The sequence below is a fragment of the Electrona antarctica genome (assembly GCF_951216825.1).
Source record: "Electrona antarctica genome assembly, chromosome: 17".
Taxonomy (NCBI): Eukaryota; Metazoa; Chordata; class Actinopteri; order Myctophiformes; family Myctophidae; genus Electrona; species Electrona antarctica.
The window spans coordinates 12,290,916-12,363,004 of record NC_136798.1 but is presented as its reverse complement, the minus strand read 5'-3'; the positions used below and the strand labels follow the sequence as shown (position 1 = coordinate 12,363,004).

The 72,089-nt window shown below is 41.8% G+C and overlaps 3 protein-coding genes and 1 long non-coding RNA gene across 6 annotated transcripts; 1 reads left to right on the top strand and 3 right to left on the bottom strand.

Moving 5' to 3' along the window:
- Positions 1-16,271: 16,271 nt before the first annotated feature.
- esr1 (estrogen receptor 1) lies at positions 16,272-48,837 on the bottom strand. Of its 2 annotated transcripts, XM_079526587.1 has the most exons (10): positions 48,070-48,837; positions 46,872-47,306; positions 40,501-40,754; positions 39,303-39,419; positions 37,017-37,210; positions 34,242-34,395; positions 24,009-24,147; positions 21,051-21,184; positions 19,549-19,732; positions 16,272-17,874 (listed from the first exon to the last, which is right to left on the bottom strand). In XM_079526587.1, the coding sequence occupies exons 2-10, from the start codon at positions 47,174-47,176 to the stop codon at positions 17,601-17,603; spliced, it is 1,755 nt and encodes a 584-aa protein (XP_079382713.1). In that variant the 5' UTR covers positions 47,177-47,306; positions 48,070-48,837; the 3' UTR covers positions 16,272-17,600. The 2 variants fall into 2 exon arrangements, with proteins under 2 accessions (XP_079382713.1, XP_079382712.1); XM_079526586.1 differs by lacking the exon at positions 48,070-48,837 and having other exon boundaries at positions 46,872-47,523.
- Positions 48,838-48,971: 134 nt separating this feature from the next.
- armt1 (acidic residue methyltransferase 1) lies at positions 48,972-55,265 on the bottom strand. Of its 2 annotated transcripts, none has more exons than XM_079526588.1 (5): positions 55,097-55,265; positions 54,662-54,767; positions 53,730-53,971; positions 52,516-52,681; positions 48,972-51,876 (listed from the first exon to the last, which is right to left on the bottom strand). In XM_079526588.1, exons 1-5 carry the CDS (start codon positions 55,159-55,161, stop codon positions 51,094-51,096), a joined length of 1,362 nt encoding a protein of 453 aa, XP_079382714.1. In that variant the 5' UTR covers positions 55,162-55,265; the 3' UTR covers positions 48,972-51,093. The 2 variants fall into 2 exon arrangements, with proteins under 2 accessions (XP_079382714.1, XP_079382715.1); XM_079526589.1 differs by having other exon boundaries at positions 53,730-53,968.
- A 500-nt stretch (positions 55,266-55,765) lies between these two features.
- LOC306941247 lies at positions 55,766-71,461 on the bottom strand. The gene is made up of 3 exons (XR_013792114.1): positions 71,273-71,461; positions 70,250-70,355; positions 55,766-55,930 (listed from the first exon to the last, which is right to left on the bottom strand). It is a non-coding gene; the product is annotated as an uncharacterized lncRNA (long non-coding RNA).
- zbtb2b (zinc finger and BTB domain containing 2b) lies at positions 59,622-69,455 on the top strand. Its single transcript, XM_079525952.1, has 3 exons — positions 59,622-60,119; positions 63,578-63,758; positions 64,445-69,455. The coding sequence occupies exons 2-3, from the start codon at positions 63,586-63,588 to the stop codon at positions 65,820-65,822; spliced, it is 1,551 nt and encodes a 516-aa protein (XP_079382078.1). The 5' UTR covers positions 59,622-60,119; positions 63,578-63,585; the 3' UTR covers positions 65,823-69,455.
- Positions 71,462-72,089: the final 628 nt, after the last annotated feature.

The window sequence follows — 72,089 nt, the reverse complement described above, 5'->3', positions numbered from 1 at the left end:
TTGAGGATTTGAAAAAAAGACGAAAATCACCCCGAGACAATGGACTATAGCCCATTGTCTCGGGGTTATTTGTGTCTTTTTTTCAAATCCTCGTTTTTCATCAATTTTGACTGTGGGCTATAGCCCATATCGGACGGCATACTATAGCACGCCGTTTATCTACATTTTTGAGGATTTGAAAAAAAGAGGAAAATCACTCCGAGACAATGGACTATAGCCCATTGTCTCGGAGTGATTTTCGTCTTTTTTTCAAATCCTCGTTTTTCATCATTTTTGACCATGGGCTATAGCCCATATCGGACGGCATACTATAGCACGCCGTTTATCTACATTTTTGAGGATTTGAAAAAAAGACGAAATTATAAACCTATAAACCTTGAAGGTTTATAGGTCCTTCTCAGCCCAATCAACAGGACCAGAACACACCTGGGCTGGCTGCCAGGATCACATCCACCAATGGGGAGGCTGTCTGTGTCCTGTCATGGTTTCTCCTCTGTATTATCTGATTAACATCCACGATAACACTTAAAAGCACTAAAGACACCTTTGATGCACAGCACCATTCAAATGCTCTGTACATGAACCCAAGGCCCCTTTGAAAAGTGACACCAAGAAGAACAACTTACAACCTAAAAATCACTGAGAGCTCAGTGGCACCCTTGTTAAGATGAAGTCCATGTGAGCCAGAGGTCGTGAGTTCAAATCGAGCTTAGTTCCTCCTACTTTCACTCTGCAGCATGTTTTGGAGAATAACATCCAGAAGAGAACTGGAAAGAGATGGAAAGCTGAGGAGATTCTCAGAGAGCATGGTGGGACTCTGTGATAAGCTGCTGTCTATGTGAGCCACAGGTCGTTGGTTCAAGTTCAGCCCATGGCCTCACACGGCATACTATATCATGCCGTTTTTCATAATTTTTGAGGATTTGAAAGAATGACGGAAATCACTCCGAGACCATGGGCTATAGCCCATGGCCTCGGACGGCATACTATAGCACGCCGTTTATCTACATTTTTGAGGATTTGAAAAAAAGACGAAAATCACCCCGAGACAATGGACTATAGCCCATTGTCTCGGGGTGATTTTTGTCTTTTTTTCAAATCCTCGTTTTTCATCGTTTTTGACCATGGGCTATAGCCCATATCGGACGGCATACTATAGCACGCCGTTTATCTACATTTTTGAGGATTTGAAAAAAAGACGAAAATCACCCCGAGACAATGGACTATAGCCCATTGTCTCGGGGTGATTTTTGTCTTTTTTTCAAATCCTCGTTTTTCATCAATTTTGACTGTGGGCTATAGCCCATATCGGACTGCATACTATGCATGCCGTTTTTTGAAAAGGATTTGAAAAAAGACGAAAGTCACTCCGAGACCTCGGACGGCATATGTTCAAGGTTGTCTTTATTTCTAAAACTATGAAACATTTCAAAGATTCCTTTTCAGGCAAACATGTCCACCGTAAGATGAACCTAAGTAGGTTTGAATGGGGTTTCTAGGTGTAAGTATGTAGGACTAGTAGCGTGACGACGAGTATAATAAACTGGAAGTAAAGTAACAAGTGTGTGTTCTGGTCCTGTTGATTGAGCAGAGCAGGACCTATAAACCTTGAAGGTTTATAGGTCCTTCTCAGCTCAATCAACAGGACCAGAACACACCTGGGCTGGCTGCCAGGATCACATACACCAATGGGGAGGCTGTCTGTGTCCTGTCATGGTTTCTCCTCTGTATTATCTGATTAACATCCGCGATAACACTTAAAAGCACTAAAGACACCTTTGATGCACAGCACCATTCAAATGCTCTGTACATGAACCCAAGGCCCCTTTGAAAAGTGACACCAAGAAGAACAACTTACAACCTAAAAATCACTGAGAGCTCAGTGGCACCCTTGTTAAGATGAAGTCCATGTGAGCCAGAGGTTGTGAGTTCAAATCCAGCTGAGTTCCTCCTACTTTCACTCTGCAGCATGTTTTGGAGAATAACATCCAGAAGAGAACTGGAAAGAGATGGAAAGCTGAGGAGATTCTCAGAGAGCATGGTGGCACTCTGTGATAAGCTGCTGTCTATGTGAGCCACAGGTCGTTGGTTCAAGTTCAGCCCATGGCCTCAGACGGCATACTATATCATGCCGTTTTTCATAATTTTTGAGGATTTGAAAGAATGACGGAAATCACTCCGAGACCATGGGCTATAGCCCATGGCCTCGGACGGCATACTATAGCATGCCATTTTTCGTCATTTTTGAGGATTTGAAAAAAAGACGAAAATCACCCCGAGACAATGGACTATAGCCCATTGTCTCGGGGTGATTTTTGTCTTTTTTTCAAATCCTTGTTTTTCATCAATTTTGACTGTGGGCTATAGCCCATATCGGACGGCATACTATAGCACGCCGTTTATCTACATTTTTGAGGATTTGAAAAAAAGACGAAAATCACTCCGAGACAATGGACTATAGCCCATTGTCTCGGAGTGATTTTCGTCTTTTTTTCAAATCCTCGTTTTTCATCATTTTTGACCATGGGCTATAGCCCATATCGGACGGCATACTATAGCACGCCGTTTATCTACATTTTTGAGGATTTGAAAAAAAGACGAAAATCACCCCGAGACAATGGACTATAGCCCATTGTCTCGGGGTTATTTGTGTCTTTTTTTCAAATCCTCGTTTTTCATCAATTTTGACTGTGGGCTATAGCCCATATCGGACGGCATACTATAGCACGCCGTTTATCTACATTTTTGAGGATTTGAAAAAAAGAGGAAAATCACTCCGAGACAATGGACTATAGCCCATTGTCTCGGAGTGATTTTCGTCTTTTTTTCAAATCCTCGTTTTTCATCATTTTTGACCATGGGCTATAGCCCATATCGGACGGCATACTATAGCACGCCGTTTATCTACATTTTTGAGGATTTGAAAAAAAGACGAAATTATAAACCTATAAACCTTGAAGGTTTATAGGTCCTTCTCAGCCCAATCAACAGGACCAGAACACACCTGGGCTGGCTGCCAGGATCACATCCACCAATGGGGAGGCTGTCTGTGTCCTGTCATGGTTTCTCCTCTGTATTATCTGATTAACATCCACGATAACACTTAAAAGCACTAAAGACACCTTTGATGCACAGCACCATTCAAATGCTCTGTACATGAACCCAAGGCCCCTTTGAAAAGTGACACCAAGAAGAACAACTTACAACCTAAAAATCACTGAGAGCTCAGTGGCACCCTTGTTAAGATGAAGTCCATGTGAGCCAGAGGTCGTGAGTTCAAATCGAGCTTAGTTCCTCCTACTTTCACTCTGCAGCATGTTTTGGAGAATAACATCCAGAAGAGAACTGGAAAGAGATGGAAAGCTGAGGAGATTCTCAGAGAGCATGGTGGGACTCTGTGATAAGCTGCTGTCTATGTGAGCCACAGGTCGTTGGTTCAAGTTCAGCCCATGGCCTCACACGGCATACTATATCATGCCGTTTTTCATAATTTTTGAGGATTTGAAAGAATGACGGAAATCACTCCGAGACCATGGGCTATAGCCCATGGCCTCGGACGGCATACTATAGCACGCCGTTTATCTACATTTTTGAGGATTTGAAAAAAAGACGAAAATCACCCCGAGACAATGGACTATAGCCCATTGTCTCGGGGTGATTTTTGTCTTTTTTTCAAATCCTCGTTTTTCATCGTTTTTGACCATGGGCTATAGCCCATATCGGACGGCATACTATAGCACGCCGTTTATCTACATTTTTGAGGATTTGAAAAAAAGACGAAAATCACCCCGAGACAATGGACTATAGCCCATTGTCTCGGGGTGATTTTTGTCTTTTTTTCAAATCCTCGTTTTTCATCAATTTTGACTGTGGGCTATAGCCCATATCGGACTGCATACTATGCATGCCGTTTTTTGAAAAGGATTTGAAAAAAGACGAAAGTCACTCCGAGACCTCGGACGGCATATGTTCAAGGTTGTCTTTATTTCTAAAACTATGAAACATTTCAAAGATTCCTTTTCAGGCAAACATGTCCACCGTAAGATGAACCTAAGTAGGTTTGAATGGGGTTTCTAGGTGTAAGTATGTAGGACTAGTAGCGTGACGACGAGTATAATAAACTGGAAGTAAAGTAACAAGTGTGTGTTCTGGTCCTGTTGATTGAGCAGAGCAGGACCTATAAACCTTGAAGGTTTATAGGTCCTTCTCAGCTCAATCAACAGGACCAGAACACACCTGGGCTGGCTGCCAGGATCACATACACCAATGGGGAGGCTGTCTGTGTCCTGTCATGGTTTCTCCTCTGTATTATCTGATTAACATCCGCGATAACACTTAAAAGCACTAAAGACACCTTTGATGCACAGCACCATTCAAATGCTCTGTACATGAACCCAAGGCCCCTTTGAAAAGTGACACCAAGAAGAACAACTTACAACCTAAAAATCACTGAGAGCTCAGTGGCACCCTTGTTAAGATGAAGTCCATGTGAGCCAGAGGTTGTGAGTTCAAATCCAGCTGAGTTCCTCCTACTTTCACTCTGCAGCATGTTTTGGAGAATAACATCCAGAAGAGAACTGGAAAGAGATGGAAAGCTGAGGAGATTCTCAGAGAGCATGGTGGCACTCTGTGATAAGCTGCTGTCTATGTGAGCCACAGGTCGTTGGTTCAAGTTCAGCCCATGGCCTCAGACGGCATACTATATCATGCCGTTTTTCATAATTTTTGAGGATTTGAAAGAATGACGGAAATCACTCCGAGACCATGGGCTATAGCCCATGGCCTCGGACGGCATACTATAGCATGCCATTTTTCGTCATTTTTGAGGATTTGAAAAAAAGACGAAAATCACCCCGAGACAATGGACTATAGCCCATTGTCTCGGGGTGATTTTTGTCTTTTTTTCAAATCCTTGTTTTTCATCAATTTTGACTGTGGGCTATAGCCCATATCGGACGGCATACTATAGCACGCCGTTTATCTACATTTTTGAGGATTTGAAAAAAAGACGAAAATCACTCCGAGACAATGGACTATAGCCCATTGTCTCGGAGTGATTTTCGTCTTTTTTTCAAATCCTCGTTTTTCATCATTTTTGACCATGGGCTATAGCCCATATCGGACGGCATACTATAGCACGCCGTTTATCTACATTTTTGAGGATTTGAAAAAAAGACGAAAATCACCCCGAGACAATGGACTATAGCCCATTGTCTCGGGGTGATTTTTGTCTTTTTTTCAAATCCTCGTTTTTCATCAATTTTGACTGTGGGCTATAGCCCATATCGGACGGCATACTATAGCATGCCGTTTATCTAAATTTTTGAGGATTTGAAAAAAAGAGGAAAATCACTCCGAGACAATGGACTATAGCCCATTGTCTCGGAGTGATTTTCGTCTTTTTTTCAAATCCTCGTTTTTCATCATTTTTGACCATGGGCTATAGCCCATATCGGACGGCATACTATAGCACGCCGTTTATCTACATTTTTGAGGATTTGAAAAAAAGACGAAATTATAAACCTATAAACCTTGAAGGTTTATAGGTCCTTCTCAGCCCAATCAACAGGACCAGAACACACCTGGGCTGGCTGCCAGGATCACATACACCAATGGGGAGGCTGTCTGTGTCCTGTCATGGTTTCTCCTCTGTATTATCTGATTAACATCCACGATAACACTTAAAAGCACTAAAGACACCTTTGATGCACAGCACCATTCAAATGCTCTGTACATGAACCCAAGGCCCCTTTGAAAAGTGACACCAAGAAGAACAACTTACAACCTAAAAATCACTGAGAGCTCAGTGGCACCCTTGTTAAGATGAAGTCCATGTGAGCCAGAGGTCGTGAGTTCAAATCGAGCTTAGTTCCTCCTACTTTCACTCTGCAGCATGTTTTGGAGAATAACATCCAGAAGAGAACTGGAAAGAGATGGAAAGCTGAGGAGATTCTCAGAGAGCATGGTGGGACTCTGTGATAAGCTGCTGTCTATGTGAGCCACAGGTCGTTGGTTCAAGTTCAGCCCATGGCCTCACACGGCATACTATATCATGCCGTTTTTCATAATTTTTGAGGATTTGAAAGAATGACGGAAATCACTCCGAGACCATGGGCTATAGCCCATGGCCTCGGACGGCATACTATAGCACGCCGTTTATCTACATTTTTGAGGATTTGAAAAAAAGACGAAAATCACCCCGAGACAATGGACTATAGCCCATTGTCTCGGGGTGATTTTTGTCTTTTTTTCAAATCCTCGTTTTTCATCGTTTTTGACCATGGGCTATAGCCCATATCGGACGGCATACTATAGCACGCCGTTTATCTACATTTTTGAGGATTTGAAAAAAAGACGAAAATCACCCCGAGACAATGGACTATAGCCCATTGTCTCGGGGTGATTTTTGTCTTTTTTTCAAATCCTCGTTTTTCATCAATTTTGACTGTGGGCTATAGCCCATATCGGACTGCATACTATGCATGCCGTTTTTTGAAAAGGATTTGAAAAAAGACGAAAGTCACTCCGAGACCTCGGACGGCATATGTTCAAGGTTGTCTTTATTTCTAAAACTATGAAACATTTCAAAGATTCCTTTTCAGGCAAACATGTCCACCGTAAGATGAACCTAAGTAGGTTTGAATGGGGTTTCTAGGTGTAAGTATGTAGGACTAGTAGCGTGACGACGAGTATAATAAACTGGAAGTAAAGTAACAAGTGTGTGTTCTGGTCCTGTTGATTGAGCAGAGCAGGACCTATAAACCTTGAAGGTTTATAGGTCCTTCTCAGCTCAATCAACAGGACCAGAACACACCTGGGCTGGCTGCCAGGATCACATACACCAATGGGGAGGCTGTCTGTGTCCTGTCATGGTTTCTCCTCTGTATTATCTGATTAACATCCGCGATAACACTTAAAAGCACTAAAGACACCTTTGATGCACAGCACCATTCAAATGCTCTGTACATGAACCCAAGGCCCCTTTGAAAAGTGACACCAAGAAGAACAACTTACAACCTAAAAATCACTGAGAGCTCAGTGGCACCCTTGTTAAGATGAAGTCCATGTGAGCCAGAGGTTGTGAGTTCAAATCCAGCTGAGTTCCTCCTACTTTCACTCTGCAGCATGTTTTGGAGAATAACATCCAGAAGAGAACTGGAAAGAGATGGAAAGCTGAGGAGATTCTCAGAGAGCATGGTGGCACTCTGTGATAAGCTGCTGTCTATGTGAGCCACAGGTCGTTGGTTCAAGTTCAGCCCATGGCCTCAGACGGCATACTATATCATGCCGTTTTTCATAATTTTTGAGGATTTGAAAGAATGACGGAAATCACTCCGAGACCATGGGCTATAGCCCATGGCCTCGGACGGCATACTATAGCATGCCATTTTTCGTCATTTTTGAGGATTTGAAAAAAAGACGAAAATCACCCCGAGACAATGGACTATAGCCCATTGTCTCGGGGTGATTTTTGTCTTTTTTTCAAATCCTTGTTTTTCATCAATTTTGACTGTGGGCTATAGCCCATATCGGACGGCATACTATAGCACGCCGTTTATCTACATTTTTGAGGATTTGAAAAAAAGACGAAAATCACTCCGAGACAATGGACTATAGCCCATTGTCTCGGAGTGATTTTCGTCTTTTTTTCAAATCCTCGTTTTTCATCATTTTTGACCATGGGCTATAGCCCATATCGGACGGCATACTATAGCACGCCGTTTATCTACATTTTTGAGGATTTGAAAAAAAGACGAAAATCACCCCGAGACAATGGACTATAGCCCATTGTCTCGGGGTGATTTTTGTCTTTTTTTCAAATCCTCGTTTTTCATCAATTTTGACTGTGGGCTATAGCCCATATCGGACGGCATACTATAGCATGCCGTTTATCTAAATTTTTGAGGATTTGAAAAAAAGACGAAAATCACTCCGAGACAATGGACTATAGCCCATTGTCTCGGAGTGATTTTCGTCTTTTTTTCAAATCCTCGTTTTTCATCATTTTTGACCATGGGCTATAGCCCATATCGGACGGCATACTATAGCACGCCGTTTATCTACATTTTTGAGGATTTGAAAAAAAGACGAAATTATAAACCTATAAACCTTGAAGGTTTATAGGTCCTTCTCAGCCCAATCAACAGGACCAGAACACACCTGGGCTGGCTGCCAGGATCACATACACCAATGGGGAGGCTGTCTGTGTCCTGTCATGGTTTCTCCTCTGTATTATCTGATTAACATCCGCGATAACACTTAAAAGCACTAAAGACACCTTTGATGCACAGCACCATTCAAATGCTCTGTACATGAACCCAAGGCCCCTTTGAAAAGTGACACCAAGAAGAACAACTTACAACCTAAAAATCACTGAGAGCTCAGTGGCACCCTTGTTAAGATGAAGTCCATGTGAGCCAGAGGTTGTGAGTTCAAATCCAGCTGAGTTCCTCCTACTTTCACTCTGCAGCATGTTTTGGAGAATAACATCCAGAAGAGAACTGGAAAGAGATGGAAAGCTGAGGAGATTCTCAGAGAGCATGGTGGCACTCTGTGATAAGCTGCTGTCTATGTGAGCCACAGGTCGTTGGTTCAAGTTCAGCCCATGGCCTCAGACGGCATACTATATCATGCCGTTTTTCATAATTTTTGAGGATTTGAAAGAATGACGGAAATCACTCCGAGACCATGGGCTATAGCCCATGGCCTCGGACGGCATACTATAGCATGCCATTTTTCGTCATTTTTGAGGATTTGAAAAAAAGACGAAAATCACCCCGAGACAATGGACTATAGCCCATTGTCTCGGGGTGATTTTTGTCTTTTTTTCAAATCCTTGTTTTTCATCAATTTTGACTGTGGGCTATAGCCCATATCGGACGGCATACTATAGCACGCCGTTTATCTACATTTTTGAGGATTTGAAAAAAAGACGAAAATCACTCCGAGACAATGGACTATAGCCCATTGTCTCGGAGTGATTTTCGTCTTTTTTTCAAATCCTCGTTTTTCATCATTTTTGACCATGGGCTATAGCCCATATCGGACGGCATACTATAGCACGCCGTTTATCTACATTTTTGAGGATTTGAAAAAAAGACGAAAATCACCCCGAGACAATGGACTATAGCCCATTGTCTCGGGGTGATTTTTGTCTTTTTTTCAAATCCTCGTTTTTCATCAATTTTGACTGTGGGCTATAGCCCATATCGGACGGCATACTATAGCATGCCGTTTATCTAAATTTTTGAGGATTTGAAAAAAAGACGAAAATCACTCCGAGACAATGGACTATAGCCCATTGTCTCGGAGTGATTTTCGTCTTTTTTTCAAATCCTCGTTTTTCATCATTTTTGACCATGGGCTATAGCCCATATCGGACGGCATACTATAGCACGCCGTTTATCTACATTTTTGAGGATTTGAAAAAAAGACGAAATTATAAACCTATAAACCTTGAAGGTTTATAGGTCCTTCTCAGCCCAATCAACAGGACCAGAACACACCTGGGCTGGCTGCCAGGATCACATCCACCAATGGGGAGGCTGTCTGTGTCCTGTCATGGTTTCTCCTCTGTATTATCTGATTAACATCCACGATAACACTTAAAAGCACTAAAGACACCTTTGATGCACAGCACCATTCAAATGCTCTGTACATGAACCCAAGGCCCCTTTGAAAAGTGACACCAAGAAGAACAACTTACAACCTAAAAATCACTGAGAGCTCAGTGGCACCCTTGTTAAGATGAAGTCCATGTGAGCCAGAGGTCGTGAGTTCAAATCGAGCTTAGTTCCTCCTACTTTCACTCTGCAGCATGCCATGGGCTATAGCCCATGGCCTCGGACGGCATACTATAGCATGCCATTTTTCGTCATTTTTGAGGATTTGAAAAAAAGACGAAAATCACCCCGAGACAACGGACTATAGCCCATTGTCTCGGGGTGATTTTTGTCTTTTTTTCAAATCCTTGTTTTTCATCAATTTTGACTGTGGGCTATAGCCCATATCGGACGGCATACTATAGCACGCCGTTTATCTACATTTTTGAGGATTTGAAAAAAAGACGAAAATCACTCCGAGACAATGGACTATAGCCCATTGTCTCGGAGTGATTTTCGTCTTTTTTTCAAATCCTCGTTTTTCATCATTTTTGACCATGGGCTATAGCCCATATCGGACGGCATACTATAGCACGCCGTTTATCTACATTTTTGAGGATTTGAAAAAAAGACGAAAATCACCCCGAGACAATGGACTATAGCCCATTGTCTCGGGGTGATTTTTGTCTTTTTTTCAAATCCTCGTTTTTCATCAATTTTGACTGTGGGCTATAGCCCATATCGGACGGCATACTATAGCACGCCGTTTATCTAAATTTTTGAGGATTTGAAAAAAAGACGAAAATCACTCCGAGACAATGGACTATAGCCCATTGTCTCGGAGTGATTTTCGTCTTTTTTTCAAATCCTCGTTTTTCATCATTTTTGACCATGGGCTATAGCCTATATCGGACGGCATACTATAGCACGCCGTTTATCTACATTTTTGAGGATTTGAAAAAAAGACGAAAATCACCCCGAGACAATGAACTATAGCCCATTGTCTCGGGGTGATTTGTGTCTTTTTTTCAAATCCTCGTTTTTCATCAATTTTGACTGTGGGCTATAGCCCATATCGGACGGCATACTATAGCACGCCGTTTATCTACATTTTTGAGGATTTGAAAAAATGACGAAAATCACTCCGAGACAATGGACTATAGCCCATTGTCTCGGAGTGATTTTCGTCTTTTTTTCAAATCCTCGTTTTTCATCATTTTTGACCATGGGCTATAGCCCATATCGGACGGCATACTATAGCACGCCGTTTATCTACATTTTTGAGGATTTGAAAAAAAGACGAAATTATAAACCTATAAACCTTGAAGGTTTATAGGTCCTTCTCAGCCCAATCAACAGGACCAGAACACACCTGGGCTGGCTGCCAGGATCACATCCACCAATGGGGAGGCTGTCTGTGTCCTGTCATGGTTTCTCCTCTGTATTATCTGATTAACATCCACGATAACACTTAAAAGCACTAAAGACACCTTTGATGCACAGCACCATTCAAATGCTCTGTACATGAACCCAAGGCCCCTTTGAAAAGTGACACCAAGAAGAACAACTTACAACCTAAAAATCACTGAGAGCTCAGTGGCACCCTTGTTAACCCATTAACTGCCGCCATTAATTAATCCCTCGATTGCGTATTGCCATGGTTTAATCACGCGTGACACTTACTTTGAAGAGCCAAATATCCGTATCGCATTTTACTATGAAACCATTCCGTGTGTGTTGACCAAGCTGGTGCTCGTTCTCTCGGTCGGTGGTGGAAAAAGTGGACCGCGAGTATCACAGCGCCTGCTACAGGCCGTTGAAAACGCTTGTCTGGGACAAAGCGTCCTCTGCAATGTCGCTTCTGTGAGATAAAGCCGTCTGAAACCAGAGCCGGCAATGTAAGTGGATGCGCGCGCATTTTCAAAATGGCCGCGCCCATTGTGTCAGAAGCATAACAAAGCTAACGGACGGTAGATTTCGATACGATCGTATTAAAACATGCATTAATGAATACATCGCTGTTAAAACGGCTTTTCCGTTTGTGGCAGGCTACAAGATTCTACGTGTTAATATTCCTATGTTCCTGGCGGGTAAACGATTAAGATGAAGTCCATGTGAGCCAGAGGTCGTGAGTTCAAATCGAGCTTAGTTCCTCCTACTTTCACTCTGCAGCATGTTTTGGAGAATAACATCCAGAAGAGAACTGGAAAGAGATGGAAAGCTGAGGAGATTCTCAGCCCCGAGACAATGGACTATAGCCCATTGTCTCGGGGTGATTTTTGTCTTTTTTTCAAATCCTCGTTTTTCATCAATTTTGACTGTGGGCTATAGCCCATATCGGACGGCATACTATAGCACGCCGTTTATCTACATTTTTGAGGATTTGAAAAAAAGAGGAAAATCACTCCGAGACAATGGATTATAGCCCATTGTCTCGGAGTGATTTTCGTCTTTTTTTCAAATCCTCGTTTTTCATCGTTTTTGACCATGGGCTATAGCCCATATCGGACGGCATACTATAGCACGCCGTTTATCTACATTTTTGAGGATTTGAAAAAAAGACGAAAATCACCCCGAGACAATGGACTATAGCCCATTGTCTCGGGGTGATTTTTGTCTTTTTTTCAAATCCTCGTTTTTCATCAATTTTGACTGTGGGCTATAGCCCATATCGGACGGCATACTATAGCACGCCGTTTATCTACATTTTTGAGGATTTGAAAAAAAGACGAAAATCACTCCGAGACAAAGGGCTATAGCCCATGGCCTCGGACGGCATATTATAGCATGCCATTTTTCATAACTTTTGAGGATTTGAAAAAAAGACGAAAATCACTCCGAGACAATGGACTATAGCCCATTGTCTCGGAGTGATTTTCGTCTTTTTTTCAAATCCTCGTTTTTCATCATTTTTGACCATGGGCTATAGCCCATATCGGACGGCATACTATAGCACGCCGTTTATCTACATTTTTGAGGATTTGAAAAAAAGACGAAAATCACTCCGAGACAATGGACTATAGCCCATTGTCTCGGAGTGATTTTCGTCTTTTTTTCAAATCCTCGTTTTTCATCATTTTTGACCATGGGCTATAGCCCATATCGGACTGCATACTATGCATGCCGTTTTTTGAAAAGGATTTGAAAAAAGACGAAAGTCACTCCGAGACCTCGGACGGCATATGTTCAAGGTTGTCTTTATTTCTAAAACTATGAAACATTTCAAAGATTCCTTTTCAGGCAAACATGTCCACCATAAGATGAACCTAAGTAGGTTTGAATGGGGTTTCTAGGTGTAAGTATGTAGGACTAGTAGCGTGACGACGAGTATAATAAACTGGAAGTAAAGTAACAAGTGTGTGTTCTGGTCCTGTTGATTGAGCAGAGCAGGACCTATAAACCTTGAAGGTTTATAGGTCCTTCTCAGCTCAATCAACAGGACCAGAACACACCTGGGCTGGCTGCCAGGATCACATACACCAATGGGGAGGCTGTCTGTGTCCTGTCATGGTTTCTCCTCTGTATTATCTGATTAACATCCGCGATAACACTTAAAAGCACTAAAGACACCTTTGATGCACAGCACCATTCAAATGCTCTGTACATGAACCCAAGGCCCCTTTGAAAAGTGACACCAAGAAGAACAACTTACAACCTAAAAATCACTGAGAGCTCAGTGGCACCCTTGTTAAGATGAAGTCCATGTGAGCCAGAGGTTGTGAGTTCAAATCCAGCTGAGTTCCTCCTACTTTCACTCTGCAGCATGTTTTGGAGAATAACATCCAGAAGAGAACTGGAAAGAGATGGAAAGCTGAGGAGATTCTCAGAGAGCATGGTGGCACTCTGTGATAAGCTGCTTTCTATGTGAGCCACAGGTCGTTGGTTCAAGTTCAGCCCATGGCCTCACACGGCATACTATATCATGCCGTTTTTCATAATTTTTGAGGATTTGAAAGAATGACGGAAATCACTCCGAGACCATGGGCTATAGCCCATGGCCTCGGACGGCATACTATAGCATGCCATTTTTCATCATTTTTGAGGATTTGAAAAAAAGACGAAAATCACCCCGAGACAATGGACTATAGCCCATTGTCTCGGGGTGATTTTTGTCTTTTTTTCAAATCCTTGTTTTTCATCAATTTTGACTGTGGGCTATAGCCCATATCGGACGGCATACTATAGCACGCCGTTTATCTACATTTTTGAGGATTTGAAAAAATGACGAAAATCACTCCGAGACAATGGACTATAGCCCATTGTCTCGGAGTGATTTTCGTCTTTTTTTCAAATCCTCGTTTTTCATCAATTTTGACTGTGGGCTATAGCCCATATCGGACGGCATACTATAGCACGCCGTTTATCTACATTTTTGAGGATTTGAAAAAAAGACGAAAATCACCCCGAGACAATGGACTATAGCCCATTGTCTCGGGGTGATTTTCGTCTTTTTTTCAAATCCTCGTTTTTCATCAATTTTGACTGTGGGCTATAGCCCATATCGGACGGCATACTATAGCACACCGTTTATCTACATTTTTGAGGATTTGAAAAAAAGACGAAAATCACTCCGAGACAATGGACTATAGCCCATTGTCTCGGAGTGATTTTCGTCTTTTTTTCAAATCCTCGTTTTTCATTTTTGACCATGGGCTATAGCCCATATCGGACGGCATACTATAGCACGCCGTTTATCTACATTTTTGAGGATTTGAAAAAAAGACGAAAATCACCCCGAGACAATGGACTATAGCCCATTGTCTCGGGGTGATTTTCGTCTTTTTTTCAAATCCTCGTTTTTCATCAATTTTGACTGTGGGCTATAGCCCATATCGGACGGCATACTATAGCACGCCGTTTATCTACATTTTTGAGGATTTGAAAAAAAGACGAAAATATAAACCTATAAACCTTGAAGGTTTATAGGTCCTTCTCAGCTCAATCAACAGGACCAGAACACACCTGGGCTGGCTGCCAGGATCACATCCACCAATGGGGAGGCTGTCTGTGTCCTGTCATGGTTTCTCCTCTGTATTATCTGATTAACATCCGCGATAACACTTAAAAGCACTAAAGACACCTTTGATGCACAGCACCATTCAAATGCTCTGTACATGAACCCAAGGCCCCTTTGAAAAGTGACACCAAGAAGAACAACATACAACCTAAAAATCACTGAGAGCTCAGTGGCACCCTTGTTAAGATGAAGTCCATGTGAGCCAGAGGTTGTGAGTTCAAATCCAGCTGAGTTCCTCCTACTTTCACTCTGCAGCATGTTTTGGAGAATAACATCCAGAAGAGAACTGGAAAGAGATGGAAAGCTGAGGAGATTCTCAGAGAGCATGGTGGCACTCTGTGATAAGCTGCTGTCTATGTGAGCCACAGGTCGTTGGTTCAAGTTCAGCCCATGGCCTCAGACGGCATACTATATCATGCCGTTTTTCATCATTTTTGAGGATTTGAAAAAAAGACAAAAATCACTCAGAAACTACAAAACATTTCAAAGTAAAAAGTTCCAGCATGTGTCTCCACAGTAAGCTGTCTCCTGCTCAGCTCAATCAACAGGACCAGAACACACACTTGTTACTTTTCTTCCAGTTTATTATACTCGTCGTCAGATCATCTTGGTACTACAGACTACTACAGAGCACCCCCTTGTGACTGTGGATAAACGTGTTCTTCTTCTATGATGTTGGATTTCAGGGATCAAATAATGAATGCATGCATTTCTTTTGTCTACCACTCGCTGACCAGTGTTGTTCAGAGCGCAGATGCTTCTATCGTCTTAGCCTGTATAGTTAGGTTGTCGTTAGGCATTCCGCATTTTAGATAACAAGATTTAACTTAAACCTTGAACTCTCAAAATCATTAAAAGTTCTTCCTATTGAGTTCAGAATCATTAACAGTGGTCTGGGTCTCCCGTACAGTCTTTAAGTGTGAGAGATCCTTAGTTTGATAAACTCGTTTATTTCTTTAAATGAGTTTAGTATTAAAAACTATCAATACTGCAATCGACATTAAAAGAAACAATGTTACAAATTAAGTGTAGCCTCAGCCGGGAGGCGAACCCAGGACCTCGTGTCAACATGGCGCATATACCAGTTGACTACTAAAGAACCAGACCTGACAAGAAATCAAACACAGTCACAGAGTGACCAGACAGATTTATTTCACTGTCAGGTTTACAAATAAAATATATTTAATATAAATGTTTATTTATAGTTTCATTTACCTATTGAACCAGCAATCATCATCACCACAAACTGAATGTTCATAAAAGTATGTTTCGGACTTGACCGTTTGGAATGTCTACTCTCTTTTCATTGTGTTATTGTCATCTGTTCATCAAATGTCATCAGTGTATCAAATAAATCCACTAAAGACATTTAGTTGTAATCATTCTGTGTTGAGAGCCTGATCATCAGACCAGTACACCATCTCTCAGAGTTGTTGAAGTGTTCTTTTGTATTTTAGCCTTCAGTTAGGTAAAGTTACTTGAAAGCATAAGTGTATGAGAGGACTGGGATTTCAACATGGAATATCTGTGATGAGTCCGATCATTAGACGACTACACCATATCATTCATTCAGTACTGTCTTTACTGATGTTAGCCTTGGGAATTTGAAATACTCCAGCATTGAGCTATAGGAGGATTGGGATTTGAACAGGGAATATCTGTGCTGAGAGTCTGACCATTAGACCACTACCATCTCCCAGCAGATGTCTCTCTCTCTCTCTCTCTCTCTCACACACACACACACACACACACACACACACACACACACACACACACACACACACACACACACACACACACACACACACACACACACACACACACACACACACACACACACACACACACACACACACACACACACACACACACACACACACACACACACACACACACACACACACACACACACACACACACACACACACACACACACACTTTCAGAGATACTGTAGCTAATAGTATAACAAAGTAAGCAGCAGTATCTGTCAAACTTGGAGCCAGTTGTAGTTCTTAACTTAACCAAATCTAATATCACACTCACTGCTCACTCACTCACTCACTCACTCTTGTTCACACCAACCACACACTGTACTTGAACAATACATTATAGAAAAGACATCTGCTACAGACGGAAAAACAAAAAACATGTAGATTGGGTTAAATTACCTGCAAACCTGCAATTATTTTATTACTTAATATGCTCCAAGCTTTGGCTCTGTAACTAATTTAGGTAGTCAGAATTCACTTGTACAGAAGATATTGCGTAACAGCTATTGTACGTTTTCCGATATCTGTATAATTAACATGATATTCTGTGCACATTTACAGTAAGGCACCTGACATTTGATGGCATTGGCAGTTTAAACAAAAATAAATGTACAGTCATAGTTTACTCTGGTTAGCCTAATTTGCCATGTAGTGAAAACAATGCCCATAGCCCCTTGACCCAAGAAGTGCAATTTAGTGAAGGCACCACTTATAATTCCAGAAACAAACAGACACACTACATAAAGACTCACAAAAGTTAAATTAGCTGCTCTCAATTTAGAAACACTGAAGCTGACATGAAACAATATATATAACACCTGCTGTTTTGGGAACAATAAGCTGTACTGTGTGTGAACATAATTTAAAGACACATACACATAAGTCACAAAAGTTAGGAAATTCAGAATTAAAGATAGGCTGCGATGGAGCTTAGACTGTAGTGAACTAAGGCTGTGTAAGAGAATGCCATTGTTTAATAGACCAAATTGTCTCAGTAGCCAAAACTGTGAAACTCACTTAAATTACATCAAATATGAAATTAATTTGTGTACAACTATAGTATTTCAGCCAATCAACACCATTGGGCCTTGTGCAATATCTCTGTGTTAATTTATCAATTTGTAACACTCCGAGCGGTTTTTGTAGACTCTCAGAGTTAACACACAGTCAGGATTACACTGTGTACACATCTTGGTTTGTTCCAGTCCATCTCACTGAATGTGGGTGCAGTCAGGACGGGGAACACCATAGTGGAGTACGCCTGGGCCAGAGGCTCTGCTCTGGGTTTCAGGGCTGCCTCGGGTGGATACTGTACTGGAGCTGCTGCTGGTACCGGGAGGGGACTCTCTCTCAGGCTGTTCCCAGGGATGGACCACTCTGATTGGGTGGTGGAGACGATGAGCATCCAGCATCTCAAGGAGCAGGTCATACAGAGGCACTTTGTTCTTGCACTTCATGCTGTATAGGTGCTCCATGCCTTTGTTACTGCCGTAAAGAAGACAAGGATTTATTGACTCATACACTCATATATAAATCATATGGTCATTATCCTTGGCAACAAAAAAGGGGGGTTGCTTTTCAGTCTGTCGATGCAGACTAAACATCCTGTGAAGGGGCCAAGTGCTATGTGTTTCTTATATTTAATCATTGAGTGTTCATGCTGATTTATACTTGTTTAATTGTAATGCATTATTGAGAATGTTTAGGTTACTTTTATGCAAGGGATTATTTATGGGAGTATTTGTTATTGAAGTATTTGAGAAGAAATGTGCTAATTGAGTCTGTGTCCAGTGATAGGATCCACTCCTATTTAAAGGAGGCTGCAGGGACAGGCTAGTGAGTTAGATGTGGGCAAGAGAGCTACAGCCTACAGGGCCTGTTCATTAGTGTTTGCTCAAGTGTTTATTTCATTTTGTAATTTTTTTTAGTATTTAGTTTTGCTATTTGAATTGTCTTTTGCACTGTCTGGTGTTTGGGAAATAAAAAACCTGTTAACTGCATTCCTGAACTTCCAGGAACATCTCATATATCCACAAAGTGTTATTCGGGGGCCTACACCGATAGAAACAACATATTTCCATAAATACCCCTTGAGCTGACTGCTGCTCCGTTTTGAGCCTGCAGCAGGTACTGAAAAACTACCAGTAAGACGCCCCCGTGCACGCATCCGCCTGGGTGACAGCAGACTGCTGGGCGAGAGCTATCGCTTTGGCATGGGGGGTCAGATCAACATATGGAATTAATTATGCACTGGCCATATATGGAGTGTACAGGGTTTGATGGTCATCTCCAAATATGGACATATCTAAATCAGGCGAGAAAGTCCTACAGCTCCAAACAATATTCATATTTCTCCCCAATACATCTTTCTTTTTCCAAGATCGATTTCTATTTGATTGACCATAGGGCCAATATGTTAGTAAGTCAATATGATAGTATAGTGATCTCTGACCACTGTCCAGTTCAATTAGATATTGTCTGTATGTCTTTTCCAAATGTTCCAATACACCAACGATCATTGCAGCTCGATACACTTCTACTAACAAACATAGCTCATTCCAAAAGTTAATTTCCGACCAAATCAACCTACTCAACAGTACACTGGGAATGTCCTATACTATTATCTGGGAGTCAATTAAGGCGTATCTTAGGGGCCAGGTCATTTCGTATGTAGCCCACAAGAAAGAGCAAACTAAGCGCCTCACAGAGCTATCTCAACAGATCCCATACCCAAACTCAATAAGGAACTGTTGTTGTTGCTCTGGATTAAGAGCGTCTGCTAAATGCCTAAATTGTAATTGTAAATTACAAGACGAGTTTGACAAATTATCTATAAAACAGACAGAACGACTACTATTTAAAAACTAAACAATACTATGAACATGAAGAGAAGGCCCGGGAGACTATTATGCCATCAATTTAAACAATCTGCGATACCTGATATCCGGTTTACGCCGGGTACAACCTCCACACCCAGATTATAAATCAGAAATTTAAGGCATATCACACTGAATTAGATACTTCCCAAAGCTCCGCCAAGGTGCAGAAATTGAAATATTTATGTCCTGAAAAATGAACATTTTGGAGTTAGGTACCCCGTTTCTGCCCGACAGCAGAGATATGATATTGACTAGGTGCGCCGCTCGGGTGTCGCCTCACCTCATGTGCCTTATGTGGGAGAGCAAGAGAAGCAGCTGAGCCTGTCGTCTTGACTGCTGCTGAACCGAGTATCCTGACTGGCCAATGTGATATATCAGAGCATCGGTGATGGTGTCCAACATGCTTTGCACAACTGAGCTGTTATGGAGGGGCTCCATTGTGCCTGTGCAGAAGGAGAAGGCACCTGAGAGATGGAGAGGGGGAGAGAGAGAGAGAGAGAGAAAAAAAACTCATAACAGTATCCAACATCCTTATGTCCCTCTGTTCTGAAGAAGAGCAGCTGGGGAAACTTCTGTCCCGCGCAGCACAATTTTGTCATTATGGCTACAGCAGCGCGTAAATGATCCCCGAGCACACACACTCCCTTCAGACACACATACACATCAGATCCAGAGACAAGTATCACCTGCAATACTCTCTGGGTTTTTATGCTTCCAGACATGATGGGTTCATCTCAAATGATTATAACTATTAACTACGGATGTACATTTTAGGCGATCATCTGAAAGATGATTCCTCGTTCTCTGAATGGCACTGTAGACCTATTATCTGACATGATAGAAATAGTATGTAGCACAAGTTAACTAGCATGTTCGTTGAGTCAGGTCTGATCCATTCGGTTACATTTGTACACTTTGAGAGTAAAATCAACACTGAGGATTTGACTGTGTGCACTCATGCACTGCACAGCAGACATGAATGAAAGTACATGTAAGTGCAGTTCCTATTGATGTAGTTAGTGTCGCCCACACAGTAATGAAGTGCACAACAGGCCACATCAGTTGTGTCACTGTCATCCTGGAGGCATTTCTGTCTTTTTCCATTACTCATGCAGAATGCCTTTAATCTCCAAGATTAACTATGACCGTCTCCGTTGTCTCATGTTGCCAAGGGAACAGTTATTAGGTTTACTGGCGATACAGGCCATTTGAGAACACTCTGTTCGACTAAAGTACTTCTGTGGCATTCAGAATTACACTCCTGTGGGCGTAGTTTGACACAGTGTGCATTATTTTATACGGGAACACAAGCAAAAGGATAACTATGCATACAGCATATATCAAACTAAAGGAGCAATTGTTTAGAATTAGGTATGTGGATCCACTCTCCACTGTCATTGTGGAGTCAATCAGCTGTCTGTGAAACATGGCATGGGAACCCCTGGTTTAAAAGCTGTCAATATGACAGTGACAGAGTTTCATATCTCCAATTGTTTTGCCATAGCCTCAAATAGAAACATTTTGGCATGCCCAAAATAGAGATGCTAGGTCGAAAGTGTTTAAATAGCCACAAATGTTTGTACAATAGTTTTTTGACACACACATGTACTGTATGCTAGCGTGCTCGCACACACATGCGCGCACACACTCGCGCACACACACACACACACACACACACACACACACACACACACACACACACACACACACACACACACACACACACACACACACACACACACACACACACACACACACACACACACACTTTGTTTAACTCACCAGCATTGAGCAGGATGATGGCTTTGAGACAGACAAACTCCTCAGCCTTTAATTTGAGCATACGAAAGCGTGAAACTGTGGCCAATAGCATGTCAAATATTTCAGCCATGCCCTCCACACAGTCCCCTTCGCTCCTGTAACCAATGAACATAACAACATCTGTGTAAAAAACACTAAGCCACATGATCCCTACCTCTATTGCAATTTGTGGTATTTGGTATAATGTCATAATAGGCAAAGATTCTGTGAAAATAGCTCACAACGATGTTGATCAGCTACTGTCTGGTGTACAGGGGAACAGCAGGGGACCAAGTATATACTGTACCACTGTCGGACCCCGGTCAACAAAGTATATAGGTTTAAATCACATGAAGTCCAGAGGGTCTGGGTAGCACAGTCATGTGAGAAAAAACGGAACGGGGGGGACGCCCGATTTTCCGGCGTGGGGAGCCTTGAAGAAAGCTGAAAATCTTTTACCAGAAAGAAATAATGGCCCTGGATGTCAGTGTGATTTAAACATGATGGGAGGAGATGGATAATATCCGCTGCGTGAGGCTCCAGATGAAGCCAGACAGCACAGAGCACAGAAAAGTCGTCAACGCTCACCCTCAGCTTTTAGCCATCATCATGTCCAATTCGGGAGGACACTCATATGGAGCACATTTTTACAGGTAATATTCTCTTACGTCTCTGGATCAAATGGGTCCATCACGCACATCAGAGAGTAAAAGCACTATATCTGTTAGTCGCGCACTCTCCCGGCTCTTTTCTCACAATGTTGTATTTCTTTCTGTTTTTCACCCTCTGCCTCTGTCTGTCTCTCACATCCTCTCTTTCTCTAGTTTTGGTGTGTTTACTTTGAACTGGGGGAAGAACAGGCTGTGCCTGCAAAACAACTATGTCTCCCCACACTCTGTCTCTCTTTCTCGGCTTGCCTCCCTTCTCGCTGTCTCTCCAACGTTTCCATAATTGTGCATTGAGATTTTGATTAAAATCTCTGCATTGGTTGCCAGCTCAGAAGTATAAAGCTGAGGTGATATTCAAGGTTAGAGTGGCTCTTGTCTCATCTCCATGTGGAACACATAATTACTCTATAAAATACCCCCATTACAAAAGGCACAATGACTTGCACATAGGGATGGAGCTGGTTAATTTCTGAGAGGCATTAACCCCTCCAATGCATGGCTTTTTGAAGATTACGTGAGATGTCAACCAAGTCTATGGGATTTTTAATGTTTGAGGATATTACAATGTTTGTTTAGAGTACTTTAGAGAGAACTTTAGAGTCTATGGACTTTAATGTATGTTTAGAGCACTTTAGAACCAGCCAAGTCTATGGACTTTAATGTATGTTTAGAGCACTTTAGAACCAGCCAAGTCTATGGACTGTCATGTATGTTTAGAGAACTTTAGAACCAGCCAAGTCTATGGACTTTAATGTATGTTTAGAGCACTTTAGAACCAGCCAAGTCTATGGACTTTAATGTATGTTTAGAGAACTTTAGAACCAGCCAAGTCTATGGACTTTAATGTATGTTTAGAGCACTTTAGAACCAGCCAAGTCTATGGACTTCAATGTATGTTTAGAGCACTTTAGAACCAGCCAAGTCTATGGACTTTAATGTATGTTTAGAGCACTTTAGAACCAGCCAAGTCTATGGACTTTAATGTATGTTTAGAGCACTTTAGAACCAGCCAAATCTATGGACTTTAATGTATGTTTAGAGAACTTTAGAACCAGCCAAGTCTATGGACTTTAATGTATGTTTAGAGCACTTTAGAACCAGCCAAGTCTATGGACTTTAATGTATGTTTAGAGAACTTTAGAACCAGCCAAGTCTATGGACTGTCATGTTTGTTTAGGGCACTAATGATGATCATGTGGCCGATATTAATACAGTAGGGCACATCACGTCACTGTGATTTGTATTGATAATGAGCACCTTATCGAGCCAGGCTTTTATCAAGCCCACTATTAATTTCTTTATAATTTTTATCCCACGATTTTGCAACGCATTTTTTCACCCACTGTCAATTATTGAATGTAATCCTGGGCGCTACTGGGGGGGGGGGGGGGGGGGGGGCAGCGGAGTGACCGGCGGAGTGGGGGCAGCGGAGTGACTTCTATGCATGAGTAGTTCAAGCTGCTTCTTTTCACCCGACATGGGGGAGTTTCCCCGGCCGGACGTAGCGCATGGAAGGAACACGTTATTCTGACCAGGTTCCTTTCCCCTCCATCAGGCGCCCCGGCTGGCCAGGGGGAGGTAGTTTAGAGACCAGGATTACTGCATGTCCCCAGCGGGAATCGAACCCAGGACCTTCTAGCTGTGAGGCGACAGCACTACTGACTGTGCCACTGTGCCCCATCAAGCCCACTATTGAGTCTTTTTACAAATGATATATTACATGAGGCGACAAATTGTGAACAGAACCAGTATCTTTTTGTATTGGCCAGTTGTAGGTGACTGAGTTTGTGGCTGACCACCATCTAAAATTAAATGAAGATGTATCAATACAATTAGACTGACATGTTTGTGCCAGCATGGGTGATTAGATTTATTTCTTGATCACCTATTATCTTGATTGTTTAAACATGCTATGGTCGATAACAGGCTCGATAAGCCTGAAGCTTATTGATACCGGGTAAATTTGTTATCGAGTTTGTTCAGGTATCGGGTTTCGAGCTCCATCCCTACTCGCACGGTGCAAAATGGAAAATCTACAGTAGCTACGTTTATATGGATTGATTGATTGAAATATTTATTAACAGTTTGCAGAATTACAGTACAATTCAAGCACAACTCAGAATGAATTCTGAATTCTGAATGAATGCTTTGGTCATTGTAAACGCATGAGGAACGAGGAACACTTTTATTCAGGTTCCATGAAAACAGTTGGGTATGAATCTCTGTTTGGAATGAATTAATTCTGAATGAATAGATATTGTCCATATGCTACCTGTCCAGGATGAGGTCCTGTGCGAAGATGAGCTTGCCAGGTGACTGGATGGACCTCCAGACGAGGCCGATCATCAGAACCTCCAGCCAGGAGCTCTCAAGCAGCTGCACCTGGTCATGGAGTGAGAGGTCCAGGAAACCTGAAAGGCAGGCGCGCGCACGCACGCACGCACGCACGCACGCACGCGCGCGCGCGCGCGCGCGCGTGCACGCACGCACGCACGCACGCACGCACGCACGCACGCACGCACGCACACACACACACACACACACACACACACACACACACACACACACACACACACACACACACACACACACACACACACACACACACACACACACACACACACACACACACACACACACACACACACACACACACACACACACACACACACACACACACACACACACACACAATAAGTGCATAGGCAAAATCCGTGCCGTCTCTACAGGGGGGCCCCTCCAGTCCAGATTGGCCAGTAGTACCCTACCCTACCAATATTTTAATGTTTTACAAATGTTAAATCTATAAGTTCTCCATGATTATTGTAAATATATACATGTTCAAATTAATTGAATAATGAATAGAAATACAAGGTAATAATAATAATATATGCATGCAGAAGACATTATAATGCTCAACATATTTGTATTTGTTTGTTGTTGGTGCTGCTTATTGTAGCCTACTTGTAGCCTTTTTCAAGCATCACTTTGTTAATAGGCGACAATTTGTTATACATAGGGGGGGTTTGACAAATTAAGTGCCCCCTTTGGAAAAAAGTATGCCCCCCTGCTGATTTGTGCCTGGAGACGGCACTGGGCAAAATTATTTATAAAAAGTGCAGATACAACTGACTTGCTCAAAGATCAAACTGATGCATGTTGTAGTCTTTGTACCTTTGGTAACGTAGCTGCAAACCATCTGCAAACCTTGTTGCTAGCCATAGAGTGCCTTATCGCTAGCACTCAGCTGTCTCAATTCACCTCTAATTACCATCATTTCTCTCTCATTGTTGCCATCTCCACATTGGACGTCTCGCAATTAAAACGGTGTGCCTTTGGGGTTTTATTGACACATGGTCCTAAATTAGAAATTACTCACTTAGCGTATATTTGTGAGTGAAGCTTGCTTGTACAGGCACATTATCCTACATTTAGGCTCTATGGGGTGCCTGCAAATTGGACAAACAAACCTTTCAAAGGTGATGACTGCAATTACCACCCCAGAATGCAACAGTGTGTTTACGCGCGTGTGCACACTCATTTTGACTTCACTCAGTTTTTATTTTTATTTCGTTTTTACTTTTTGTTTTCAATTTCAGGTTAGTTTAAATTCGATTTTAAAGTGTTTAGTTTTCATTACTTTTTAGTAACTTTTTTCCACCCTAAAACATGATCATCATCAGGTATTATTATATAAGGAGGAAGATGTTTTTCAATAAAGCGTACAGTATTTTCTCTTTTCTGTTCTGGCCCCACAGTGGTGGAATGAACTTCCCACTGATGTTAGGACAGCAGAGTCACTGCCCATATTTCGCCGCAGGTTGAAAACCCACCTCTTCAGGAAACACTACCCTTCCTCTCTGCCTGACCTACTTGTTGTTAACTAGTTGTACGAACGCTTGTTTTCTATTGTTGTATTGTTTATTGGATCTTGTTTAGTCGATACACTTAATTGTTTTAGCTCATGCTCATTTGATTTAGCTATTTTGTCTCATCTGTTTAAGGAAATTAGTCCGTGAGCCAGGGGGGTTGGTCTGTACCATCTGGCTGAATAAGGCTCATAGTGATTTTTGTGAAGGTATACATGTCTAGAGTTAGAAAATATGTGATAGCATTGCACCCGTGGTAGCTTTATGAGTGCTATCATGCATTTTATTTTATAACACTAGGCGAAAATTGCATGGATCAATATGAAAAAAAAATAGTAATACACCCCCCAAAAGTGATAGAAAAGGTTTTTCCAATTGGTTCTGGTACCTCTAGGCATGCTTAAGAATATACTGAAAATATAGGAAAATATACATTTTCAAGATGGCGTCCAATATGGCTGCCAGGAGCTTAAAATGGCTATAACATCATTATTTGGGGGTTTAGGACTAAAGGAATGTGGCTGAATCAGTGAAAGTGATCAGTTAATTATAGGGATGTGCCGATGAGACAGTTTGGCCGATATCGATATCCGATATAATTAATTGCTGTTATGGCCGATAACCAATATTACCAATGTCGATCTCATTCTGTATTGAAAGATTATAATTTTGTCTATTCTGAAAAATACATGTAACAGGGTGTCTGCACTGCAGGCTTAGGCAAGTCACATCTAACTTAAATACCTTTATAATATTGTGAGCTTGTAGATCTGTTCAAACTGTTACTTTGGGCTTGTTTATCTGTAAAGACAGACCGATTCATTAATTTAATTATTTTAATTTTTTTATTTATTCCAAACATGTTAAAATATAAATGAGAAAAGACAAAGGAAATAAACGTCCAAAAATAATAATAATAATGATCTTTCATAATCCTTAACTTATGTTTATGTTCGAAAGTCGGGCAGATACTGGCACTGAGGAGGATATTGGAAGGGGTATGGGAGCGCAACCTGTCAGCGGTGATCACATTCATTGACTTCCAAAAGGCTTTCGACACCATCCACCGGGGGAAACTCATGAGTATTCTACGTGCCTACGGAGTTCCAGAAAAGTTGGTCCAGATGATAGAGTCAAGCTACAGCCAGACTCGAGCCAAGGTCCAAGTTCGGCCTCAAGCTCAATACCAAGAAAACAAAGGTAATGACAGTCAACACAGAGGACAAAACCATTGCCACTGCAGACGGGACGGTGCTCGAGCGAGTCGAGGACTTCAAGTACCTCGGGGCCTGGACTGCCTCAACTGAAAAGGATCTGAAGGTTCGGAGAGCACTTGCCTGGAAAGCCTTGCACGGGATGAGGAGAGTGTGGAAATCAGACATGGGAGAAGACCTTAAGAGGCGGCTGTTCATAGATACTGTCGAGACATGGACCCTCACAGTACAACAGGAAAAATCCCTGGATGGAGTCTACACAAGAATGCTACGAATGGCACTAGGTGTCACATCAGAAATGTGGACCTCTTCTATGGGGACCTACCACGGGTCACGGACAAAGTCAGAGAGAGAAGGATGAGGCTGGCAGGGCACTGCGTCAGGTACCCAGAACTTGAGGCAAGTAAATTGACTATGGGAGCCAAACCCAGGGCAAAGCCAAGGGGGGGAAAGAAGCGTACCACCTATGTAGACGTGCTGCGGCGCGACAGCTTGGCTAACAACACTGCAGAGCTCAATAACCTGATGTTGGATAGGACATTGTGGAGGGCAGCGATCCAGGAATCCCGAGTTGGTGTTGGCTAGACCTCACTCTCGCAGTTACTATGTTCGAAAAAGGAGTAGGGAAAAGTTTATTGAAAAACGTAATCGGTCTGATTAATCAAACCGATGCCGATTAATCTAAAAACAACTCAAATCGTCCGATACCGATGTGTTTGCCGATTAATCTCCCATCACTAGTTAATTATGTATTGCCAAATCCAAAATGGTGTCCATACCACACCCAAAGTGATGTTCTATTGTACTGCATTATGTAAAAACATTACAATTACAAAATGAACAGAATAACTGTCAAATAAAATCAATTTCTTATAAGTAGGTCAATCTTATGTGCTAAAGGTCAGGTCAATGTCTGTCTCATAAGCAGGTGTGTCCAAGCATGCAGGAGATACAGTATGGTCACTGGTTGACATGCACAGTATTCACCTTACCATTGATATGCAGCTGTTTGTTGTTGTAACCTACAGCAGGGGTATTCAACTAGATTGAACTGTAGAATGATGGTGTGTGGGGGGCCGCACAGCGTGCACGCTTTACTGAAAATGTGGGGGTTCTCAAAATGCATTTGTGCTCAAACACAAAGATGTATACATTTGTGCACAGTAATGAGCAGGATAATATGACTATACAGCTATATGTTACCATAGAATAGATATAGACCTATTTGACAGTGCATAAACATAATTGCCTTGACATTAACGACCTTCAATGGGACAGTCCTGTGCAACCTCATATCCATGTGCAAAGGCAAGATCAGAGCACAAAATACTTTGCTGGCAGGGAACTTCCCAGACTACCCTGATGTGCTGGGTGAGTTGGGTGTCACAATGTAACAATCTGTTGCTGCTGTTGTACCACGACAGTTGTACTCATATACAAGTGGAATGTGGCAGACCACCAAGCTCAATTTGAAAGTTCAGGTGATGTCACACAATTTGGATGGGAGATCCACATTTTGCTAAGGGTGACCTGACACCTGATGAGATGTTGAAGCTACAAATGAGAAGTGATGTTGATAATAAAGAGACGATGTGGTAGATCAGGATTTGGGTAAGATATTGCTGCCAATCAGGAGGGCTAGGGGGATGTGGTGGGTTGATTTTATGTTCCTGATTATGAGTTGAAGCTTACAGATATTGAATGTAGTTGCAAAATATAAATATTATCATATTTTCTTATGCTATTATTACAAATGTATAAGTATAAGTTGTTATAGAAATAGAAATAGTTGTTTCTGTTTCATTGACCAGACCTTTAACATGTGAGATTGACCTGATATAAAGGCCTTTTTTGATTATGCCAATTACCAAAGTTTGGGCAACCAAGCTAAAATTGTCCCCAAATACAAATCAACAACAAAAACGTAATATGAAACAGCATTATTAGGTTTGGTATTGAACAGATAGAAGTGTCAAATGGACTAAAAGGTGATGTAATGGTGAACGGAAAGTTATCTTATGCATTACTTACACTGTACACTTACACTATATTTAGTTTATTGAATTTCATAAAACATTTCATTAGAATTTATGTTCTAAGATGGTTTTAAATATTTACAGTTATTTACAGAGGGAACCTTTGTGCTGCATCTTTCATGAAAACAGAAGTACGTCTCATGTAATATATAGTCCCTATATGTTGTCTCTCCTGTAATAGATAACATTTCTAGATGTGCTAATTTTAACAAATTTTCAGAGAAATATATAGTCTGAGCTGTATCCCAACCATTCTTCAAAGATATATGATCAATAATAGGAGAGAACCATCAGTTTGAAGTAGAATGCTCCATTCGGATTTTGAAAATTGAGTTTTGGCATGTGGTTATAAATGGAGTGATAACACACAGAAAGCTACCACAGATGCAATGCTATCACATTTTTCCTAGCACTAGGGATGTATACCTTCCCAAAAATCACTATGAGACTTATTCACCCCATCGGTACAGATGACCCCAGATTTGGGGTCCTGGCTCACGGCCTAAATAGGTAGCTGATATATTGCACTTTTACCTTAGCGCTAGGTATACTCTTGGTTGCTTGTTTTTGCAGAAAATGCACTAAAGACTTCTGGTGATTAGTAGTTTTTGTTCCCTACCTATGTTGAATACACTTATTGTAAGTCGCTTTGGATAAAAGCGTCTGCTAAATGACTGTAATGTAATGTAATGTAATGTATTTGTTAAAATGTTTTTATGTGGACACACCCACCAGTTCATTAAGAGTCAAACATTTATTGTTTATGAAAATTATCGTTAGTTGCAGCCCTATAGTTTCAGCCTCCAGGAAGAAACCCTAAATCCAAAGGGAAGACATCATTGCACATAACCACACTAAGGGGTCTAATGAAGTACTGTCACCTCATAAACACATGAAAAACTGAAGAAAAAAAAGCTAAAATCACGGCACACCATCTTTAAGGTTTAAAAGTTTGTTTTACTGTAATATGGATTAGTTATCATGGGCAAGATTCAGTTCGTTTTGTAAATAGTTATTTAGTTATCTTTTTTGTAAACCTTTTTTTGTGGACTTCTGTAAGGATTATGAGGAATGTTCAAATCACCCTATAGTAACTGACTGTTGTGGGTGGTGATGTGGACTGGCAAGCGCTGCAGCAGTCTCAAAGCCCTGGGCTAAAGGCTCAGAAAGAGTTCTGTTCCCTGCGACCGTCAGAGGCCAGAACAAGGACAAGGACAAAAGACAACAACTAAAAAACAAAACTAGAAGATCTTCATCAGGCCGGGTTGGCCAGCCAAGTCTGCGTCAGTCCAGGACACAAGGAAGCCGCAGGGGAAATGTTGTACGACAGATGGTAGGCTACAACTGTGTGTTTGTGGCGCCCCCTATGGGTAGAAGTGATTGATCGCTTTTGGAAATGCAAGCTTTGACCATATGCAGACCACGTCCATCTTGCCAGCAAGGTTGTAACTAGGTGCAATTTCCCATTGACAGCCGTTGAGTGATTAAACAGAAAAGTCCTATCTGATTGTATTAACATTCAGTGCCACCTGGTGAACACCAGTTTTGGCCCTCGTTGCCACCGAAGCCCATTATAAATAAAAGAAAGAAAATTAAATTCTATTGTGCATGTAATGTGCAGATTAGAGCAATTTTCAAAATATGGATAAAAAAAAGAAAAGAAAAAAAAAAGATTAAAAAAAAAGAAAAAAAGGGGGGTGGGTTCTCAAAAAGGCACCCAAAGGCGCCATTGGCACTGAGACAGTTTTAAACAACGTCAAACTCACCAACATTGCAGCTGTACGAAAAGCTTGAATCCTCTTTCTATCTGCAAAGTGTTTCATAAGAACCCACCGTAGATATGTTATGTTGGAGTGTTGGAGTTTGGAAGTGCTCGTTGGATATCACTCAACGGCCCTGCGTACCACACTGAATTTGCACATAATGCAGGTGGCAGCAAAACATATATTTTTTCTTAACGTTGATGCAGGGTGGAATTAGCTGTTCAAATGATTTTCTAAATGTATATAATATAACATGTATTGTTTATGAGAATGCCACAGTATAATATAGGTACTGTTTTTCACATTATTAGCATTTAAAATGGCGAGCATTAATTGTTCCTTCAGCGGGTTTGAGTAAATGGCGACACCCCCAGTCACGCATACACACCCCAAGGCTCCTAGGGTGCGCTCGTTTTACCTCGCCGGCTACTGCTAGTAGGGCGGACCAGGCTCCTAGGGTGCGCTCGTTTTACCTCGCCGGCTACTACTAGTAGGGCGGACCAGGCTCCTAGGGTGGGACTCGTTTTACCCCACCGGCTAGGCGGCTACTACTGCGCCAGCCCATGTTTCTAATACAAACACAAATCCCTATTAAGCCAGCTGCCTCGGTAGTCTAATGCAGGGGGTTTCAACTGTTTTTGACCCAGGGACCACCATTCTGACTAGTAACAACCCAGGGACCACCATTCGGACTAGCAACAACCCAGGGACCACCATTCTGACTAGTAACAACCCAGGGACCACCATTCGGACTAGCAACAACCCAGGGACCACCATTCGGACTAGCAACAACCCAGGGACCACCATTCGGACTAGCAACAACCCGGGGACCACCACTATTGTGCCCTCGCATCCCCCAAATCAATGATATGGGAAAATAATTGAGCATGTGATGATACCATAATCACAATAATCTTTAATCATATTCCATCATATTCGAGGGCTTTTGGAGAGAAATGACTCCAGACTCTCAGAGGGCAGCTAGGTGTGTGTGTGAGTGTGTGTCTGTATTCAGCTGTGATGCTCGTTGATGCTTGTTATGCATGCATGCAAAAAACAAATGACAAAAAATAAGTTGTATTTATTTATTTTCCCCAGGGACCACCTGCAATACCTCCGAGGACCACCGGTCTAATGGACTACTACGACAACTTGCAATCCATGCTTCACGGGTTCAAATCCTCCTGCCACCATGATTTGTTCAACAACCGCAGACTTTTTTATTCGTTGGACAATATAATAGTTTTTGGATTAAGGTTGGTGAGGGATGCATTAAAAAACTGGATTAAGGTTGGTGAGGGATGCATTAAAAAGACTGGATTAAGGATGGTGAGGGATGCATTAAAAAGACTGGATTAAGGTTGGTGAGGGATGCATTAATAAAACTGGATTAAGGTTGGTGAGGGATGCATTAATAAAACTGGATTAAGGTTGGTGAGGGATGCAATAAAAAGACTGGATTAAGGTTGGTGAGGGATGCATTCAAAAGAGTGGATTAAGGTTGGTGAGGGATGCATTAAAAAGAGTGGATTAAGGTTGGTGAGGGATGCATTAAAAAGAGTGGATTAAGGTTGGTGAGGGATGCATTAAAAAGAGTGGATTAAGGTTGGTGAGGGATGCATTAAAAAGAGTGGATTAAGGTTGGTGAGGGATGCATTAAAAAGACTGGATTAAGGTTGGTGAGGGATGCATTAAAAAGACTGGATTAAGGTTGGTGAGGGATGCATTAAAAAGACTGGATTAAGGTTGGTGAGGGATGCATTAAAAAGACTGGATTAAGGTTGGTGAGGGATGCATTAATAAAACTGGATTAAGGTTGGTGAGGGATGCAATAAAAAGACTGGATTAAGGTTGGTGAGGGGTGCATTAAAAAGAGTGGATTAAGGTTGGTGAGGGATGCATTAAAAAGAGTGGATTAAGGTTGGTGAGGGATGCATTAAAAAGAGTGGATTAAGGTTGGTGAGGGATGCATTAAAAAGACTGGATTAAGGTTGGTGAGGGATGCATTAAAAAGACTGGATTAAGGTTGGTGAGGGATGCATTCAAAAGACTGGATTAAGGTTGGTGAGGGATGCATTCAAAAGACTGGATTAAGGATGGTGAGGGATGCCTTAAAAAGACTGGATTAAGGTTGGTGAGGGATGCATTAAAAAGACTGGATTAAGGTTGGTGAGGGATGCATTCAAAAGACTGGATTAAGGATGGTGAGGGATGCCTTAAAAAGACTGGATTAAGGTTGGTGAGGGATGCATTAAAAAGACTGGATCAAGGTTGGTGAGGGATGCATTCAAAAGACTGGATTAAGGATGGTGAGGGATGCCTTAAAAAGACTGGATTAAGGTTGGTGAGGGATGCATTAAAAAGACTGGATTAAGGTTGGTGAGGGATGCATTAAAAAGACTGGATTAAGTTTGGTGAGGGATGCATTAAAAAGACTGGATTAAGGTTGGTGAGGGATGCATTAAAAAGACTGGATTAAGGTTGGTGAGGGATGCGTTGCTCCCGTGCTTGCGGTTGTGTTTAGGTTAGAGTTAGAGATAGGGTCTGCCCACTCTTTCTTCTTTTTCTCCTTCTGAAATGTTCACTCTGAAGCGATATTGCCCTTTGCCCCTGTTAAGTGTTGACTTGATGCCATATGTAGTCCTGAAGAAAGCAAGGATGTTACAGAGACACTGGAGATGGAGTCACTTGGAGGGGGGAGGGAGGGAAGAGCGGTGGGGAAAAAAATCCTGGGAACTGCACTTGTGTCCTATGTATGCATATAAATGCTGTTATTGTACTGCTTTTTCCAAATAAAATAATTATAAAAAAAAAAAAAAGAGTTAGAGATAGGGTTAGTATTCAACACAGAGCTGTACCGGTAGGGCAGAATTAACGACCCCCAGAGGGGAATAAATGTCATGGCATCAGTAGCTAAATTGAATATTAGTATATATTTGTGTGTGCGTGTGTGACGATATTTATACTTAGGTCCAAGTTTATCCATTAGAGTAGGGCTATAGTGTATAATAATTAATAAACTGTACAGTGATGTTGTTTAAGTGTAGCGAAATTAATAGTACATGCGAAAGATTAATAGTACAGGGTTGAAATACTCCTGTTTCCTGGGTAGACGGTGACGCGAACCTTGGGGTGTGTGACGCGTGACTGGGGGGCGTCGCCATTTACTCAAACCCACTGAAGGAACCATGCTAGCTTTAAAATGATATGCTGCCCATTTTTAAATCACAGTCTCTGATGTAAAATAAATATATTCTTATTAGAAAATTGAATAATATTTATCGCATTTATCACATGCATGGCCGGTTACAACTAACCCGTGGCTGGGTTAAAACTCACCTGGTGGCTCCCGACATGCGTGGCAGGTTAAAACTAATCTGTGGCTCCCGAGATGCGTGGCAGGTTAAAACTAACCCTGGTAGAATGTCACAAGCAAGGCTCTGATGGTTTTGACACAACAGAGTTAGAGTTACATTACTACCCAAAACCCAAACCCTAAACCTAACCTCACAGGAAGCCACAGGTTAGTTTTAACCTGCCACGCATGTCGGACTGTAAGTATGTCTAACCAACGTATGCACCCCCATTACTGTTATACTGTTGTGTGCTACATCAGCTCCCACCTGGCACCTTCTTGGCCCAGGCGATCATGTGAACCAGCTCCTTGTCAGCCATGCTGGTGAGCAGCGTCATCATGGTGACTTCTGTGTAGGGTCGGCTCACCTTCTGACGGGAGCACAACACCGGGGGCTCTGCACCCTGGAGCAGGAGCAGAACCTAGTGGGACGGGGGCAAAAAGGAGTTGAAAGAAACCACCTGAAACCTAGCGTCCCCATTCTGGCTATGTCATACTGGGCGAACATTCGGCAAAAATAGCAGCTATACAAGCTAACAATGCGTTGCAATGTGACGTGTTGTGAGCTTGTTGATCGGCAAAGAGATTTGGGGTTGAGGGGAAAAAAGAGGCGGACCACCAGGTTCAGAGCCTTGGTGCACACACCCTGGTCAATGAAGTATATAGGGTTTAAGGACCACCAGGTACAGAGGCTTGGTGCACACACCCTGGTCAATGAAGTATATAGGGTTTAAGGACCACCAGGTACAGAGGCTTGGTGCACACACCCGGGTCAATGAAGTATATAGGGTTTAAGGACCACCAGGTACAGAGGCTTGGTGCACACACCCTGGTCAATGAAGTATATAGGGTTTAAGGACCACCAGGTACAGAGGCTTGGTGCACACACCCTGGTCAATGAAGTATATAGGGTTTAAGGACCACCAGGTACAGAGGCTTGGTGCACACACCCTGGTCAATGAAGTATATATGGTTTAAGGACCACCAGGTACAGAGGCTTGGAGCACACACCCTGGTCAATGAAGTATATAGGGTTTAAGGACCACCAGGTACAGACTAGAGGCTTGGAGCACACACCCTGGGTTTAAGTGGTTAAAGGCAGAGAATCAAAGCCAAACAGTTCAAGTGTCTTAACTAGGGTTGGGCGATATATCGGCAATCACATCGATATCGATATACATTTTTAATTAATCGACATCGGTCCGATATGAACAACCGATTGATTGCGTCTGTCTAGTTCAGTGGTTCCCAAAACTTTTCATGTCAAGGACCCCCAAATTGACACTAATTACCCCACGGACCCCCATTTTTTAAATATTATGCCAGGAACTCCCATAAGAGAAGACTCGGCTCTAGCAGTGATTCTCAACCTGCTCAATTTCAAGGACCCCCCGGTTTGACATGCATTAGTCTACGGACCCCCATTTAATGGCATTTCTATCTCTGGGACAGAGATAGAAATTGTATTGTAAAATCTATGTTAATTTAACTCTGAGAGTGTCCATTTGTACACTCTCTCTGAGTTACAGACCCGTAATGGTCCATTTGGTTCCAAACTATGATTTAGCTGGGGTCCCCTAGAACTCCCTCAGGGACCCCTGGGGGTCCCCGGACCCCACTTTGGGAACCACTGGTCTAGCTGCTGCAGAAGTCCGTGTCTGACCGTCATAATGCTGTTAGTGTTTACAAAGAGTCAGGACAGCCTTCCTAGTCAACAGCAGGGAAGCTTACCAGGAAAAGTCGCCAACGTCATTTTCTCTACCCTGCAATTAAAGCCTGCAGATTTGTCACACTGGGTGGCAAACTGCTGCGGAAACTAAGTCTGTCAGGCCAATGTATTCCACTAGAGTCTAGTGGAATACATTGGCGTCAAGCGGACAAGCATATTATGAACAAATACTATTTCTGAATATCTGAGACATTTATAAAATACTCTGCTCAGGAAAAAATAAAAGAAGGCATATAACACATTATTGTCTGCTGTGTTGCTTTTTGATGTGAACACTGTTGGTTTCCTGTCTGGCAACCAAATCTCGCAATACAACCAAGTGATACCTGCCGCTGTTTAGATGCCTCAATAAAATGATTTACTGAGCACATCGAAAAGCAAGTGATTAGAATGTCTTCTTTTATATTCCTGAACTGATTAAATAGTGTTTGTTCACGAGCTAGTCCAACCAGCTCCATCCCTTGCCATGTATTTGATGTAACTTCCGGTGCAAGGTTTGCCACCGATGAGTGTCACAGCGCATCCCCGGCATCCAGTTACGTGACTTCACGTCTCTTCCTTTCATTACTTTCCTTGGTCAACAGTGCTTTCCTGATGTTTCCCTACCTGCTTTATATGACATGGTAGCCAGCCACACATATACATACATTGTTGAACAGCAAATTGTGCTAAATACTGTATTTATTCATGATGGTAGCATCAGTATACTGCCTGCTTGTGTTTGTGGTAAGCTAATCATCAAAACAAACAGGGATGGCATGTGCCTTTGGCCAGGGTTGCCAGATTTTGTGCTGAGAGAGAAACAAGCAATCAGGTCTATGAAAAGAAGTCTAAAATAAGCAACTAGTGGCCACACTTTATTGTCAAATGTTGTTTTAGAGCAGTGGTTCTCAAACATTTTCATGTCAAGGATCCCCAATATTTTAAAGCAACTTTAGAGACCCAACACAGATCACAGACATACACTGCCCAGTTCATTGAGGGGAAAATGTGAAAGCTGAATTAATAATAAATAGCTTAACATAAAAACAAACTAAAATAATGACATCCAAGTGCATCGTTTGTGAGCCGACAGACATCAACGACAGATCTGTTACATGTCTGCTCATGAGGGGCCGCAACAGCGCAAGCCGAAAAAAAAGCTCAACACAATCCAGGTGAAGTCAGTCGCGGGCATGTGCACGAAATGAGCATGCGCGTGACAATTTCACGGAACCGCGCCCACGTAAAACCGCAGGTCTCATTGAAAATGAATTACTAGTCACGTTAATCACTGCCCGTCTGAAAAGAGCTTTGGTGTGTTTGCGGTGGCACCTGGTCAGGGGGCATGAGGATTTCTGAAGCTCTTCCCACTCCCTCCGCTCTTCCTCTTGGGCTGTTGTATCTCCTCTCATCCAGCAGGGGCCCTGAGGCTCTGTTCTCTACCTCTCTAGAGGGCTTTTCTCTCTCAACAGTGCCACTCCGCCGCTTGTCACGTCGCATACGACTCCCACGGTCTTTTCGCATACCTGCAATGTGGTGATAAGACATTCACCAAAAGTATATATATATTGTCCCTTTCAGGTGGAAACCTTGTATGTCCAAAACTGTTACTTTTCAGAAAATGAAAGGCCAGACACACTTAACTATGTTCAGTTTCATAGTCAAACTTAAAAACATGGTGAAAATAGCCGATCTACAAGCTCACAACACGCGTTATGAGCTTGTAGATTGGCTAATTTTGCTAACTTTGTGTGACAATCTTGGAGTCTTGTATGGTAAAGTAGGGCATTGATTTACGAAAACTAAATACAAACTAGAAAAAGTGCCCCTCGGGGCACAGGTCTCCACCAGGCCAGGTCAGGTTGTGGCCTCCTTGTGGCGCTATAATAAGCCAATGTGGAAAGGGTGCCATTTCTTCTTACGCCTTTGATGGCAATTGGATGATTTGAGGCATTTTGTTCCAAAAATGTGTTTTGCAAAAATCCACCTGTTGGTGGCGCTATAACAGGCCAATGTGAAAAGAGTGGGATTTATTCCTCAGCCTAGTAGGAAAGTCGAGTTCATGATTTGAGGCTTTTTGTTCAAAACGGGCCAATCCTGCAAACTTTGAAAGCCAATGTTAGCCAATTAGGATGGAATATGAAATATCGGACAGATCCGTCTTGAGCACATGACTATAGAGATACTGTGTAACGATTTGCGGGATTTTTGGACAGAATCTGGAGGAGTAATATCGAAAAATGTGTTTTACAAAAGTCGGCCTCCTGGTGGCGCTATAAAAGACCGTTGGGGTAAAATTTGGGGTAGAGGTTCATCGTTGGCATCTACGGAGTGTGTGTGCAAAATTTGGCGTCAACCGGGTTAACGGTGCCAGAGATTAGCTGTACACAGACGGACGAACGGACGCACGCACGCACGCACGCACGCACGCACGCACGCACGGAGTGCAAAACATACTCTCTCTCCAAGCCTTCGGCCTGGTGGAGACAATAAAATGTTGAAATACGGAGATTAGTTTCCGTCCGACAGCAATGATAGGCCTATGCATATTAGAGACAAGAAGTAACATACGTGTGAGCACACAGGCATAGTACAAATGCACATGAACCACTACATGAATACTAACCTCGTGTCACCAGGCTTTCCACCTTGGAGTGGAGGAAAGCTTGGTCTGTGTTACTTTGCCGTGTGAGCGGATGATATCTTACGTCATGTTGTAGTCATTGTTTTATAGTCATCAGGCCGGAACCCTCAAACCAGAAATTTCTTTCCCTCAAATCTGAAGAACAATACCTTCCCAATAAAAGCGTAGTTTCGCTGATTTCTAAAATAAAAAATAAATATAAATGTGAGTGTGCTTTCCAGAGACTATTTAGTGTCTGTATACCTTTGTCATCCCACAGGGACATTCAATTGTCATCGCAGGCTACGAGAGCCCGAGTTACGCTTTTATTTGGAATGTATTATTCTTCCTGAGGACTACAAAACAATGAGTACAACATGACGTAAGATATCATCTGCTCTCGACCGGATCATAAACCCATAAAGGAATGCTGCCCGGGCTACATGAATACATGTACTACTACTTATCAGGCCTCCACTGTAACACCCCCACGACCCACGCATAACTTTGCATCCTGTCCTTGCCATGGTATCAAAAGTGTATTTAGATTGCTGTGTGATTCAAGAGGTATGAAAAACAAAAGTCTGGGTGTGGGCTAATAGGTCGTTGAACTCCAGGAAACCCACTTCAATCAAGGCCACATTAAAGTTAGTCTCAAGCTCTTCTGAAGTCAGCAACCGGTAAGCAGGACTGCAATAATGGCAGCATGCTCCATAGATGGCAATTGAACACAAGCAAATGAGGACATTTGTCATCATCCAATCCAACTATTCTATAGAGAATAGAGATAATGATTGTGAGCGATGTGAGCAAGGACTTTTTGGGGTGTTATCCTTTTAGACTAAGTGTTTGACTGTCCATCAGTCCATCATTGTCCATCATTTACGTTGACTCGACATATAAAAAAACAAAACAAATGATCAAAAAAACATTTGCTTCACAATAATACAATAATCGCTAACAACATAATCGATAGCTGCAGCCCTACTACCCACCTCCTTTCATCATGCCCACTTCACAGCACTTCCTAAGACGACATGCCTGGCAGCTCTTCCTTCGGTTTCTGTCAATAGTGCACTGATTGGTCGCTGGGCACATATAGTCATTGTGACCTGAAAAGGGGGTGAGAAATAGCATAAGTGTGCCACTTCAGCACTCTGAGTAGATTCATGTAATGTAATAATATGTAATTAGTATGCAGGAACAGTCCAAACCCTTTACAAACATTAAACATTGTATCTGTGCACATGTCATTACCAGAGACCGTTGCGACTGTGACTAGTCTTTTGATGGATAAATCCCAAATGTATATATTATTTCAGAGCATTGCAAGATGATGCACATGAAGCTTTTACGTGCAAAATAATGTTACATTGTGGTTCCACACCATGTTCTTTGAAAGGTTCTATAACACACTATAATAATGACATTACAAGGACAGGTTAAAAATAAAAAAGTATGCTGTAACTTGATTTTGAACAGTGCACACAGGCTGCAGAAATTCAGGAAGTGATTTTTCCTTATTCTACATCCCTTTGCATTGCATTCCTATGCTTCTTCCCAGAGTACCCAGACCCTATTTAAATCACCTGCTTCTGAAGACAATAAACAAAATACTGGCACCGGGTGAAAGATGAGTTACAAAATCATGGGATAAAAAAATAAAAAATAAAATAAAATTAGAAATACTGGCTTTAGTTGGCTTGGAACCAGTGAGAGGGAGAGTTCACAATCAGTGTCATTATGACCCCTTCCCATCCCTGGGCATTGCCCCCCCCCCCCCCCCCCCCCCCCCCACCACACACACACACACCCCCACCCCCACACACACACACACACACACACACACACACACACACACACACACACACACACACACACACACACACACACACACAGACAGACAGACAGACAGACAGACAGTGTGTGTGTGTGTGTGTGTGTGTGTGTGTGGGGGGGGGGGGGGGGTGTCGCCATTACCATTCAGCAGAGACAAATGAATGGGGTCAGAATAACTTTCCGACTTTATGTGCTCTTGGCCTCTAGTAAAAGCACTGCAGAAATGTCATTGAATATTTTCAATAAAATATAAGTCATTTACAAAAACTTCTGACAGATGAATGATGAAATGGTTTCAGAATCGAAAACCATTCATCAGAGACGATAAAGAAGTAGTTATAAATCTCTGCCTACCTTGGATGCTCCTCTTGAAGAAGGCCTTACAGCCCTCACAGGACCACACGCCATAGTGGTATCCAGAGGCATAGTCACTGCAGACAGCACAGTAGCGTGTCTCTTTGACCATCTCAAACGCCACTGCCCCCAACCCTGAGCCCGCTCCTGGCCCTGGAACTGACCCCACAGCACTGTACGACTCTGGGCTGTCCGTGGAGCCACAGGCTTCCTCCCTTGATGCAGGTTGATGACTGGACCCTGGGACAATGGGCCTGACACAGTGGATCACATTGTAAATAATTTCATCATTTCACACAATCAAAAAGAACTGCCAAAAACCGTGGGAAAAAAATGCATTCTTAAAAGAAAGGGGTCATTCTCTGACTACTTCCCCTTCAGAATACAGCTTTGATGTGGCAACAGTTTTTTGGGCAATTATGGTAACTGGTTGTGACAGCTTCATCATGAGTAAACAGAGTATTGCTGAACACGGATTGTTGTTTTTTCCACAGCTGCTTCAAGCCAAGCCAAGGAGGATCTAGAATCTTGTGTTCTAGATCCTCCTGTATACTTGTCATATTTGTCTCCACCCTCCGAAGGCATGGGGAGAGAGTATGTTTTGCACTACGTCCGTCCGTCCGTGTGTCCGTGTTTCCGTCCGTCCGTCTGTGAACAGCTAATCTCCGGCACCGTTAACCCGGTCGATGCCAAATTTTGGCATTTTGACTCCCTGGATGCCAACGATGAACCTCTGCCCCAAAATTTCCAGAACGGCCTGTTATAGCGCCACCAGGAGGCCGCTTTGTGCAAAACAAGTTTTTGGACAGTACACCTACAGATTTTGTCCAAACATCACGCAAATTGGTACACAGTCTCTCTAGAGCCATTCAACGAAACGGGTCTTTCAGATTTCTCAGACTCCATCCTGATTGGCTAAGATTGGCTTCCAAAGTACGCAGGAGAGCTCAGTTTCAAACGAAATGCTGCAAATCATGAACACATTGTGTGATTTCCGTGAAATTGTGCACGCACATTCCCACTAGGCCGAGGAAGAAATGCCACATGAACATTTTCAACTCAGCGTCATGGTGGCGCTATAACTGTCCGAAAAGTGTTTTTACCTCTAACTGCATGGATCTGTGGATAACTTTGTATGCCAACTCCCTAGAGGCCAAGGAAAAACCTTTGCCTGGAATTTTTCACATCTGCTCTTTATAGCGCCACCAGGAGGCCAACATACTGTATGTAAAACACATTTTCTAATATTACTCCTTCAGATTTTATCCAAATTTCACGCAAATTGGTACACATGCTCTCCATAGTCATGTGATCAAGACGGGTTTGTTCGATTTCTCATAATCCACACACACACACACACACACACACACACACACACACACACACACACACACACACACACACACACACACACACACACACACACACACACACACACACACACACACACACACACACACACACACACAGCTCCTAAACATTTTGCCACACACACACTCCTATCCTCCTGGTGGAGACCTGTGCCCAGAAGGGCACTTTTTCTAGTTGATGTTGTATTCCTTTGCACAAACTTGCGCAGAGCATATCAGACACGTAGACTTGTGTTGAACTCATAGAAGAAGAATTATTCATTGATATCAAAATATCAAATATGACTGTGGTGACACAGTGGATCACACTGTAAATCGCAGTTGAACTCATGTGAAGACATGTGTTATGCATCACACAGATTATGTGTTGTTGTGACTTTGTACTATTGTGGTGTTGTTGCCTAGTGCTGGGCCACCTGTAATTCTTCAGTGTGAAGAAAGAGCCCTTACATTTGATTGGAATCATGTGCAGTTCTATCCTGAGGGAGAACAGAAGATGCGTCATGTTAGAAGGTTAGGGAGCTGGTCAACGATGAGGGTGGTGAGCTTGTAGATCGGCCATTTACAATAAACGTGCATGCGCGCGTGCGTGTGTGCGCGCGTGTGCGTGTGTGTTTTCTCTGTCATAATTTTCAACACCTCAAAGAAAGCATGGTGACGTCAACCCTATTTAATTGGGACATCCACAGAGATTTAACCCCAGCTGCAAAGATGGAACCGACCACAGTCCGGTCGAGCTTCTAGTAAGAATAAGAATAATTATTATAATAATAATACAATGTTTCATGGTCATGTGTGACTCCGTATTTCTGATAATAGTGTGTCTGTAATTTCCCTTCAGTTACATTCTTTCTAAATCCAGATACAGTACTCTATCGTGAGACAGTTGTCTTCACAGTCTGTTCAACACCCACATCAAGAACAACACATAGCACATAACACCAAGACGATACAAAAACATGAGGTCCCCACTGCATACAGAACCATCCAATCATACATGTACGATGTATACAGAACCATCCTATCGGCGGGGCAGTTTGTTTAATGCCGCGATGGCTGAGGGGACAAAACGTTTTCCATTGGTGTATGGATAATAGTAGGTTTTAACTCTGAATTGTATCTAAGACTAGTAAACTTTAATATAATTTGCTGGGGTCCCCAGCAAATTACAAGTTAATACTAATAGAGAATGTACTAATAGTTTCACCGTTATCTGTACTTACTTACAATACATAGACAGACCATCTTATATCATGAAATATTTCAAATTAACCCGTAGAATTGTATAATTTTGATTATTTATTCATTTTTACCCAGAGATGTGCGCAAGTATTTATCCATAGAATGCTCAGACATAGAATGATTGTACAAATCTTAAGAATCATTTTTTTGAGGGGCACTAGCCCCTCCTATGTCCAGCTTTTAGTGTGTGTGCACAAACACACACACACAAACATTGTGTAACACAAACATTGATGACGAAGGTGAGGACGCAAATTGTGATTTTGGCCGGAATGAGATGATGTATGATGATGTACAATGATAAAAGCGCCTCTCACTTCACACAGGTGTGATTCTGTCTCCACCAGGCCGAAGGCATGGGGAGAGAGTATGTTTTGCACTCCGTCTGTGTGTGTGTGTGTGTGTGTGTGTGTGTGTGTGTGTGTGTGTGTGTCCGTCCATCCGTCTGTTACTAGCCAATCTCTGGCACCGTTAACCCGGTCGATGCCAAATTTTGCACACACTGACACACTCCCTGGATGCCAACGATGAACCTCTGCCCCACATCTTCCAGAACGGCCTGTTATAGCGCCACCAGGAGGCCGGATTTTGAAAAACACATTTTTTTTATATTACTCCTCCAGATTCTGTCCAAAAATCCCGCAAATCGTTACACACTATCTCTATAGTCATGTGTTCAAGACGGATCTGTCCGATATTTCAGATTCCATTCTAATTGGCTAACATTGGCTTTCAAAGTTTGCAGGATTGGCCCGTTTTGAACAAAAAGCCTCAAATCATGAACGGAGCGTGCAATTTACGTGAAATCTTTCACTGACTTTCCTACTAGGCTGAGGAATATATCCCACCCTTTTCACATTGGCCTGTTATAGCGCCACCAACAGGTGGATTTTTGCAAAACACATTTTTGGAACAAAATGCCTCAAATCATCCAATTGCCATCCAAGGCGTAAGAAGAAATGTCACCCTTTTCACATTGGCCTATTATAGCGCCACCAGGAGGCCACAACCTGACCTGCCCTGGTGGAGACGTGTGCCCTGAGGGGCACTTTTTCTAGTTTAATCATGTCTTGGAACTCTGCGATTTTGACACCCCTTTGAGATAAATAAAGATACAATATAATTCTTAATATATAAAACTTGACATTAGTCATCTGCACTGGGTATTCTTTCTTGTATATATTATTATACGTCTTTAAATGTCTGAATGAACTGGTATTCAGCAGTATCTGGATAATAACAGTGAATAACTAGAAAAAGTGCCCTTCTGGGCACAGGTCTCCACCAGGAGGATAGGAGTGTGTGTGTGATGTTTGGCAAAATGTTTAGGAGCAATATAAACGTGTGTGTGTGTGTGTGTGTGTGTGTGTGTGTGTGTGTGTGTGTGTGTGTGTGTGTGTGTGTGTGTGTGTGTGTGTGTGTGTGTCGCGGCTTGGCCTGTTGTAGCGCCACCATGAGGCTGATTTTAAAACGGTCAAGTGGCATTTCTTCCAAAGCCTAGTGGGAATATGCATGCACAGTTTCACTACAATCGGACGCTGCGTTGAGTAGTTGTGGCGATTTGTACAAAACGGGTACAAAGCGGGCTACTCCTGAAAAGTTTAGAAGCCAATCGTAGCCAATGAGGGTGCATTATGAGAAATCAAACAAACCCGTCTTGATCACATGACTATGGAGAGCATGTGTACCGATTTGCGTGAAATTTGGATTAAATCTGAAGGAGTAATATTAGAAAATGTGTTTTACATATGTCGGCCTCCTGGTGGCGCTATAAAGAGCAGATGTGAAAAATTCCAGGCAAAGGTTTTTCCTTGGCCTCTAGGGAGTTGGCATACAAAGTTATCCACAGATCCGTGCAGTTAGAGGTAAAACACTTTTCGGCCAGTTATAGCGCCACCATGAGGCTGAGTTGAAAATGTTCATGTGGCATTTCTTGGGAATGTGCGTGCACAATTTCACGGAAATCACACGATGTGTTCATGATTTGCAGCATTTTGTTTGACACTGAGCACTCCTGCAAACTTTGGAAGCCAATCTTAGCCAATCAGGACGGAGTCTGAGAAATGTGAAAGACCCGTTTCGTTGAATGGCTCTAGAGAGACTGTTTACCAATTTGCGTGATGTTTGGACAAAATCTGTAGGTGTACTGTCCAAAAACTTGTTTTGCTCAAAGCGGCCTCCTGGTGGCGCTATAACAGGCCGTTCTGGAAATTTTGGGGCAGAGGTTCATCGTTGGCATCCAGGGAGTGTGTGTGCAAAAGTTGGCATAGACCGGGTTAACGGTGCCGGAGATTAGCTGTTCACAGACGGACGGACACACGGACGGACGGACACACGGACACACGGACGGACGGACGGACGGAGTGCAAAACATACTCTCTCCCCATGCCTTCGGCCTGGTGGAGACAATGAATGAATAATTATGCAAAGTTTATCTACAATGAATTAATTAATCATTAATTAAGAGTGAATGCAAGTAAATAATCTATGAGCAACCCAAAAATTCCTTCATCCTCCATTAGTGACGGGAGATCATGAGATGTGAACATTTGATGCAAATAGTTTTCACTTTTAAACCGTCAATTATGACAGGCGACCACGCACGCACGCACCTACGCACGCACGCACGCACGCACGCACGCACGCACGCACGCACGCACGCACGCACGCACAAATGAGTGTGTTTTTTGAGAGTGGCAGGGAGAAGAGTAATATTTTCCACCCAAGCCAGAAAACAAGCTGTTTGTGTGTGCTTCTGTTGTTCTTTTCTCAAGGTCCTTATCAAAGTACTTAATCACTGGCATTAGGACCTGGCCAGGGTTGATCCTTTCATTAAGATAATGATACTATTTTGTAACTGGAGATAAAATACAAAAAAGGAATGTTATATACATACAGTATATACAATGTATAATATACAATAGTTTTTATGAGGAATAGGAGTTTACAAAATAAGTACTAGGTAGTTTAAATTAGTGGAAAGATTTTGCATTATAATACATAATTGTTTGTGTATTAGTCTATGAATTGTATAATCATTTTACAATGAATATAATTTTAGATGTATACTTACATATTGATTGATTGATTTATTTATTAACAGTTTGCAGAATTTCAAGCACAACTCAATACAAAGAATTGTTAACTGTGAGTGGACGACCAATAAAGCACCAGACTTGTTTACAAGAGGGTCCACCTTGTTCAATTCATCATAACATTTAGAGACATACAAATATCCACTTCTATATAGCGTAAAAAACAGGAAATCCTCATCATAAAGGAGGTAAAAAGGGAAAAGAAAACATATACAGTGAGGGGAAGAGAAAACAGATTTACCCTTTGTGAGCTACCATATCATTGACGACATGACGTCATGAACCAGATATATTTTGTCTTGATTTCATTGTCTGTCGCATTTATATAATCAACAAAACACTGTGCAGAAAACTGATTAAACAACTCAGTTCATTTCTGGCAGTGGCATCCATTACCATTCAGCAGAGACAAATTAATGGGGTCAGAATAACTTTCCCTTCTGCTCCTACATCATTTCTATATTTAAAGAATATTAAATAAACCGTCTGCAAAAGAGTGCTGAACCACACAAAAACACTCAAGTTCATTTTCTATTTGAAATTATATATAAGTGTGTATGTGTGTGTGTGTGTGTGTGTGTGTGTGTGTGTGTGTGTGTGTGTGTGTGTGTGTGTGTCTTCTGCTGTTGACTCAAAGTAACAGAAGAGGAATATACAAACTTACCTATAGATGGGTGTTGAGGTGGTCTCCAGATAGTAGGGCTGGCTAATCAGCCCCGGGTTGCCAGCTGGATGCAGAAAGGGGCTGAGCTGGGGGCTGGAGGGTACAAACACAAGTGGACTGGTAGGCCCACTTCCCAGGGACTGAAGGCTGCCATCTGAGGGCGGTCCATGGGCATCCGAGGGGGCAGAGAAGTAGCCAGTGGTGGAGTGGCTATAGAGAGGAGCTGGGTTGGCGTAATCATACGCCCCTTCCAGGAAGTCCACGGCAGCAGCCCCTCCCGGTCCCCGGCTCTCCTCGGGGTACATGTCGCTGAGGGGGGCGCGTGGCTGCGGTGAGAGTCTCGGGGGGGAAGGGGTATCCAGCGCTGAAGCAGCTGGGTTGGTCCTGAGACGGAGCACTGGTCCGCGAGGCTGCCTGCGCTGCACCGGGCTCTGGCTGGGTAACATCACAGTACGACAGCTCTGATAAGCTGCATGCTTTACACTGGCTCACCCAATCGTGGGAGGGGGAAAATGAGAGAGGAGTGTTGCTCTCCCCGTCTATTTCTCACTATCTCACTGCTTTATTCTCTCACCTTCCCTTGGGTTTGTCTCCCCATAGCAGCCTGTTGGACTGTATAGTTGAAGGTGAGCTCTGGACCTCACCTTCACTCAGTCTTTGCCATCTATGCCTTTCTGACCAGTTATTTTCCTAAATTTCCAGTGCTTGGGGGAAAAGAAAAATCTAAAGACTCCTCCCAGCTTGCATATAGACTTCTTTTTTTTCCTTTTCTTTTTTAGGAGCAGAGCCTTTACTCTATTTTTTGTTTTGCTCTATCACATACTAACTGGTGTGGGAGGAAAGCAAGGCAGTCCAAAAAGGAGAGCAAGATACATATCCTATCCTTTAATTCCTGTCTTCTGTAAACATAGTAGCTTTTTGTTTTTTTATTTTCCACAAAAACACAGTTAGTGCAGACAGTAAGGTTGAAAGCCCCTCTCTGAATACGTATCATTCATTTAGCGGATAGTTGGCGCACTACAGGAATAATTAATGACCAGCCCAAGTCCCGGTAGCCAGACTTATCGAATACACCTGAGACTTTCACACAAATCAAATCACTGTGGAAATTAGATAGATTAAGACTGTTTTCAAACTACAAAGGGGCCTTGCAAAATAAGACAAATCCTACTGGAAGCCCAAGTGATTCCACACTCACCTATTACAGATCAATCATCTTCATTTTGTGTTATGTCTTTTGAGCGTCGCCGTCGCTAGATGATATCGGATGAGATAAATCTCTCTAGGTTCTCTGCTTACCCGTCTCACTGCCTTTTGCTTCTGACTCACAGGCATCTAGCTTGGCTAGTTGAACACAATGGGAACGATAGGTTTGGAGAAAAAAAAGAAAAAGAAAAAAGGATAAACAAATTAAAGATGCTGCCAAATCGATAGTGATGGTGTATTTCAGTGCCAGGTCACCATAACACAGCAAACAAAACATCAGGTCAGCTCTCACTCCAGCAGCCAACATTACACAATGCCAATTTTAGAAAAGACAGTTAAATCAGACATTAAATTACTCATATTTAATTTCTTCTATCAAAAAGATTAATACAAGAGACCAGAAGTAAAGAATAGATTCCTAGCATTGCATGAACAGCGGGTCACACATGCTATTCAAAACCTTTATGGGAAATGTATCAAGTCAGTCAATCATTACACATATCTAACAGAACACTACATAAACGGAGTGGAAAAACAGTTTGTAAGTATGGTTTTAATGCAATGCATTGTCATGTTGACAGGACTAAAGTTCCAAGTGAGTGGTTTTCAGGAATTCCTTCTGCACGAGTGCACGTTTTGAGACTATAAGTCAAGGTCAAATGTTGACCTTGCAAGATGAACCACAAGAACAAAATAGCAAGAACAAGTACTGTACTGCATCCACATTGTTTTCAATCAAAAGTGCACTGTATCATCTATCAGTTAAGGCTAATTTTGGGGTTTGGGGTAGGGTTAGTAATGGGTCAGACTAATGAGCAGTCGGAACAATGACACGTTACCAATAGAGGTAATTATGTGGACAATTTACTTTAAAAAAAAACATTGACAAAATAATGAATTCAATTGATTTAATGTAGTTTTTGTTCAACTTGTAGCTCTATATGATTCTGGGAGGGTAGTCATTGCTATAGTGCTTTTCTTCAGTAACTGGGCTCAGCTGCCTCGCCAGCTCTTTAGTAAACATAAAACATTTCAACATCAGGATGCCAATTTTATCCAATCAGCAGAGAGAACTCATACAGTTAGTACAAACAAATTGAGCAGACAAATTTGAAACTGAAACACTAAAATTGAAGCGGATATGGGTACTCGCTTGATTGGATAAAATTGGCAATCCACCTGAAAATGTCTTTTCTGTTTATTAGTGAGCTAGAGAGACAATGAGACCTGTAACAGTCTATAGCCATGATTACCATCAGAATAGATTTTTTCACAAAAACAATGTTTCAACCCAAACATATCACGTTACCTTTCATTTAAATACCTCCCCAACATGCATCACAAAATAAATGAAATAGCTTGTAAACTTATTTGGAAAATTGGGCAGCATAATAAGCAACCAATCAACTGCCAAATCAGAGGGAGATTTAATACTTTGCACCAAGACTTCATTCTCCCATTTCATTGCTACGTCTCATCAGTAAACACCACAATTTCTGGACATGTCATGTCATGCACAAACAAGTAGCCTTACTGAAAACAATTTTTAAGGGACCAAGAAGTCACAAAGTGACTTTGGTCACTTATCTTTTTTACATTTTCCCGTGCCAAACTTTTGGCACGCTGATGATAACCCAAATGATTTAAATGGGTTAAGTATTATGGTTATTTTAATCATTTTCTTAATGGAACCCATTAATTCTACTCCTCTCACCATATACTCTTTATTGAAAGGATTGCTGTGGAGATAAATGAAGACCAATCAAAAATATGAAATTAAGCCCATATTGGAATGATTATAATTTACTCTTTATTTATCTATTGAGATACATACTGTAGACTGGGTTGCTATTTTTGAGGGGCACTAGCCCCTCCTATACACAGGTTTAATGTTTGTCTTTAGTTCAATGTTTGTTTTGTAAACGCCATTGACAATGAAGGGAAAATGTACATCATAATGTGCCATTTACATCATATTGTCTCTTTATTGTTAATGGCGTTTAATGTTTGTGTTTGCACCGTTTGTTTTTTACATCACCATTACATCACCTAATCAACATGAGTTAGACTTTAATATATTAGTGCCCCTCACTTCACACGGGTGCGATTTCTTTTAAATAAAAAACTGTTTGCCTACAAGCAAAAGATGCCAAGCGTTTTTAATTTGTAAATGTGTTACTTTTCGCAAGTGACACCATCATGCGCCAAATTATACTAGTCTTTAATCTGCCAGTGTCAGTCTACCATCTTTCACATTAGGAAAACTATCCATTGAGTGAGTGGTGTTGTGATATTAGTGGTGCCTGGTGGTACCCTACAGTCTATGGGTGGTACGCACCACACACCTTTTCAATGACAGTGAGCAAAATGTTTTAAGACACATAAAACAGAACTGGAAAAAAAATGTATAAGAAGCCACTTCCTGCCCACACAAGCAGAAATATGTAAACATTACAATTCAATATAGTAGTACAGTCATTTACATTTAACTCTTTCCATGCCCATGTCGTGGCAGCGGTGGCCGAACGGTTTGCGGAGCGGTCTTGATACCGGAAGGTCGCCAGTTCATATCCACGTTAAAATTACCACCGCTGAAGTGCCCTTGAGCAAGGCATTGAACCACTACCATGAAATGTTCTATGAGCAGGGCCTGGCTGTAAACAAGTATCTGATGCTTAGTCCAGTTACCCTGGGTAAATATAGTAACTTTGCTTTGCTTTGCTTTTACATTGATGACATTTTTGTGAACTTTTTTTTTCTCTGTATAAAATGCCACTGTAAAGAATAGGTCCTGTCGGTCTTAAAGTGATGAGATTATAAGTGAGATGTATGAGGAGAAAATCATTAGTGAACCTGGCTGGCACTGCCTTAACAAAAAACATGACATTTCTAGGCCTGATGAGGCAAGAACCATATTCCCATAACCATAATCTTATGGTTTACAGACTAACTGTCATTGCATGCTCAGTGTAACTTTGTTGAATGCCTGCTTCTCCAGTGCCTTCCCATGACCAGTCTATTGTTCTCTGTGTGGGCTGTAGAACTGAATCACTGCATACTTGCCACTGGTCATCCAGTCTGGGTCTTGGGAGCTTAGCTTCTCACCTTGACCTGGCTGCAGACCAACCTGTACATTGGCCTTCAGAGTCCTCAGGCTACACAGTGGAGCAGGTCCGAAACCCCTCAGCGACGTCTCAAAGGCCACTGCATGGTCCCAATCGCGGTCCCCCGTCAGCTTCCTGTAGTTGAGGTCTCCTTTGAACAGTATCAGGTCTGCTCCCTGCAGAGTGGTGTACAGGTCAGGTGCATCGGCTGCCATGTCGCAGAACTCATGGGGCTGTGTCCAGAACGGGTGGTCATGATAGGACCAGACACCCTCCCGTACATAGCTCTGCCACTGGACACCCCTTTTGGACATCCACTTGTGATTGGCTGCCATGGTCTGCCGGATGGTCCACTGGAAATCACTGGCTGTGACATCAGAGACAAACCAGGGGATGGATTTGCCATGAAAGTGGACCTCACGCACGAGACCGGCGGAGAGTAGGAAGTCTGCTAGGATCAGATCAGTGACCAGCTCGAACCCAGCGTTGTCTAGGACAATGTCTACTCGGCCTGGGGTAGATTTACTGGACTCTCCTGGCCTCTTAGCAGATATAAGTGCCGACCATACCTTGTTGGAATCATCTACCAGGATGAAGGGTTGGAGTTTAGAAAGGGATTCAATGGGACTTGCCTTCTGGGAGTTCTCTTGCCCAGCAGAGATAGACAGGTCACACTTGTTTCCCCACAGAGACACCTGGAAGGAGAAATGGGCTTTACTGTGACGTTCTCTGGTGTACTATTTAGTTGCTTTTGTGCTGATACCTCTGGCAGTATGGCAGTGTACAAGGAACTAAGGAAGGACGCACATGTCAGCCCATGCTCCATATCACCATCTTGAAAATTGAACTATTCAAGGGTAATATAAGACTGTCATCAAAAATTTAATAAATATGAAGTATAACTAACTTTAACAATTTTCTAAATTGCATTTATAATTTGGATTACTGATATATTTGTTAGGCCTGTGATTTGTGAAAGGAGTGCTCCACACTAGTGCCTTTTCCTAAAGGATTAGCACACTATTATGTAGAATTATGTTTTAGGATTAGAAATCGATGTTATTGCTGTTCTAGAATCTACATATTGACAGCCAGTTGAAGAAATTGCAGATTGAGGTTTTACATTACCTTTATGAAATATCTAAGGCAATCAGGGTTTTATAGAACATGATTCTGAACATCAATTTACAATGTAGGAAATACATATCTAGAACACCAGTTTTACCCTTGCGTGGCCAGACTATAACTATAATATCCGCGCACCGGCAGATTCGAGTCTGGCCACGCAAGTCTACACCAGTCTGCCACTGAACTATTACATTTGAGGTTTTTACCTGTAACAATTTGTAGAACTGCTCCATCAGCTGTGTCTCTGAGAGTACTTCCATGTTACTGTAGAGGCCTTGCAGATATGTACACAAACCCATCACCGCCTGCTGAGACTCAAAGAAACTCTGAGTCTTTAGTTCATTGAACACATCAAAGTCAATCATGGGTGGACTGTAAAGAAAGAATAGAAAAACAAGTTATGTCTAAACAACAAAGTCTGGTCATTCTGGATAAGAGTTAAAGGAGAATTCCATACTAAAAGGCTTTCTTACCTTTCTTTGTAGTCGTTACGTCCCCACCAAAGAGGTCCAGGTGTTTTTTTGTGCAAAAACTCCTTATTGGCTATTTCCCCTACCATGAGCCCTCAATGAATTGCATTGAATTGAATGGGGCTATGGGGTGTTGTGCTAATTCGCTTATTTCCATCGAAATAAGTTTACTGTGTGCCGCTTGGGATATTATTTACTTTATGAAGAGAGCATATATACAAAAAAAAAATAATTTTGAGCGATGGAAATAAGCGAATTAGCACAACACCCCATAGCCCCATTCAATTCTCATTAAATTCAATTCATTTAGGGCTTATGGTAGGGGAAATAGCCAATAAGGAGCTTTTGCACAAAATAACACCTGGACCTCTTTGGTGGGGACGTAACAACTACAAAGAAAGGTAAGAAAGCCTTTTAGTATGGAATTCTCCTTTAAGATGAATGGTCATTTGAGATAAATTACATACGTGCCTCACAAACACACACATAAGTGTCCAGTCCAGTGTACAGATATAGGCAACAGCATAACGTTTGCATACCTTTATGAATGTGCACAAAGGTCACTATGCTATTAATCAGGAGTACCACATATGATAAGTCTTCTGTTATCAATCAATTGTACTAAAAGCCTGATGAGCTGTTACAAACACCGCAAAACTGGACTAGCTGACATCAATGTGCTCCTATGAATAAATCAATTGCCATAGCATATTAGCTCATATTTGTTATGTGTGGGTGTATACTGTATACGTATGCTGCATATGCATGAGGCAATGCACACACCGTGGCACACACTCCAGGACAATAAATAATCTACTGTTTACTTATAACTATGCACAAAAACGAATTTCACCCACTTTTTTACTTGTAAAACTGATGTGACAATAAAGATGATTCTGAACTTTAATCTAAGTTAAATTTAAATGTAATGTCATTATCATCATCCTCACTTGAGCCAAAGGGCCTCGTGTATTCTGCGGTACATATAGCACTCGACGTAGAGCCATGGAGATTTAAACCAGCTGACAGAGTCCGGTTCCCCTTGCAAAACCTGATGTCTCTGCAAGTAAAGGTTCCATGAGTCTGTGTCTTTCAGACCATCCGACAAGGGCAGGACTGTCTTGTCGGTTTGCAGTTCATTCCTTAGCTTTGACAGCAGACCAATCGCCGCCTTCTCTGCCTCGAGACCCTCCTGTGGGAAATGTATATGTCAGATTAAAATATGGCTTTCGATAAAGTTTATCTTCTGTGGAAGCCAATGGGGTTTAAGTAGCATGGACAGACGGTAACAGGAGGAATGGCCACCTCAATGTTAAATTGGCTAATAATAATGAAGTATTGTATGATTAGAACAACTTCTACAAATGCTATGAAACCCGTATAGCTAGCCTAACCAGTTATTTAAACAAGTTAAAGGGTACACTACATTTAGTTCTGATAATGATGTACCCCACATGTTCAAAACGGGGTGCATACTTAGTTTAGACTAGTCATTGGTTAGACATGGGTTAAGGTTAGGTTTAGGTGTGCTGCCCTGTGGGAGGTTAGGTTTAGGGTGAGGGTTTGAGATAGGTTGTAGGACCAATGACTGCTCAATGACTGGTCTAACCAATGACTAGTCTAAACCAAAAACTGTCTAAACTAACTTACTGCACCCGTTCAAAACATGTACTGTATTACTGTACTTTACATTAGCTACTTACATTTATATATATATTTGTTTTTATTTGGGGGGAAATTGCCAAACATCTAGGTGTTCCTGCTTCCTTGGTGCCCAGTGCCCACTCTTCCTGTATCCGCATCATGGGCAACTTAAAATGAATTATGTGCCAATGTGCCAGACTGTGGACCCACGTCACCCACCATAGTCCTTACTCCTTACCTCTCCATACTCTTCAAAAAACTTGTTTTTGTTGCGATGGATGGTGTCGATAACTTTAGTCAAGATGGTCGGCAATCTGTCTCTCACAGTCAAATAAGCAAATGACCTGTGAAGACATCAGAGCCACAATGACAGACCTGAGTACCGGTATATCAAACTTAAACCGGGCACATCATTAGTTATAATCACGATGCTTTATAAAGGCTTATAATGGCTTGTTAAGAAGGCGTAATGATCAGAAACTGTAATTCTCCGCAGGCCAATTGATTCATAACACTGCTAGCAAGTAAGCTAATGCTACTGCTGCTGCTGCTTAGACACTATAATCACAGAGTTGTCAGATAAGCCTCCCGGACGGGTACATAGCGTTGTTGGTTGTTAACCGCAATATGATAAATCATTCTATGAAAAGCTTTATAAATCCGCTGTCATTACCCAACCACTTTAGCAGACAGGGAAGGAGGAACTGCCTGCACAGCTTGATCAGTCGCCATCATCATTGCACAGCACAGGTGGGAAGACTGGGAACCAACATTCAAGTTAAAACTTTATTAATGTCCTATTCAGAGCAAAAGTTCGCACGCAGTCTGCTAGAAATGCATCAGTTTTCTTATGATATTTTCTAAGATCATATATATTATAAACTATGGCTATCGGCTAAATATAAATTCGCTGCGCATGTATTTGTTTTATTTCTGGTCTTGTTTCCTGTTAACTCATGCATTTATCAACCAACACTTCCATCTAGTGGTAAATGTTTAGAATGCAAACTGCAATTACATACTGTGACTGGTTCCTCATAATTCTCTGCATTATAGCAATTACTATTATAACCATGTTAGCCTTGTTGTTCTATATAACCATGAGTCTTGAAAACTGCAAAATAATGTAAATAATATTGACTCTGTTAAAACAATTCCAATTCAAATCCAAGAAACCTGCTGTTAAGTTAGATGCCACATTTGGAGGTAGCGAAGAAGCACAAAAAAGCAAGCACATCCTCACTGAAAACCAGGTGCCGAGTTTAGAATAATAGAAAAGAAAGATAAGGTCTGCACAATGATGATGCTCAAAACTTAAACATTTTATTAAATGGTTCCTTTTTACACCATGGACGTGACGTTTCGATCCTCTCGGCTCTTCATCAGACATTTGGACGTAGCCCCTTGTGTCAGCATCCTTGGGCATCCTTTGGTGTCGAGGGCAATGGTTGTCATGGCGATGGTAGGCAGTCTTTCAGGAAACTGCATAACGCCAACCCTAAAGGCCCTTGGCGAGAATAGGAGGAGGGGTTGGGTAGAGGGTACATTTGTTGTTGAAAGAATTTTAAGTACATTTCTGTGACTTGGGTGGGTGTGTTCACCACATCTGTACAGCTTTTATTATTCATGCAAACTAAGCACAGCCTTTATTCCCATGAGCTGTTTTCATGCACTTCAATCCAATTCACTTCATTAGTTATAAGGGGGGGAAAACCCTGAACGTTGAACAGTCTATTTTGAGTGAAGTTGCTATGCACAGACTGTGATCTGTGATCCACCCTTGCATGTTTACAGCCCACTCCCCTCTCATGTTGGGAAAGGAATGGGCATTCTGAGGAGTTCTTTTCTGAACTTCAATTCCCGCTTTTAAAGAACATGACAAATTGATTTGATACACTTACAATTACGAGGGCGGAGAGATAAGCATATTCCTTTAATTCTAATATTACCCCCCCCCACTCCCACCCTTTGCCTCTCAAATCAATTGCTGAGAAAGAGGTCACCATGGGAACCTTGAAGCCCATTGGCAGGATGTGGAGTCCCGTAGTGTCCTTGGGAGCGGTGTCCAGCTGTGTCAATCTCCGGTGTTCTTCTACATCCCCTCCCCCCAGCAAGCCTGGCCGGATCTGTTTTCCTTAACCGAGAGGGCTCAGTTGAAGGGGGGTGGTTGTGAAGTGACTCACCACTCCGGTTTCAAAACAGGCCATGGCCAGAGGGTTTAACATCAAGGGCCATGTTTAAACAGGTGCTTCTGCTCACCACAACCTCTCTAATTACACAATTTGAGTAAAGTAATAGAGCTTATCAAGGCCTGCTTAATTCATTATTTGAACAAATTAAAGGGGATATCGTGTACAAGTTGTTAGAATAGAACACCGACACCAACAGTACTATATACACTTACATCTGACTATGTTTTTGAAAGAAGAAAAAGGGCTTGGGTTTAAGAGAATGTATGCAGCCTACTGTATGTTATTGGCATTGAAGCAACATCTTTTTTACCTGTAAAAATCAATTTGGTGGAAATCAGTGTTGGGGCAGTCATGTGAAAGTCCAATGTATGTCTCTTTTGGAAGCAGCTGTTCTGACTATCTCTCTCTGTGTGTGTGTGTGTGTGTGTGTGTGTGTGTGTGTGTGTGTGTGTGTGTGTGTGTGTGTGTGTGTGTGTGTGTGTGTACGCGCGTAGGGTGTGTGTGTGTTACAGTTTTATGGTCTGGTAAAAGATTATATTGATTAAATTGATCTCAAGTGTGAATGAGAGTGAGCCACTAATCAGTGTTTATCTACTCTGCTACTTCCAATAAGCCTCCTACTGTGGGACCATCAGCATTGTAAACATGCTTTTGTTCCACTATCATAATGATCACCTCTCCTACAATGCCAGTGATCTCAATCACTGTATGCTAGCCTCTAAGTCTAGTCTCTTCTAGTCTGTTGTGAAATAATATTGGCCAAGTTGCATCCATTGGCATGCATTGGCTAAACAGATAGACAAGGATAGGAGGATCACATGAGGTCTGTTGTTTGTTAAAGGCTTCAAGACTTTAAAGGGACCCCTTTTCTGTCTCTTCTCTTCCCATTCTCTTGTTCCTACCATTCAGCAAACATTTTCAGTAAAAGACTGAGGTCTTAAGATTGAGTGGGTGACAATATTATCACACGAAAAGATGAAATTACCTACCTAGGTTCCATCCTGGAGGCGAATCTTTCCGTTGATAAAATGGCCACCAACGTAATCAAAAAAGTCAACCAAAGAACAAGATTCCTATACAGGATCTCCTCACTGGTCAACAAAAACACCTTGAAGACCCTAACAGGAGCCCTCGTACAAGGTTTCGATACACCACCAAGATACCCATGTACCTGTCTAAATAATGCCTTAATGTCAATGAAGTACACACCCACAACACCAGAGGGAGTTCAACAAACCATGTGCAACCCAGATTCGGCACAAACAAGGGACTAAATTCATTTCGCTCCTATGCCACAAAAATGTGGAACGCCCTACCAACTGTCATTAAGACATGTGAATCCCTTGACTCCTTCAAACCGCTCTCAAAGGGCACCTACGGACGCCCCCACCACCCACCCCTTTCCCCCCTCACTGTATATGTTTTTCCCCCCCTTTTTACCTCCTTTATGATGATTTCCTGTTTTTGGCTATATAGAAGTGTATATTTGTAAGTCTCTAAATGTTATGATGAATTGAAAACTTTGGACCCTCTTGTAAAAAAGTGAAATGCTTTATGGTGTCGTCCACTCTCAGTTAACAGTTTTTGTATTGAGTTGTGCAAGTTCTGCAAACTGTTAATAAATACTTCAATCAATACAATACAATCAATCAAACAAAAGTCTTGTGCTCCCTCAGTCAATGACGTTCTACAGCTTCATACTCTCTTGCCTGTATGCTCTAAACCTGAAATGCAACCATGAAAGACAGGTCTGCCAAAGACGCTGTTTGCACTGGGAAAATATCCACCCTGCAAACGGGTGGATATTGTCCTCTGAACAGTCTAATGACAACATACCGGTGTGCCTCCAGAACGTGTCAGTATCAAAGGTACCTCCTACTCTTCTTGTCATGACAGATAATGGGGAAGTATGTATGGGTGCAATCCTTTCTACAGACTGCTGTCCCTTCCCACTTCCCGCTCTGTATATTTATTCTTTCTTGCATAATGTTTCCCAAAAAAAAAACATTGGCAAATGTGTTTTGCATGTATTTTTTTGCAGATCAATGACCCAAACTTAAAAACACGCAACTATAGACGATTTCACATTATAGGCCTACTTTACGTTCAGTAAAGGTGTTGATTTCACTTTTAGTTTAGATAGGCAGCACCTACTCTTAAATAATCTGTTTGTTTAGTGTGTTTTTTTTTTAGTCTGTTTAATAGGCAGTTTAGGAAAGCCCATTTTATTAACATGATCTTTTTTTGCAAAGCAACTATGAAGGCTACATTTTAGGCTACATTGTAGCCTAAAAACAAGCCACCTCAGGCCTTGATATGTAGTACGAGTCGACTACTAGCTACAAGTTGTGTATCCAGTCAAAACCTAAACCTATGGCCAGAATGTCTGGAACAACACTCTGAAATGGGATGTAGCATGTGTGTTCTCTTCCTCTGCTATTTCACATCCTGTTATCCTTAGCCGACTCTGCTGCAGTGAGGGGATGTCACACTTATTGAAAGATAGACCTTAAACAGGAGAAAATAAAATGAATGCACGACAGAAAATTATAAAGTTCCACACTCTTGTCAACAGTTAATTGCAAGTTGCAAAGACTGCCAAACATTGAGATATGCATTAATGCTCATAGACTATAGTTTAAAATAAAAATCCACAAAATATATATTGGTAGGCTAATAGCCTATATCTGCTACTGGATTTATTTTAACACCACCTAAGGTAGGATATTTGTCTTCTAAATCACTTAAAAAAAGATGTATCATTAAAATAATGATAGTTTAATGTGTTTACTTTTGTTGTTCAGAGGCTAATTGAAAAAAACAGCCCATGAAGTATTAAGACACAGCCACATATAATCTTGGTTCCAAAATAGCATTTCATTCATCAATTTTCACATGGAAATATGTGTCCACATGAGGGGCACATGTTTGCTCACGTCGACAATATAACTGTCTCACTTTTGGGTCTCGCTTCACCAGTTGAGAAACACTGGAGATGCAGCAACCGAAAATGCAAATACAACGACTGTGGGGGCAAGGCAACGTTATTTGTCAATGTGCATGCATGGGTGGGTGGGGGGCAGGGAGAACGACCCCCTTCCTTTAAATCGGTTTACGCTTAACGTGCCATTACCGGGGGACACGGAATGAATTATTCTTCTACTGTGGGAGCCCGTTCACACTGAACGTATGTGACCCGTTGCTTGTCAACTAGATTTCATAGTTGACACTCGCGGCGGTTACGCTCGGGGGGGATTACCAGACGCTCTCCCAACGAATTTTACAACTGCTCTTTTTTGGTGCTTTTTACACAGTCAAGTCATGTGATTGTAACGTAACCCGACCGGAAAACACCGACGGCGACCATCGCCGCCGCCAATGCTGCGTTTGCAAGGAACAGAGAGAGAGCAGCAGCAGCTGCCTGCGCGCGAGCCCAACGGACAAGTCCCCGGTAACAAACAACAACACGTCAAACTCCACGAAATAAGACCGCGGTGGAACACGGTACGTCTGCTTTTATACTTGTTAACGTTCATTTTACCGCTTGTATGCAACGTTATTTACAAACGGGGGTTCGCCGCCTGTAATTGTCACGCTGAAGTTAAAAGAAACGTATTCGTGACCACCCCATCCCCCTTGTGCGTGCGTGTGTGTGTCGCGCGCGTGTGTGTCCGTTTCGAAGCGATGCAGAGGTCCCGTGGCGCGCTTGTTTTTCTATCTCGGGAGCGGTGTTGGTTAACGTGTAGAATCTTTTGGTTATCTTGTACAACTTGCTTTAATGCCGAAAATACGCATGTCATCTGACTGCATGGGTATTTACTACGATCGTTGGGGACCTTTTCAGTTTTTAGAAGAAAAACGCACTACGGAAGTGTCTCGAGTGTCTGTGTGTGGGGTACTGACTGTTCCACGTGTCTGTATTAGGGGCGGCGCTTTAATGTTACAAACATGTTACTATGATGAACACATGGCAAGTAACTATATTACTTAGCCATTACGATAGCCAATTTAGTAACGGTTGTTATTATCTTTGATCAATCATCGTTTGTTGCCTCATAAGGATGTCCCGGCAGTCCACTAGGTTCATCACACACTTGTGGATCAGAGATTCATTCATTCATTCTAATATCTCATTGGATGATTTCTTAAGAACGGAGATGGAGACATTGCAGTTGTTTCTAATCTATTAACCACAATGCATGCAGTCAATTGCGAATCATTTGTTTCTAGTTGAATTATGTTGTCACTACCACTATGATTTGATTATACACTACTTTAGAGCAGACGTAGGCTGGGTAGGCTACTGAGCAGGATTGTCTTGAGGGGCAGATCAATAATTGAAAGCTAGCTTGTTCAATCATGAGCACTGAAGAGGATTTGTTCAAATTCTTTGGACTATTGTGCAGGCACTTGAAACTGCTACCTTAAAGCTCAATGGGTGACAGTACTCTCTGGCAGACCTTATCACTGTAGGAGGCCCATGCAGATATACACATGCAGATCAGATAATCTTGTGTAAACTTACGATAATAAAACTATCTTGTTCCATTGTCTTTGCTGGCTATGGGCTATGTTTAGAGGGGGAAGAAAGTGTTCTTCTGTCTGAGAAAGGAGATTCACCCAGCCCGCCCCACAGGCTCTTTTCCAGTCCCTGGTGGAGGGGGTGGAACTAGTACTGCCTTAGGAATGTGTGTCGACACCCGTAGCCGTGGTCATGTGATGGCCTGGAGCCCTCACAGTCAGTCCTGTGCAGACCTTTGGGTCAACAGCAGTCATCATACACTTCAGCCAGCACCAAAATACACTTTGAGTTAAGACCAGTTTCCATTAGTGTCAATTCACACCAGTTACAACAAAGTGCAAAGTTAAGTGTTGATATATATATACACACACACATTTTTGTTCTGGGGGTTTCTCTGTCTGACATAAGTTGTTTGTTCTAAGTGCTCAATAATTGGGTATTAGCCATGTGTGTGTGTCTATGTATTATATAAATGTCACATTAGGCTTCAGCGATAAAGCTTTCATGGACGCACATCCAAAATCCAGACCTGACAAGTATTCATCATTGTGAACTTCTGTAAAAAATGAGAATGAGCTCTTGGCAACAGGGGCTGTGTGAGATGCCTAATTCACAAATGCAGTATGGTTGTGCAAAGACGCGCCCCGCCTGCCTCTGATTGGCCCTGATTGACCCCCCCTACTAGTAGTAGGGAGGGGCTTCGCCCACTAATACAGCCTCCGAAGTCCGAAAACAATTCTGCCAGCCAACTCGCTAGTCTAATCGTTCGACTCTGAATCCACACCTCCCCGGTTCAAATCCTCCCGCCGCCACTATTTTAGCAACGACCGCAGACAATTTTTTGTGTGTGACCACGACGAAAGAGAGGTGACATCTCTAGCAAACTTGAGACACCACCGTTGCCATGTCAAACATTGCGAAGTTCGCTAGAGCCTACTCGGCTCCGTTCGAGTTGCAACCCAATATGAACAGAGTAAGAGTAGCCTAGTAAATTATTACCCCCCCCCACCACGGACTCGTAGTAACCTTGCGTCAGTGTCACCAAACCCCCCCCAAATTATTACCCCCCCCCCACCACGGACTCGTAGTAACCTTGCGTCAGTGTCACCAAACTTTCCACCTTTTTTCCAATCAGAGGCAGGCGGGGGCGGGTCTTTGCGCAACAATTTTGCGTGAGATTGGCCTAACGGAAGTTGTCATGAGGTCAATAAGAATGCCAGTCTCTTTTCCTATGCACTAAACCAACTGCTTAAGCTAAAGGAAACTGTTACAGGAAACCCCATGACTCTTCTGGTTGTCATTGATTATTTTTTCAAGTTCTGAAGGCTACTTCAGCAATATTAACCATGTTCCTCTTCCTGAATAAATTTTAGATGAGCAACTTTTAGTCCTCGCTCGCTTTCACTCTAACCACTCGAATCAGCTAAGTGTTAAGTGCCTTTGTTACATAAATTTAAACAACACAAATTGTCTCCATTTGACACAAATTAGACTCTTCTGTTGTGTTATGGCCCCTACACACTGCACGATATTTGCTCCGATTATGCTGTCGGGGAGCTTTTTTGGCACTCCCTGCGAAACCCCTGATCTGACGCAAGATCAGGCTTTGATCTCAGAGGTTTTTCTCACTGCATGTGAAAGGCTTTGCGAGAAGATCCAGTGGCTAAAAATTCAGGTGTCATACTTATTCCTTTGGTAAATCCAGGTGTCATACATATTGGTAGCTATATCAGCCTAATATTGCTGTTAAATAGTCCAAACCAACGCATCTCACTTGAATAATGTTGATACATTTTTAGATAATGTGCGCTGTGTATGTGCGCCCACTGGCCCCGCTCACATTATGGTGAGAGCCGCAGAAACCGAGAATTATTTAATGAAAATCAAGATTGCGTCCAAGCTCCTGTCTCACTCTATTTCGCCCTGTGTGTTCGTGTGTGTGCGCACACGTGCGCAGAGAGAGACGTCCTGGCGGTCCCGTGCATGTATCGCGCAATCCTGCACCTACGTGAGACGTCAAAATGAATTTGAATAAAAAACAAATGTAGCCTATAATAGTACATGTATCGGGTCTGGATTGCATCTTGGTCCTCTTGCATTGTGTGATCCCTAGTCGGCGATCAATCATTTAGTGCGAAAGCCACAAAGATATGACAGTCGATTTAAAAAAAAAAAGACTCCTGTAGTGTGAAATACTTAACGATCTGATGACTCCCCGACAACTTTAAAACTCCTACAGTCTGTTGGGGCCATTGTCTGTTGGGGCCATTAGGCTGTGCTTCACAAAGTCGTTAGATCACCCCCGTCTGCCTGCCTCTCTGTGGTCACAATAAGCTCTGGTCTCCTTCCAGACAGGAAACTGACTGTTGTGTGTGCGTGTGCACGTGTGTGTGTGTTTGTGTGTTGTGTAACTTCTATGGGTGTGTATGCCTTTGTGCAGGTTGAAGAATGGAGTTGGCCAACCATGGTCTTATCCTTCTGCAGCAGCTTAACGCTCAGAGGGAGTTTGGCTTCCTGTGCGACTGCACTGTGGCCATAGGAGATGTCTTCTTCAAAGCCCATAAAGCAGTCCTAGCTGCCTTCTCCAACTACTTCAGAATGCTCTTCATCCACCAGGACAGGTATAGAAAATTTGCAAGATGACATATGATGATAACACTATTGAGGAAATACTGGACACTGGAAATACTGAGAAAATATACATACATATTACACAATCCACAAACTGATATGTTGCATATGATATGTGCACCCATCCCATCCCTGAATCCAAATAGCAATAAACATTTACATTTAAAATCAGGTACTCAAACCAAGGGAACACAGTGGCAAGCTACAGAGGGGGATCAACACTAGAATCCCCCATAAGTGCATAAGTGTCACACTGTTCCCTTTTTTGAATACCCGAGTTTTTATGTATTGATCTTTGACTTTAAATGTAAATGTGTTAATTGCTATTTGGATTCCCTTTAACAATCATTTGAACCATGCATGAATTTGAAGATGAAAAGTTATAAGCTGCTGTTAACTATAGTCCCGTTTTGAACAATGCCACAATTATCATAGTACTGTCTACGAGTACAGTATTATGACATAATTTTGATCTCATCAGGGACCTCCATATATGGGCATAAACGCAACATAGATTGACAGCCAGATATGGAGATTTATAGATAGTTCCAGACAAACTCTGATCCAACCGACTTATCACTCAATTATCTTCTATTTCACTGCAAGACCAAGGAATGGCAAAATGTCTTAATCAATACACCATAAATGGACACATTGTTAATTGTTTCTTTTTCAGTGACTGTGTTCGACTGAAGGCTGCCGACATACAGCCGGATATCTTCAGCTACCTCCTGAACCTGATGTACACAGGCAAACTTGCACCTCAGTTGATAGACCCAGCACGTTTGGAGCAAGGGGTCAAATTCCTGCATGCCTACCCTCTCATACAGGAGGCCAGCCAGTCAGTCTATTCCCACCCCGAGCACAGTCTGAACCTCTCCACATCACTGTACGGCATCCAGATCTCTGACCAGCAGGTAGCGCTGTCACCTAGAGTGCCTGGGCGTCGCCAGCTGACTTCGCCCTTTGACCTGGACCAGCTCGGCTTAGAGGGGAAGTATAGGCCAACGCCAGCAGTCACACCAGCCTACACCAACTCATCTGCGTCCAAGCATGCTTCTTCACCCCCAGAGGTGGAGGCTTCAACCAGTCATCATCAGCCAATGACTGAGGAGCTGAGAACAGACTTGCTGACTGGGGAGAGTCCCCCAATCAATGCTATTCTCCATGTCAAACCCAGTATCATGAAGAGGACTGCCTCTTTCAGGAAGCATTACTCCTGTCATCTGTGTAGGAGCCGCTTCAACCAGAGGAGTGTGCTAAGAGAGCACCTCCTCCAACACACCCGGGCCCTGCAGCATACCCTATCTGAGGCCAACAATGCACTCTCCCCTGGTATGCAGGGGGAGCACACTACACAGGAAGTAGATGATATGATGAAGGGGAGCAGGAGTGGGTCAGCCATGCTAGTGGAGGTCATCAGTGACAGTGAACAAAACCCCTCACCCCGAGCAGAGGTGACCACTTCCAACTGGGGGCTGAGTGGGTGTCAGTCTCAAGCAGACACCCCTCCCCCATCAGACATCGCTGACATCGACAACCTTGAGAGCGCAGACTTGGACCGGGAGGTGAAGCGGCGGAAGTACGAGTGCTCCACCTGTGGACGTAAGTTTATCCAGAAGAGCCACTGGCGTGAACACATGTACATCCACACGGGCAAGCCTTTCAAATGCAGTGCTTGTGGCAAGAGCTTCTGCCGTGCCAACCAGGCAGCACGCCATGTGTGCCTGAACCAGGGGGCTGATGCCTACACCATGGTGGACCGGCAGAGCATGGAGCTGTGCGCTGCAGGAGATGACAGCAGCCAGATGGATTCACTGTTCCTGGGTTCTGCAAGGCCCTACAAGTGTAACATTTGTGAGACCACTTTCTCTAGTCCTAACGAGGTGATTAAACACCTCTGCTTCAGCCAAGGTGCATTAGCGGGGCTGCAGGGGCAGGTGGCAGCGGGGCTGACCCAGCAGGAAGAGTTTCCCAAAGATGAAGGTTGTGATTTGTCCTCTGCTGGCACAGTACTAACAGCCATAAAGACTGAGGAGATCCTTGTAGAATAGTGCCAAAATTATATTTCTTTTTTTTAGGGTAAATGTTTATTTTTTTAAATTATGGTGATTAGATGAGCTAAAGAGGAAGTTAACCTGGGTATGAATGTTGCGCCTGGAATGTATGTGGAAATTTATTTCGGCCTGCTTAAAAGAATACATTGGTACAACAGTTATCAGCTGTTAAGTTAAGGTTATGGGAAGCACAGCATAAAAGCTTAATAAGGTTATGTAATGTTATGTATCATTGAGGGATAGACCGACTTAACCCAAAGAATGAAATACAATTTAGCTGAAGGTTAAGTTACAAACCAGTGAGGGAGTGGAAAACACTAGGGTTTATTTTCATCTCATAATTTCCATATGGGTGTTTTGCACTGTATTAGACCGTAACATACTGGTGTCTCTATTCTAAGTTACCGTTAACTGTGGTCAAGCTGTGCACGCATGATTGTCAACTCAAAAAGGAAGGGGAAGCTCAAACGGTTCCGGCGGGAGTAGTGTGCTAGAGGTAGATGGTTCTCCAGATTCCAGAGCAAGAGGTGGTGACTGTAAATGTGGGCTTAGTGCTTGTGTTGGCCAGTCTTCAAACTTTTTTGTTTTAGTTCATGATCAAAGTTATTTTTAGCCTTCCATCTATGGGCACAGCACATTTTCAAGCCTATTTGTTCATCCATATAATCACTCCTTTTGAGTTGGTAGCCTCAGCCTGTATTATGTAGGACACCGAGTCTTCCATTTGCCAGAGTTGCCAGATTGCTGAGTGAATTAAAATGTTACTCCATGGCCATATTGCCTTATTTTATCAGTGCATCTTGTGAGCAGCCTTTTAGTTCTTTGGCTTTACTTATGCCAGAGGCAAGTATGATGTGATTTAAAACAATTGAATAGCCATCTGAAACGTTTAGTCATCTTTTATTCAGCTGGATACAACAAACACAGAACAATCAATCACTTTTATCTGGCAATGTTTTCAGTTGTTTACTACAAGTGCATCAAACTGGTGCCCATACCTTGAAGGGTGCATTCCATCCTGTACAAAATGTAACTGCAACTTTACATCTGATCATTTGCTTGAATCAGTCCCGAAAAGTCCTTAATTTCCATGTCATTTTCAAATTTTATATACAGTGCTCTATTTACAAAAAAATATATATTGCAAATTTGTATATTAGTAGGCTAATATCTTTGTAGACAAGAACTTATAAGGTATAGTGCAAATTTATGTGGGATGGATAACAAATTGGTCTTTCTATGAATCAAAATGGAGGTTAAGATTGAGTTTTCTAATCCTTTTTTTTTTTTAGCTATTTTAATATCCTAGTTTACTGCTGTATAATTTATGAGATTATTTGGGCTATTAAATTCTGCCTTACATTCTTAATTTTTTTTCCCCAATAATTTGTGTCCTTGTTTATAACAGTTTTTTTTTTTTGCCATTTATTGTGTTAGGTCTTAGTATCACACAAATGTCGAAATGCTGTTCTAAAATAAATGCTTTCTTCACTCAAATGTGGTGGAATGTTGTGATGCAGAGGGATGTAATAGTAAAAAGTTGACTAATCTAACTAGAGGAAATACAGTCAATTAGCAGGTAGAGTAGAGCCAACAATTATGCTTTTGCCATAACTTGCTACCCGTGGCAAAACTAGCCTATCTACAAGCTTGCATGTCATGATGTGATGTTTTGTGAGCTTGTAGATCAGCTATTTTGGGATGTTTTGTAAACATTTCATCTATGGCAAGCCCAAAATAGGTGTGCAACGTTGAAAGTGGTTAACAGTATTAACTTAGCCTTCATTGTGCAAGAAGTACATAGTCATGGCTCCATTTGCAAATTATGACTGGTCTATCGCTGACATTTTGTCAGGATATCCAACAATAATGATTTTAAAGTATTGGCAAAACAAGTTTTCAATTATGAACCATGATATTGTCCTATTATCTGTAAATGTCTGCAATGCTTTTGAAAATAAGCCTAATTTATACTCGAATGGTGTGGCTTGTCAACAAGAACTGATCTACAAGCTAACAATGCGACAATTCCGAGTATAAATTAAGCTTTAGTTTGATTTTTGTGAACTGTGAAAGCCGAGGAAATCGTACGTTGTCAGATGGTGGGGTAAATTGTTTAAATTGTGAAATATCCTTTTCATGAATTCTGAACAAAGGAAAATTCTGTTGGGGCCAATTAGTCATAAGAAACAAACTTTACATGCATAATCGTGTAAGCTAACACATGAAAGTGTAAAGAGTAGATTAGACAATATTAAAGTATATTAAAGGGACATGTATAACATATTTATCACTTTGAGCCAAAAAACCCCCCCAGATGTGTCAAATAATTAGTTTTTTACATTAGCTTAAGGCCCTTTTAAAAATGTTCTACAACGCTGCTCATGTGATGCACAATAACAACCTGTTGTAAGCTTTAACCATTGGCTTCTTTCTTTGATTTTTTTTCCTGAAGGATTAGCCAATTGTTTTTATTTTTATAATATTCCCCATTAGCAGACAGCTAGTTATCCTGCATTTAGTCATCCTGGAGATCAACAAGCACAGAAAATGAGAAAATGTATTTACATACCGGTATACCACTATTTGAACAATTGGAGCACATATGCTACCAATCATTGTGTGATGTGTGCCATTTAATGGACTAATAATAGCCTAGTCTTGTGAATTAGTAGCCTCAATCAATTCAATCTAACATTAATTTGTGAAGAAATGCCCATCATTACTAGGTGTAGTATGTGATATGTATATAAGTTGTATCGTTTTGTTTTTTTCCCTTAATTTTTTTCATTGAAAATCTATTATTGGTTGTTTATTTTCATTCAGACTGCTGTAAAAATACTTTGCAGGCAAGTTTTATTTTGTCTATACGTATATCAAGTGTGACGCAGAAGAGCCGATCCAATAAGCTACTGCTTTGGTGCTCTGATCTCCAATGACTGGAATGACTGGCAAGACAGGTGGCTAGCTGTTTACTTGCTATTTGCCATTTGTGGGCTAGATAGAGCTATTTTCTTGGGTATATTGCCCATTCTTCTTTACTCAGGTCTGGAATAAGGGAAGGGTGGCAACATTGAACTCATCCTTGATGTCTACTAGTGCTGTCTTTTGCCAGTAATATGACCATTTTAACGAAATGTAATATTTCAGGTGACTAGAAAAATGCAAACGTCTACTTGATATAACTTGTCTACAGAGCATGTGTGATGACAAAATGTGGAGATTGTCTCTTTGCTCATGCTTGTTTTATTTAGGCATTGTGAAACGCTACTATTACTACTGACATTCATTTCTCAGAAATTAATGGATGCATAATTACACCCAGCTACATACATGCAGTCTGAAATCATTAAAAGTATGTTCTTCAACCACACCAGTCCTAAGTGAAAGTGAACTATTGTCATTTTAATGATTCATTAGCATTGTTACCCGTTTATTTAAGATGGGGAACAGAACCCCCCCCACCCACACACCCCAAAACCTGATAGCACAATACCTCCCCACCCCAAAAATGTAGTTGGATGTCTACTGTGATATATTTGTGTTCTCAGGAACATATGTAGTTTTCTGTGTAAACCATTTTACATTTTTACAATGAAGAACAAAGAATAAATAATGTTTTACATAATTCTACATTGTTGTGTCCTGACTTTGTCTTATGTCCTTTATTCTTTTCTTTTTTTTCTTTTTAAAAGTAATGATTCCTAAAATTGTATACTGGTTTTAAATCAATCATGCACCTTGTTGAAAATCTTGCTCTTTTTTCAGGCTGGTCCTGGGATTACTTAAGTCAATTATTTGGTATTTATACTTGAGTATTTCCATTTTCCAATACTTTTACTTCTACTCCACTACATCTCAGATAAGAGGAAAATATACTTTTACTCCTACACTACAATTATATGAACTTTAGTTACTTTGTAGATTTTGATTATTACAAAACATACATTAACCATTTCAGCCATTTAGAAATAGATCTACAGTGTGACCCATTGTGAGCTTATAGATCTGCTATTTTCAAAGGATTTTGAACTGGGACAATCTGCATAATGAGTACTTTTACTTTTTTAGTATATTTTTCTATATTGCTGTATTGATACTTTTACTTAAGTTACTGTAAGTAAAACATTTACAGTTTACAGTACTTTTTCCACCACTGACTATTTCTGATAGAAATACGAAATACTATTTTGTCATCCGTGTTTAACAGTTTAACCACGTTTTGAATCATATTAGGCCTACATGAATTTATAGGCTAGTACAGTCTAACCACACATAATGCACATGACGGATACATATATGGGCCTTCAAAGTATTACCCCGGTCCTTACATTGATGCTCAAACATATGAATGTAACTTTCTTGACTATGTATGTGCATGCAATGTATGTGCAAAGTCGTTCATCAGACCCGTAATCTCGTACCTGTAATGTGTGGGGCACACTTATCCTTCCTCGTCGACCTGAAACATCTGCACCTGATCTCAAATTCTCAATCTCCCATATATAGTCCACTTGCCAGAATGTGAACCTGGACATGTTGAGTACACCAAGGTTTTATGTTAGAAATGTTTAGTATGGGTCCCCAGCATGTAGAAACTGCCGAATGCTAACTTGCATATGTTGAGCAATTTTCATAATATGTGACCATACAACATTTCATCAGACTTTAAGTAGCACGTGATGTGTCAAACTAGGGGGTTTTCATGATGCTGGATTCATTCCAAGCATTAGTTTTGCACAAAAAACACTCCTTGGGCTAAAACGGCCATAGCCATCATCACAAATGTGATGATGTCAGCACATTTGTTTTTTTCAAAACTAATGCTTGGAATGGATTCAGCATAATTTTTGCCTTCTATAGGTTGTTAATGGTATGGTCACATAGTATGAGATTATGTAAATTGCTCAACATATGCAAGTTAGCATCCGGCAGTTTCTACATGCTGGGGACCCATACTCAACATTTCTAACATAATAACATACACTATTATATACATTCACACGGCAGCCATGCTGGCATTTGGCATTGAAAAAGCAAGGTGGCAAGTGCCACCCTGCCATAAGGGTGCGTTCGGAAATGCGCACTGGGAGCGGTTAGTTTGCACATAAGTTTGCATTTCACAGTGCGCTCAGTGCGCTATTTCCCGAACGCGCACTAATTGCAAGATGGCCGCCGTGTGGATACGGTCTATTGGAATCTATGGGCTGGCAAATAGACTATATGCCACAGACGAAAAACAGTCTAAGTCCACACTATTTATAAATAATGTATACATTATAAGGGGTCAGGACAACTAGGCCTTTTCGTGGAGGGGTCAGAATGAAATTTGACTGTTTTTCGTCTGTGGTACTTATTGTTTACACCAAACAAAAAGCTGGCAATTGTGAATGCTTCAAAAATGATAATTTTGGATTCTGGATGAAAAATAAAACAGTGGCATTTACCCTTCTTCCATCCTTGCTCTGCCACTGCTAGAGAGAAAATAGCATGCCGGTGATGACTGAACTCTTTAGACCAATCTTATTTATATTATTCAGTCTTACTAAACCTCTATATATTGTAATGACTGGTAGGGTTCGCTTCCCCAGAAGACATGACAACCGTCTCAGAAATACTTTTTCTTTAATGAACTATTGAACAATAACAGTGTAGAAACAAAATAAGGCACAGTGAACTGAACTCCCTGGCTGAATTCTCTCGAGCTAACTTATTGCTAGCGAGCATGCTAACAACAACAACACGTCACGCTAGACTTCCCGCTTCCGGTCAACCTAGGAACGGAGTACCCCCCCCCCCCCCTTCCCCCCTTGCAGGGGCCTATTAAAATATACTTTATTAAAATTAAAATATACTTCTGGATAGCTTCTGATAGCATAGCTTACTGGGGCCCCAGTAAATAAAATAAAATCACATTTAATTGTACTCAATGTCTAGTTTGTTGTGAAAACAAATTGATGAATGAATAATGGTAAACACAAGTGTTAATTTTGCTAGCTTTATTTTGAACGAAATATAGACAAGTTTTTGTACGTTTTCTTACTATTAACAGCTCGGACAATATAAAAGACAGAATTTAGTCCATGCTACACATATAATGTGCTAAATGCGTATATGTTATTTGTTATTACAACAATATGATTTTTAAGTACATAGGTATACAATCTGTACAAATGTTACCAGGCTCACAGTCAGCTGTTACAAAAAGAATGCTGGAAGACTGAAGATGGGCATGTGTCCCAACCAAATGCACTACGACTAAGC

Bases quoted from the DNA above. Each gene is read 5' to 3' on its own strand.
- armt1 (XM_079526588.1), bottom strand. From the start codon at position 55,161: ATGATGATGGCGACTGATCAAGCTGTGCAGGCAGTTCCTCCTTCCCTG. The intron at 54,768-55,096 runs GTAATGACAGCG...ATGTCTTCACAG, and splicing joins CTGTCTGCTAAAGTGGTTGG to GTCATTTGCTTATTTGACTG. The intron at 51,877-52,515 runs GTAAAAACCTCA...TTCTCCTTCCAG, and splicing joins AGTTCTACAAATTGTTACAG to GTGTCTCTGTGGGGAAACAA.
- zbtb2b (XM_079525952.1), top strand. From the start codon at position 63,586: ATGGAGTTGGCCAACCATGGTCTTATCCTTCTGCAGCAGCTTAACGCT. The intron at 63,759-64,444 runs GTATAGAAAATT...TTTCTTTTTCAG, and splicing joins CTCTTCATCCACCAGGACAG to TGACTGTGTTCGACTGAAGG.
- esr1 (XM_079526586.1), bottom strand. From the start codon at position 47,317: ATGTTACCCAGCCAGAGCCCGGTGCAGCGCAGGCAGCCTCGCGGACCA. The intron at 40,755-46,871 runs GTAAGTTTGTAT...CCACTGTGTCAG, and splicing joins ACCTCAACACCCATCTATAG to GCCCATTGTCCCAGGGTCCA. The intron at 37,211-39,302 runs GTGGGTAGTAGG...ACCACATTGCAG, and splicing joins AGTGGGCATGATGAAAGGAG to GTATGCGAAAAGACCGTGGG.